Source organism: Idiotropiscis lumnitzeri, chromosome 1 (genome assembly GCF_059441095.1).
Source record: "Idiotropiscis lumnitzeri isolate Australia: NSW breed Sydney's pygmy pipehorse chromosome 1, RoL_Ilum_1.0, whole genome shotgun sequence".
Lineage (NCBI taxonomy): Eukaryota > Metazoa > Chordata > Actinopteri > Syngnathiformes > Syngnathidae > Idiotropiscis > Idiotropiscis lumnitzeri.
The window spans coordinates 10,583,373-10,655,461 of record NC_142391.1 but is presented as its reverse complement, the minus strand read 5'-3'; the positions used below and the strand labels follow the sequence as shown (position 1 = coordinate 10,655,461).

Genomic DNA, 72,089 nt, shown 5'->3' with positions numbered 1-72,089 from the left:
TACAAAAGGTCTTCATGAACTCAGTCAGGTCAGGTGAGTTGGTGTGGTGAGACAGGGAACTGTCAGATGCTCAGGGTCTTGTGCGCAAGTGAGTTGTCATGGTGCAGCCATGAGTTTCCCTGCCACTACTATCGCCTCTTCTCGCACACCTAACGAAGCAAACGCCACAGGAACTCTTTGTAGTTTTTGTTTGGACTGCGTTCTGTGGCCAGTCCTGGAACTTCTCTGACAAACTTCATGTAGGTCTTGTCTGTTCAACTCAAGTTTTACTCCAGAATATTGTCATTCTCTTCTAGAATGATGTTTAAATTCATGTCTTGAAATTCAAATCATGACAAAACCCCAATAAAATATTGCAGACATTACATATTGTGCGCCTCCACAAAAACATCCAGTCACGTGCAAGATAACATCTAATTTCATCTGCTGAATTCACACGATACATGGATGATTTTTTTATGCACCGTGCACACATGTATCCCGCTTGCCAGAGATGGTGCAAAAGATGACGCGGCGAGCATCCATAAACCATGAAACCTAATCCCATTATGGATAAACCATTTTTGAAACGCGACACATTAAATCTCAAAGGCCTTATTGAGGATGACACTTTTACCTCTGCAGCACTGTCTGTGCAAAAAAAAAAAAAATCCTCACTCAAACATTCTAACTGTGCCATTTCATCCTGTCGTCTCGCCTGTACTTCCCCCCCCCCCCCCCCCCATTTACTCCGGGAAACACACGTGCGCCATTCAGCGCACACACCCGCTAAACGCTGACACCAGCAGTTTCTCGCCTCTGTGTCTCAGCTCTCAGCTCCCTGGAATCTGTTTCATCTCGAGTGCTGCCAATAGCAAGACAAATTAATGAGAGGACATTCCTAATGTAATTTAGCCAGCACGTGATTATAAAATAACACATCACCTTGCAAGCCCGTAAGGCAACGAGAGCAACATACAGAAACAAAGTGAGAACTCTTTTAATCTTCATCACCTTAAATCAGCTCTGCTTAAAGCACATTGATTCGTTCTCCTATGCATAAATATGTACCGAATCTAATCTGTGTGTTTCTGTCTCCACCTGTGTTTGTATAATAGTGTTTGCATGTGTGTCAGCAGCTTTTCTTTCATGGGACGGGTTAGGATTTATCTTTCCTTGCCGGGGAAGTCCCATACTAATTAAGTTTGGGCCTATTAGAGTGCGTGCTTCAGCCCGCAGCATTAGGAGGTGTCACTCTCCCATTCATCCTGGGACCTCGGAGAAGCCGGCGGCAATCGAGATAGCGCGCTGCCATTAAGATCCAGACTGCTGATGTCCTCACAGGATGGATGTGTTTATGAATCAATACATGCACTCGGCTCGATTTATTATAATTTTTTTTTAACTTTCTGACTCATCAACGGGGAAGAACTTCCCTTAAGCTTGACAGTAGTGCTCCTCCAAGGCTGACGATGCGCTGCCATTAACTACAGATAAGGAGTAAATCATTGATGAAATGTGGATTGCGTGTAATTTATTGATCCCCCGCTTAAATAATCCTAATGTAGAATGCAGGTCACTCGTTCAACTCGCATTGGATATTCCATCTCCTGCAAGACTAATGATTTACTCTTGAGAAAGAATTTAAATTTGGGCTGCGCGTGGGTTGCTAAATAGGCATGAACAATGACTAGTTTTGAGAGTTGAGAAAAATTTAATTGCATTGGAACCTTAGTCTAATTTACATTCAAACCAGTGGAGTAAATACAAAGACAAAGAAGTGAAGGAGATAATTGTTTTCATTATTCTGTTTCATCTCAAACAAAATTATAACACGAGAAAAAAAAAAACATCTGGGAAAGCAATGCAATGCCTCTTTCCCGATTAAGTCAGTGTACTAGCTACATTATTTTTAAGATGGTATGTGTAGATTTTGTTTATCATACGCTATTATTTTGTAATATAAAATGGTAAATGCTTTTATTTATTTTTGGACTCACAGACCTAAAATTTCAGGCCCGCCATAACTAGCAGATTTTATTGCAGTATTGCGATGTATTTTTTAACAGGCACTTAACTGACTTTTACTAAAATGTGGGGAATAAAACTGAAGTTTAAAGATACGTGATGCATGGCACCACACAAAACCTCAGAAACTCTCAAATGGTTTCAACGAGCATTGAGGATTTTAATACCCTGATTACGGTTTACTTGCTACTGAACTTTTCTGTTTTTGTTTAGTTTTGTTTATTCTTGGCCCACAGTAGAAGAGTACCAATGATAGCAAAATGGCTCAGTGTGCTGATAACTAGTGATGAGAAAATGACGCTTCAAGATGCTTCATGAACCAGTTGTTGCATTTTATTTTATTTCTTTATTTTTTTTTTACTTCTCGGTTCAATACAGGGCTAGAAATCCCATTGATTTTTTTAAACCCCTTCCTTTAAAACGACTGCACTACCTTAGAAAAATCCAATGTCATCCCACCACACAAAAATGTCACCAAAAAAGTATGCAGTATACTTTAATAATGATCTTCAGTGTGAATTCTGGGCCCGCAAACAAGGACGATCTCTAAAGCGCTGCGAACGTCATTTGAATTTGGACAGCAGAGATTTTTGTAATTGGTAGGCTTAATAAGTTTTACAGTGTTCAGATGCAAATCTGCCTTCGCTGGGGCCCCATAAATAATTGAGTATGAACAATCACTTTGAATAATTCATTTCCAAATATTCTTCAGTGTGTTTTTTTTTTTTTTTTTTTTTTTTCATTACCGGAGGGCAAGCGGAGTTCGATGACAGCAGCAACGTGTGCCGGTAATTACGCCATGTGTCTGCGTCCCTTCTTAATTGCTGCCAGAGTTCCTTGGTGCCAGCAGGCGTCTTTGGGAAAAAGCAGCCAGAGGACAAGCAGGAAAAAAAAGTCTCCTGGATTCTCCTCTTTCTTCTTATATCTCCGAGATCTCCTATACTGACTCTCGCTGCCTGCATTTGTCGCTGATGAGTTGATGCTAATGGAATTAATGACTCCTGTTGTGCTCCCCCCTCAATATGTCTTTTGGGAGGCATAAGAGGAGGGAGGGGATATGGGAAGCCCGGGCGAGCCGAGGAGACTTCGACGGCGGTGGGAAATTAAAACTAAAGCTTTAGGAACGAGATAAGTTGATGTGTGCACGGAGGCCTCCAGACCTTTAGGACCTACAAGGAATGCGGCGCTCCTGATTAAAATCACAACCGTCATTAAAGCAGCGCCTAACTCACGCTTTTTAATTGAGGGCTTTCAAACATATGCTGTGACTTGACTGCAAAACACTTTAAGTGGAAGAAGCCAAAGGCAGAAAGATTTTCTCTCCGCCATTAGGCCATTGGTGTTAATGATGTATTTTCTGCCGTTTAGGCCACTAAAGTGAATGATAATTACACCAATTAATTCTCTATGAACAAAACGCCCGAGATTTGTTCACAAGGCCCCCTTCATCTAAAATGTACGGACATGATGATATTGTTCTTCTTCCTCTGACATGACATATAATGCAAACTATTCCTTCCACTCCTCTGGGAGGTTTTTCTGAAAAATTCCAGAGTGTGTCAGGTGGGACTTTTGTCCATTCATTTAGCTCTCGGTCATCCTAAATGTGTCGCAACATTGTGTGCCAGCCTGGCACTCCATTATCCACAAGCTTAAAGTATTGTACTGCTGTGGCAGGTCGCCCAATGAAAGGGGCGGAAAAAAAGTGTGCTTGTACTTTTTGGTCTGGTATTTAGAGGCCTTCAAAGCTTTGTATAATGAAAGCACAAATTAGGAAATATTATTGGGCGTTTGGGAAGGTAAATGCGGAATTGCCAACCAATGGACAATGATATGAAGCGTCCTTTAAAGTAAACTCTAATTTTACTTAAAAATGTATTTAGATCAAAATTATTTAATTTTCTGCAACCTCTTGATGAAATAAAATTGTGTAAATTCAACTCACCATTTTTTTTCAGCGTGGCATGTGACTGTGGTGCCGCAGATTTCACCGATATCCCTGTGAAGCCCCCTCCTCCAGTTTGTGCCACGAACAGTGTTGCTGTGTCCACCCCTGTGATGGGTCAAACGCAGAGCTCATATTTTGTTTACTGGGTACATGATGAAAAAAGACCTTCTTCTTCTTCAAAAGTAGGACTGTGGAACTTTTTGGGGAAGCTTTACAAGATTGGACAATGAAAATGCCCCCAAAAAGTGTTGTTCCATATTGAACCAAAGTGTACCGCTAGGTGGAAAGGAATCTCACCTGATTGTTTGCATTAGGGATAGCCATAATCTGCTGATTGGAAATGTGTATTAGGTGTGACAGGAAAGTTAGAGGACTATTTAGAAAAAAATAAACTGTATTTCAATTTCAAACTAGAGACGATAATAATTGTATTTATTTTTTTTTGATTTTCCCTTTAAATTAATCCCATATCGTAGAATCCAGATTGACTGTCTTTTCTGCCACGCCTTCATTCATCCTGATGCTGCCTTGCAACAACGCTCGCCTCTTCTCACGCACTGAATGAAACAACGACAGCAGGCTCGCTTTGCAGAAATCTCAGACTTTGTCATTCATTTTTTGTGACGGCAGCCAGCATACCCCGCCCCATCTGCCTTTCACTTCCAGTTTTGGCAGGATGGGAATCAGTTTTGCTGTCTCATTAATGACCTCGACCAAAAGTGTTGCCGTGCTGTATCAGACACCCACAAGCCACTCTCTCATTGTTTTGCAGTGTAGCCAGAAAGTTATGCGAAGGCCTCGCTGCCGGCTATTGATTTACGTGTCGTAGTGATGGCTGAGAGATTGCCTACGCTGCCAAGTGATCCGGGCGTGAGTGCAGGATTAAGGAAGGCATGGATTGTTATCGATTTCGATCAGATACAATCATTTCATTTGGACTCAAATTTCTCTCCTGCTGCATTGCGAAGCAATCCATAGCAGAGATCTTTTAATACCTCCCACCTCTCTTCCCCCTTTTCTCCCTTCAGAGCCCACTCCACTAACAGGGTTAATACCTTGTGTTGTTTTCGCATTACAACCCAACTTATCAATTAGGACCAAGCAGAAGACTAAGACCTCCGAACCCCTCAGCCTCGTGAGACATTGAAGATGAAATGAGGTCTCACTGGACGAGCCACTGAGTCCGCTGGGTAATTTGACAAGGTTCCAAAGTGGCAGATTTGTGTGAAATGCTGGGTCATTTTCCTGATTGATGGGTTTTAGGAACAGAATGCTCAATTTTCCCCTGAAAATAAGGCCAATTTATTTAACAGTGTCTCGCGGGTGCTTGTTTTTAATCTGCTGTCTCTGCTGATGAGATGAATCTCTGCTCCTGGATTTATGTCCTTAGGTCAGGCTAAAACTAAAACTCACACGGGCACTGGTCAGCCAGAACACATAGAGATTACTAACCATCCTCTGACAGATGTGAAATGAAAATGATGTATGACGTACGCTGACATAGAAATATATTTACTGGACAATACGTGTACGTGTGTAATTATTTAAGTTGTCAATATGATTACAGCATTGAAAAAAAAGAAAAATTATATATATATATATTTATTTTATTTTTATTTATTTTTTAATCTAATGTAACTGTAGTCACTAGTTTACTTGTAAAATAATTCAAATAATTCAAAGGTGACCTTTGGGCAGCGAGGAAAGATGGTGCTTTGATTTGATGGCATCGCCTCAAAGCACTTGCGTATGAAGCATCCAATCTAATTGTGCTGATGTCACCATGTGAGACACTAACCACGGGTAATTCCTTTCTTTCTCAGCATCCACATACAAATTTAGGATACAATGGAATCCACATTATTTAAACAGATTTTTTTCATGTTTGAAAACTGTAATGATTTCAATAGCTTTCAATTATATTCTGAAAAAAAAAAAACAGCATCCTGGAACAAATCTTTGATTTTTCTTACCATGAACACAAACTGTGCTTTATTTCCTATCATGTTGTGTTTACCTTTTCTTCTTGGAGGTTTTATAAATCACTCACATAGGCATCATGCTGACAGACATGCTTTATAGAAGGTTTGTCTCCCACTGTGTTCTTCAATTAGTCCAGTTTTTGCAGCGCGGCCTTCAAAAGCAGGGGCGCAAACAGCCAGGTTTCTATTGATTCGCCCCTGCTTTTTCCTCTCAGCCATTGATTAAATCTCTGCCATTATTTGCTATACAGGCCAGGGGGTTGCTTTTATTGCACTTGCTGGCTGTTACGTGTCTCCGTCCTGCCCAGTCTACGAGACTGAAAAAGCAGGCCACCAGAGGTAGATATGTGATGGAAAAACCCAGAAGGAACCTCCCAGCACCATGCTTGACTCTTCAGCCTGATTTTTTATTTTATTTTTTTTATTCAAACTCCAGAAACAGATTTGTCCCCTTAATAAAGGTGTCAGCGAGAAAACAAGAGTGGTCCAGGGGTGTGATCGAGGTTTCAGGAAACGCCCTTTCGTCCCGAACCTTCGTACCTCCTCAGCCACTGGGGATGACAGTGCCCCAGTCCAAGAGTTTGACCTCACAGATTGATTTATCGTAATCAACTGTGGTGCAGGAGAATCCGGAGGATGCCTGTGTGGTGAGGAAAGGCACCTTGGGACCATCCAGACAATCACGAGACCCTTCATCAATTTATACATGACAGGAAGCAAAGACAGAGTTCTGCTGCTGGTAAAGGTGAGAGAGGGGGGGGGGGGGGGGGGCTTGAGGGGTGAGCAAGGTGGGGATGTTGAGATGAATGTGTATATTTGTGCGGGGGTGGGCAGCGATGGCAGGATATAGGATGGGAGGGTCCCTAAGGTCGAGACAGTTAATTAGCTTTGCGGGAAAACAATCACACTAACAAGCCAAACAAACTTATTAGACTCCTTCCATTATCCTTCCTATCCTCAGAAGGCCACCGGCAAAGTGGCAGGTTGAGAGATGGCTTTTTGTCTTCCGCAGTTGCACATTAACGCTCTTTGCATGATAATTTGGGCGCGGGACTAAAGAAATTGCATTTAGAAAACTTGGTGGATTTAAAATCTCATCACTCCTATTTTAAATTTACACCATGAATTAATAAAAAAAAATAAAAAAATAGCTGTTTGGCAACGCTGCATCATTCATACACACCAGTCATCTATTTTTTTTATCATTTATGCTTTTCAGAGTCACAGGGGGATTGGAGCCTTTTCCCAACTGATTTTGGGCGAGGTGCGAGGTACTGCAGACCTTGTGCAGGTCACCTGTCAATCGCAAGAGCACATATGGACGGTCAATTATTCATCGTCACATTCACACCTACAATATGGACAATTTAGAGACTTCAGTGAACCTAACATGCGTCTTGCTAGGATGTGGGAGGAAGCCGATGTACCTGTAGAAAACCTACTCAAGCAAAAGGAGAACATGCAAAATCCACAAGGGGAATGGCTTGAGCTGGGATTCAAACTCAGAACCACTCTCGAGCCGCATGTTACGTGTCAATCTGTTCAGAAGATTTTTGACATTTTCTGTTTATTTTCCAGTTCAAAATAATTCTGATGTTTGATGCCACAATTTAAACTAGTGTTACACAATTTACAAAACTACTGTTCTTTATTTATTTATTTATTTATTTTAGTTTCTCTGTCCAGATGTTCGTCAGAAGGCTTTTTTCTGGGTCGTTGAAAATGATGTGAGGTGATAAACAGACCGTTATGATAACATTTTCATTCGGTGACAATTGTGAACATTGAGTCACGCCTCCTTAGAATGTTTTACACTTTATTAACAATTTCACAAATAAAGATCCGTCACATTTATACCTCTCGCAAAAAATTTGACTGGCTTTGTCGGTTGTTGACCTGACCGGTGTTGACGGCGGAGGAGGAAGGATACAGGCAAAAAGTAATCCTATTCATAAAATAGAGCAATAAGATTTCATCAGACATTGACAATATACAAAAACAATAAGAAGCACTCTTGATCAGTTGTCCTCGCACTTCCCACACAGTTTTTATCGGCTTGCCAGTTGTTTGGACTGGAATTGAGTCCATTAATGGGAGACACCAAGTGAAAATGATACCACAACCCCTTCTCACTTCCTTCAGGCATGACTGCACCACTAGCTTTATGTGGCCGGTGTACGCTACACATTGGCGGAAAAATGAGCATGGTACATAAAGCAGCATCTGCCCACGCAATCTGCACCCCTGCGAGCGGCCACTCTCATGCGGCGACTCCTACTAGCGCTCACGCGGATTAAACAAGGCTTGACATGAATTACCAAAGCAGGGAGGTGATCATCACACAGGAATCAAATTGCAGCAGATATTAAGATTAAGGCAATTTCCTCGCTCAGCCATACCGAAAATCTAAAAACGTGAGAAATAATTCTCTTTTTCCTTATATGGTTTGAGTTGCATAAAACATTCAACGTGAGATGGGTTCATTTAAGTTTACTCCCCTTGTGACGCGCCACCGTGGTATGTTAAAACGCATGTAGTGTAGTCGCGCTGGCATACGGCCGCATGGGAGGATGTGTCGAGCTGGACATAAAGGGGCCACAGTGGAGAGTGAGAGCAGATGCATTACTCCAGGGGTGAGGCTGGCACCAGGCTGCTTTGCTTGGCCAATGTCCATGCTCTCCCACTGGTACCCGACTGCAGGAGATGCCTTTAATATGGCTTTAAGTCTCATTGAGCAGCGGGGAACCCAGGGATCCAATTTAATACCGGCCAGCTGCCCAAATCGCCTTCTCACAGTTTGCCATATGTAGGTCTTAGTGAGAATGAGTGGGAGCAAGTTGTAACGCCACGGCTTGCGTGTGTGTTTTAATGATGCGCGAGAGCATAATGTTAAGGATGGTAGAGCGTGGCGGGGGGGTGGGGGGCGGCGAATGGTGGATGATGCAAATGTGCACACAAGACTAACCGGCAAACAGCATCAGGAGAAAAATAACCTGAGGTTTTTCCAAAAGTAGCTTGTAATTAGGGCCACTTCAAAATGCTTTAAGCCAGGAACAGGATATAATATTCTTGAATAAATAAACAAAAATGTGCCAGCGATGGTGGAAATGATGACATCGCACTGAAAATATCTACAGTTTGCATGTTGTTTTTAATGCTCTTTTCCACCGGAGTAAGTTGCACAAACTGGCATGACAAGATTGCAAGGGTCCCCACAGTTCTCTCATTTCTTGGCAAGTCAACTAAAAACGCTGATGCCCTGCTCCTTGTCCAACATAAATGTGAGTCTGTATGACAGTGGGCCATTAGAGACATGCTATCCTAACCTCAACCCCCGACCTCCAAACCGCTGCAGGCGGCCACCACGACAGGCATGACGGTGACATTTGTTGTGCTGTGAATTTCACAACCAAGATTGGCACGTTTGTACAAAGGGGAGTTTGTTTTCGAATGCTTTGTGAAGTCTGTAGTTATTAGTTCTAACGAGGGCAATTATGTGCATGTATCCTACAGTTCGAGTTTCAATCCTGACTCAGGCTATGTTTTTTTTTTTTTTTTGATGGTACTCTGTCTTCTTCACACATTCTAAAAAACTGAGGTGGCTATTTGTCCTCGAGTTCTCATTAGTATTTCAGGCCCACCCGCCAGTCCGAGACAAAAAAAAAAACGGCAGCGAGAATGGACTTACCAGTACCACATCATCCTAGGACCACGTTGGTCGGCTTGAAATACCGACAAATCCCATCAGAATTTCCACCGACAAAGTTTCAACAATTACTGTCCTCAGTTCCCAAACATTTATTGAATGTTTTTAAAACGAATGGAGATGTAACACAATTGTAAACATGACCCTCTCTCTGCTTTGTGTTGCAGCCATGATTTTTTTTTATTTGTTAAAAACAATAAAGTTGATCAATTTGAACATGAAATATTTTTAAATAATTGTATTTTTTTTTTTTTTTATGTTTCACGCAACATCCCAACTTCACTGGAATTGGGTTTGGAGTATGAAGTTTTGCGTGTATTTGTGTGTGCTTGCCCACGGATGCATGTGTGTATCTGTGTCGGTCTGCGCGCACATAGTAAGCCTTTGCCAAAAGGCATTTTCTAATTTATTACCTGGCAATCGTCAATATGGAGGATGCACACCATCTAGGGATGCATAAATCTTGGTAACATAGAGGTTATTGCTCTTTTTATGTTGAAATTCTGCTTGCCTTCGATTGTTGTCAACAATGTTTGTTTTAACAACACAATCTGTTCCACACAACTATCATTTGTTTTATGGACTTGGTGCATGATTGTACAATTATAATCACGTGCCACAAACTGACACAGAGAGATGAGGCTGAGCGTAATCAACTGCCTCTGTCAAATTATCATCCACGAAGTGAGTTGAGCAGCAAATTCAAGTAAAAAAAAAAAAAAAAAGGCTCCATCGATATTTCATTTTTTATACTGCGGTGCTAAATCATTGTAAGCATTGAGGCTGTAACAAAGAAGGTGTCATGAATATTTACATGTACAGATGTGTAGATATTGTAGACTGCATTTGTTTGGGACAGCGCTTGAATAAAACATAATCTCAACAAATTATCTTCCCTATCAATCATCATTTGAGACTGTTGAGTCAAAATTTTGCATATAAAATTAAAATCAAATAAAAAACATTAAAAATGTACATTTGGTTATTGAGTCTTGTTTTTCATTATTTGAAGTAAAAAAACACCCAAACATACACGTTGGGCTCTATTTTCCTGCCCAGCACACAATTTTGGCTTGCTTCAAGTTAATCTTTGATTTAGTCGACTTTCATCCACCAAATTGTAAGATGCACCGGAGAGTGTAAAAGAAAACCCCCTTGGGCCGTCAGAACGGCCAGTGCGGCGCAGCACGCTCTGCTAAATTCCTAAATGCGCTAAACAGGACATTTTTATATTCATAGGCGTTTTTACTCCAGTGAGCACATCCGCTGTCGACAAAAATAGAATCCTTATGTGTGTGTGTCAATGTGAATGGACTTTTGAGATATTTTATACTTTCTCTGAATGTGTTTTGAGATTCATTGCGTATATGAATAGATGGACGGATGTAGGTACAGGATATCCTTAAAGTAGATTTTCAGTAAGAAAGTTACAGTAGTTACATTATCATGGTGTTGGAGCGCACGCCATGCTTGCTATTGCAGAAACAGAATAGATGTGGGAAATTGGGAACCGCCCCCACCGATAGTTGTCCCACACGATCATCATTTAGTTGATTTTGTCAATAATTCAGAAATTGTCCCACTGTGTTGTCATATTTATGAATGAAAGTGATGGCAGCCATGACACACGTCCACGACGCGCCCAATCTGTCTGCCTGCGCTTCTATCTAATCCAAAAAAAACTGCGTTAGGCCAGATGCGCCACTCGTTAGACTTGATTTTATGCCAGTGGTGGGCAAAATACGGCCCGAGGGCCACATGCGGCCCGTTAAACGTTTTAATCCGGCCCGCCAAACTGGAAAAAAATTAAATGAATCAACCTTTTTATTGTTTTATTTTCTAAATACTGTGGTTTTTCAAAGACATATATATTGTTGTAATGGTTTTGTTCACTTTCATTTAAAATTAAATGTATTTTTTTTCTCTGATGAGGTGAGGTGACCAAAACACGCCATCCATCTGCTCCTGGTCCGGCCCTTCTGTCAAATTTTAGAATTCATTGTGACCCGCCAATCAAAAAGTTTGCCCACCCCTGTTTTAGGGAGTCTACAAAGCAAAATGCGATGGTGGGCGTGGCATAGCGCGTCTGAAGAATTCACAAAAATGCTGAAATGAGACTTGTCCCGGCACGAAAATGATCTTCACTCATTTTTATACCAATAGTTGAGCTTTCTGGGGAAGGTGAGGTCCAATGGCTGAAATTGGGTCAGCTTCAAAGATGAGAGCGGTAAACTGTTTGTAGCATTTCCTCGAAAGTATGCACCACAGAACCCAATCATACACATCAAAATTCGCCCATATCGCATTGGAGAAACCAGAATGCTCCACCAGAATGACACCAATCTTTAACTCCCCCCAAACAGTGAAATTAGCCAATTTGTGTTTGCTGTGACTACAGTATTGAACACCAAGCTATTATCCTGAGGGTTCAACAAATATTTCAAAAGGATCCTTCTGCTTCTCTGAGGCTGCTGTATACAGTAAGTGGAGTCATCGTCGCACCCTCTGGAGTGCTGCTTCACTCTTTACTGCTCTGTAGCCTCCTGTTAATGGTTCCATCAACCGGTAGGTACCAGCTGGAGAAGATCAACTATCACAGGGTGTCACCGCCAGCTTGTGTTCAAGCTCCCTGGACCGCGATTTCTCTTTTCAAGACTGCATGTTCAGCAACAAAAAACCCACATCCTGACATGAGGCAGTAGAAATCTTGAACAAAAAAGTTTAAATAGAATAATTAATCGTACTATAGAACATTTATATACTTTTGACAGCATATGAAGGAATTATTCATATTTTTTTTTTTTTGGTTGCCACATTGCTCGAAGGGGTGCATCGGCATCGAAACCTGGCTGGCCTCACAAGTGGGAGGAATGAGCGCTTTAAACCTCCGGCCAGGTTCTGCCTGGAACAAGGCAATCTCCTTCGCTCACAGAGCCTGCATTTTTAATGAGAACATCTGCTCCGGTGGCCCTCTGGTGGAAGCTAGGCTTGCTTAATCACACAGTCGAGCCCCTCAAGTCCCTCACAGCGGGATTTGCCGAGTCCAGTCATCAGACGGAGCTGGCCACTTGGAGTACCAGGCTGATGAGGGTGGGGATGAGAATGAGGGGTGGAGAAAGTCGGGCACAAGGATATGAAATGAATTTTAAGAGCAAAAATATCCATGTCGAGTTGACATAAGTTCTCCAAAGACCAGTATAACCATGGGCGGTGCAGTGGTCGACTGGTTAGCACGTCCGCCTCAGAAGTCCAGGGTTTGAATCCACCCCGCTCCTTTGTGGTGTTTGCATGTTCTCCCTGTGCCTACACGGGTTTTCTCTGGGTACTCCGGGTTCCTCCTGCATTCCAAAAACATGCATGCTAGGGTAATTGAACACTGTAGATTGTGAGTGTAAGTAAGTTTCGTATGGCTACACCTCTATTCATAGAGGTGTGGGTCCGGGAGCGAAACAGAGTTTCGGTTCGGACGCCGGGTTTTTGGATCATTCTTGGTTTCCCCGTATGGGGACTCTGCCACCGCACGACGACAACGTGATGATCCGGCGCGGCGGATTGTGAGTGTGAATGATTGTTTGTCTATGTGTGCTCTGCGATTGGTTGGCAATTAATTTGGGTGTACCCCAACTACTGCCTCTTCATAGGTGGATTGAGGATAAGCAGCTCAGATAATGGATGGATGGATGGATGGATGGATGGATGTAAAGCTATGAAGAATGTGAACACACAACTTTTACCATACAAAATATCTGAAGTATATATTTTGAGAATCATACTATTTCACAGTCACATTTTTTTCTTTCGCTGAAGTTGTAATGAGTTGTAATGAAAATTAAAACAATGCCATCAAAAACATTTTTAAATTAAAAAATAAAAATTAAAAAAATGTTCAAAATGTGTTTCTCATGACAGGAAATACTAAAAATTTATTCCACAAATATAACATGATGTTATTATGCAATACATGACATAACATGAAGGTTGTGCGGTTCTGTACAAAAAAATTAATTAAAAAAAAAAAAAAAATGTTATGTGTTGTCAAGGAAAATTAAGTTTGGTAGAAGAGAACAGCAGAATGATAGTGACATAACCTTTTTGTAATTAATTCACAAGCCAAAAAGGCAAAATAGTCCAGATGACTATTACTGAGGTGGTGGGCACAACAAAACTAAACTTCTTCTACATTTCATTAGCCAGCCAACAAGTTGACACTGAATCAACAGCCCTCTCTGCTGGTTGCTTCCAAGTAGTGTTCTCCATTTTGCCTCAATTGCATCAAGATGGAGATGACGGATGAGCAAAATTGCACGACAAATTGATTCTATGAGGGCCATACCCACTTTTGGCCCTCTTAGAGCAGCATAAGCACGGTGAAAGCAGAGATGCCGTGGGACGGGTCAAACCCGCGATGAGACCCATCTGCTCCGACACGGGCGGCAATTAGACAGCAGCCATAATGCATCCTAAAAGATGCACTGAGCCGACAAGCTCTATAAACATCCCCCTGCATACAACTCTGATTTATTTTTATTTTTTTGATCTTCATTGCCATTTTTTTTGTTGTGTTGAACGTGACAGATCCTCCTCCTCCTCTGAGATATAAAGCCATCCTGACAGTCATCGCTCTCCCTCCCCTGACTACATTATCTTATCTGATTACTCTCTCAGTCAGGATGCGCAGACGTGGCGGAGACTACAGTGTAATATAACATGCCTCTATATGACTTGTGGTTGCTACATGAGATGTGCCGCCCGCACACATCACGCCAGCGGTAACATCAGCCTCGTCTGCCTGCCTCTGAGACCTGACAGCTTCATTGTTATGGAGCGTGCTCGAGAAGCAAGGCCCAGACAGCGTAGCATGTCAATGCTGCCACAAAAAAAAAAAAAAAAACCTGCGTAATTACGCGGTAAATCAAAGCAATCTCCGGCCCAGGCGCTGACCAATTTATCTACAGGCTTAGATTTAATGTGCCCGGGGAGGTTGCCGTGACTCCTGTGCACCTCATAACACAACAAGGAACTGGTGAAAGGCGTTAGTGTACAGCAGTGAATAATGTCTGAACCTCATGCATTCTGCATCTTTGTGGCTGAAACGCAGCTTTTTCCGGCCTTTCCTTCATAAAGCTGAAACTGTATCCTTGCCATCGGTATACAGCGCTATTAAATAATCCTGTTTCTTAGTGGCCTGTAGGGACGACACCGAGGATGAGAATGAGGAACAGCCCTCCAGTAAATCCTTTGTTTGCCGTGTGAGCAGGTGTGATCTCTGACTCTGCGCTTTCAAACAAGTGTTGGAAGTAAGAAGAAACATGACGCCAAGGATTGTGCTACAGGCGGCCACAACATGTTCTCCTTGAAGTGCATCCAAATGATGCTTTTCTTTGAGCGCAACTTGTGAGTATCAGCCTATAAATCCTGGCGGAATTTTAAATTGCGGAGGAATGAACTTCCATCTAGCCACTCATTTTCTACGACGCTTTTTTTGTCATTAGGGTCTCAGGTGAGCAGGAGTTTTTCTATGTATTACATACTGGAGCGGTCGCTTGTCATTCTCAAGAATTAACAATCGCATTGAAACCTACGGAAGTGTGAGTGGCGGGCATGTTTTGCCGCTCTATGTGATGAGCAGGCTTCGTACACACTATCGTTCTTCATTTAATTTTTTCATTTATTTATTTTCCATCTGTGCGGCCCGCTGCGGCCTAGTCAAAAATGGCCCGCTGCCCCGTGGTTTATTATTTACAGAAAAACACTACTTTTTGCTATTTTTTTGTTACATGGCAAAAAAAAAAAAGAAAGGAAAGGAAATAAAAAATCTGAAAATCATTATTATTGTACTATTTTCATGGCAAAATATGCTCAACAGCATGAATGATATGCATGATATGTATTGTATTGGCATTTATTCAATTGGCACAAAATACACCCCAAAAAATTCCCAAACAATCAAACTAGGTGTTTTCTCAACCAAACCTAAGTTCAAATAAACCTCCATGGCAAAAGGCAAAATTTTGTTTTGGCTTTATTTTATTTATTTATTTATTTATTTATTTATTTATTTATTTATTTGTGTGCTTGCTCATTTATTTATTTATTTATTTATGTATTTATTTATTTACATTTAAAGTCTTAAATTTGCACCTATACAAACAAATTTGCTTCCCCACCCACCAACTCGCTCATCCAATCACAAATCTAACAGCATGTTGCAGGAAGGGGCGGGAAGATGGCAGGACCTCTGTTTATTTCCGATGCTTTGGCTCACATTAGTTTTGCCAAACTTGGACTTAACACTGCCCTCAAAACAAGTAGAATCTGTGTTTTGCCGTGAGGTACAAAAAAAAAAAGACTATTTTTTTATACAAATCCAGTGTACCAATGACTTTATGTCAGAATGACACATCTTGATATTCATCAAGTTCCTCTCTTTGAGAGTGTTGATTTTCATTTTGATGGTAAAAGGAGCGTTTTGGTCAACAGATCAACTTTAATTCTCACAGTTTTTGTCTCTCTTGTCTGTTTTCTGCCTGTGGTGCTTGTCAGGAGGTGCTTCCTCACCCCGTTACAAATGGCTGCTCATGTGCTAGTAGGCGTGCCTGGCTGTGCAGGTGGAAGGCTGGAGGTGAAGGGATCATGAGATCATTCCAAACTTGTAACAGTATCACTGGCTTTTGTTGCTGTATACTTCCTACGGGGTAAGCCAGAGGTCATTTTTTTGTCAGGTGATTTGGACAGTCACCAGTTGCGTTTTGCTTTGAGCTTTTTTTAGAGCTTTTTTTTTTTTTAGAGGACGACTTTTCTCGTTTTGTACTCCCAACATTCTACTTGTGAACTTTTACTGCTCAGCAGTGCGCAGCTATACCCAATGGTGTCTAATTCCTTGAAAATGTTACCAAAAAAATAATGGCAAAGAGAAAACATGATTTAGTGTTAGTCTTTAATCACTGAGAGCGCTTCAATCCATTCAGGGTGGACTCTCTGCTTATACAGTAATTGTCTGTTTTCGTGTGTGTGTGTGTGTGAGTGTGTTGAGTGTCCCTGGGTAATGTATGTTAATGATGCATCAGTCAAAACTCCTACGCCAGTCGACAGCATAGTTAATTCTCTAATAATATGTACCACCGCCGCCGCCCTGGTCAGGTTACGACAGTACATCAACATGGGAGCACTAATGACTTTTTATGTTCTAAGTTGCATTCGAAGCTACTTGGAATTATCAACTTCATCGAATGATGAATGGAATGCACTTGGTAAACACCTTTGTAATTGGCAGTAAACCCCTTGCTAACTATGTTAAGTCTGGGTTTTACCCAGATCTTCACCAAAATGTAAAATCTCCTTCCTTGTCATTGGCTGCTCATTGTTAATTACTTGCCCTGATACTTATACCTGTATTTATGGTAATGCTGGAACCGTCCCCTGTTGTTGGCTAGTCACACTTTATTACTTCCTGTTTGTTGTAGGTGAGTCCCACGGTCACCGTCGTGTATTTCTATCTACAGTTGCTGTTGGCTCGTCACAATTTAGTATTTAAAGTGTTCAGGGTCGGATTGCCGGTTTGGTAAGATAAACAGATGCGGAGGCCGCCATGGACTTTAGGGAGTGCAAACAAATCTGGTGAAAATTCACCTTAATAAGTATGAACAATTAAAACAATTAAAAAAGCGAAGAGGAGCCAGGTAAATTCATTTGAAATCAATATTCTATCCGGCAAGAACGAAGGCTTAGTTGCCACCTGCTTTGAATTCAATCTTGAGTGCACTCGTATATATTTCTAAATTTATGATGATGTAGTTGCTTTAAATGATTACGCAAATAAAAACATTCAGTGATTGAGTTATTTTCATAAAAATGTTTCCTATTAAAGGAGAATAAGAACATGTAATTACCTTAAATTCTTTGTGTTAAACTAAAAAGTTAAAAACACTGACCGCCTCATTTGTTGTGGAGAAAAGAGAAACATGAGCAAATTTAAGTCTCTTATAGAAAATTAAAAAATGCATATTATGTACAAATTAACCTATTCCAAATGACGTATTTTCTCTTGCCATTTTTGCATATTTTTCCCCAAATCCTAAATCTAATTCAAATGCTAATGAAAATGCACTTCATGCAATTGATTGCCAGTGACAAATGCAAGGAATAAAATTTCTTGGTGAACTGTCAAATTATTGAATATGAAAATAAAAAATGGTGATGTTTCACATTTTTACAATAATTTGAGAACTAACCGTTCATAAATAACAGCTGCAAGATTACAATTTTTAAGCAATTCCCAATTGAAATTAGAAAAAAAATATAAAATTTGACTGATACAATTTTTAAGCAATTCCCAATTGAAATTACAAAAAAAATATAAAATTTGGCTGATTGGGAGTGATTGGAAAATGAAGCTTCAAATTCGTTTCCTGAACCAGTGGCTGTATTTTCTGACTCCTCATGCTGGCACTCTCTGTTCATCATTAGTCTGAAAACACACTAACTTGCCAGTTTTTAAACCCCTTTATTTAAACCAACAGTGCCATCAAGAGCAGTCAAAAAAAAAAATGGTTCATGAAGCAAATTTGAAGATTTACCTTGCCAGCGCTATCATTGCTCACTCTCTATGTGGGAGGGTCAAATTTATTAACAGACACCAGAGAACTTTGTAAACATGTCAAAATTACAAAATAAATCTGGAGAACAGGTAAGAAAAAAAATCTTTTTGTTTTGTCCTATTAAGTATGGAAGACTACAAAACAGTCAAGAAAGAAAGAAAATGATCCCTTTTATACTTAAAATTGGGTGACATTATCTTGTAAATTAAAGGCAATGTTCAAATGGGATTCTTGCGAGTGTAAATTATTTAAGGAGGGGGGCGCCATATAAAGTCTCACCTAAGCTCGGGCCGGCCCTGACTATCTTAGTGAATACTCTGAGATTTATTTTATGTTTATGGCCCGACGCACTGTACATTTGTTTGTGATGAAAGGAATGATTCCCACCGCTAATACCCCAATAAGATGTTGACTACGGCTTTGTAGGCACTAAACGAGAGTTGTCAGGTCCAAACAGCGTCTCTAACAACACAAGTGTTTGCAGCAGCACACCACCCGTCTTATGGTGAAAGAAAAAACACTCTAGTCTAACCAAAGCATGATGCTGCATCCAATGGACAGGATTAATCATCTCCTGGTTGAACAGTGGGCTGCTCCACAATGCCCCGGGGGAGATATGAAACGATCCCTGCATGGTCCCGCACTCCCTGAGAGAGGCGGTGATGGTTTAGACTGGCCTCTGGTATAATGCAACTCTCTGCGGAGTCCATATTGATTACACCTGCCACCGGCTAGCTGCAGCCGTGTGCTGTGACAGCTGGCAGTGCGGGGCAAGATGGATAACTGCCCCAAGTAGCTAGAATCATCACTTAGAGAGGTGGAAGGGCAGATGATTTTTTTTTTTCTAATTGTATTTGTCACACAGCAGTTTTACTTCTGGAACTAAAATCTTAAATTGAGACACTCGATTTATGTGTTTGAAGGTTCCTGTATATGAAAAGTACAGCCGCTGGCTATAAAATTAGGTACTTACACAATGTCGAGAGAACATCTCATTTTACAAAGCTGCTCTTGGTCAACCAGTAAGAAAAGTAAACACCTCAACACAAATGGATGCCTTCTTGTTCCTGAAAGGAAAAAAAGAAGAAATTATAAAGTAATTGTGTTCATAGATTGTTCAGGCATAGAGTTCACTGTGGAGCTCTGTTGCTAACCAAAACAGAGGCATGTAATAAAATTAAAGTAGGTGTGGGCAAACTACGGCCCGGGGGCCACATGTGGCCCATTAAACGTTTTAATCCGGCCCACCGAACTGTAAAAAAATTGAATGAATAAACCTTGTTTTATTTTATAAATACTGTGGTTTTTGAAAGACATATATATTGCTGTAATGCTTTTGTTCACTTTCATTTCAAATTAAATGTATATTTTTTCTCCGATGAGGTGAGGTTACCAAAACACTCCATTCACCTGCTCCTGGTCCGGCCCCTCTGTCAAATTTTAGAACCCATTGTGGCCCGCCAATCAAAAAGTTTGCCCACCCCTGAATTCAAGTGTGGCGACTTACTCTACATGTTGTGTGTGGGGAGTGTTGTCCTTAAGATACCCGATAGTCAAGGTTGCATTTTATTTCTCAACACAGATAAATTGCAGTTGCACTGAACTAAAAGACTAAACATGTCTTCTCTTTTAGAGAAAGAGAGAAAAGAGGATGAGAGATTATGGAGATGAGCAAGATTTAAAACTCAATATTTTTCCATGAGCGAGAGGAAGAAAGAGTGAAGCGTGTGAGTATGGCTGAGCTCTCACGCAGGAGAGCCATAGAGCGAGCAAGCTAAATGCAAGTAAAGGGATCGAGATGGCTTAGTCAGGATAAGAGATCTAATGGTACGTGTGTGTTTGTGTTAGTGCTGCTCGCGCTCACTTTGCTTCATTTCCACATACCGAGTGCTTTATTTTCCATTTTCTTCTCATCGTAGATGCTTCAGAACTCCCCCCGTGAAGTCTGAACACTCATGTGACAGTATGTTGCACACCGCAAACATTTATTCTGCTGTTTTAGCCAACTTACGATTTTTGATAACTCTGCCAGGTATCATCTGCCTATGTTGGTGTTCATCAAATAATTATCAGAAAATTGATCTGCTCAAGCTCCTCTTGTATTTTTATCACAGCTGTTTTGCGCACATTTTTGATTGGATGAAAAGAAAATGCTCAAAATATAAATAATCTGTTCCAAAGTTGCCATCATCAAACCTTTTTCCTAACACTGCTTACAATCCAAGTGTAAAGATGAGTCAACCATAGTAGTGAGCTGAAGATGAGTACTCAAGTTGAAGTAAATTTAATGTAATATTTAAAAAAAAAAATGCTTTTGTGGTGCATGGAACCATCAGTGGTTAAAACAGGGCTCAGCATTCAAAACCTGGGCAGGGCAAATTGCCCACCCATGGAGAAGGGGGGGTGGGTTGCTTCAGGAATCCAATCCAGAAACAAAACAGAACCAAACATGTCATGTGAGTGACTTGCTGGCAACCCCTGACAGGGCAAAGTTGAAAATGATAAATCAATAAAGTGAACTTAATTTTTAACCAGACATATACTGATTATCCAGTAATCCATTTTTTGGTCACTTCAACTCATCAGGGTGTGATATGCAGTAATGCCCATAATTGTAACATTAGATGAAAAAACATTGAATTAAACAATGTTTACTTTGAGAATGAGTGACGTTGTGTATATTAACACTGGTGTTTTGCTCACACAGCTGTTGCTGTAGTCTCTCTTTCTCTGAACACACAAACACAAACACATACATGCAAAGAATAAGAATATCTGATGCTTTGATGCTGGCTAACGGGAACATCCGTGAGGTACGCTGAGGCCTTGTGTGATACCGTGCATGATGAATGTTTGAATTCTAAAGTTGCTCGTTCCACTGTCCATGAATATATTGCCTCACTTGCTCCGTGTTGCTTCCAGTTCGTATTTCTGCAGTCTGGACCATAAAAACTCTGATAAGATGACAGATGGAATCAAAGGCCAAGGAGAAAAGGGTTTGGTGTTGGTTTGCCTGTGTCTCCACAGCTGATGAGGTAGGAAACACACTGAAGCATTAATGGACGTGAAGCAAAAATAAACCATTTTCAAGTATGAGATAAGAGATGCACAAGCTGAGCTGCTGGCAGAACATTGCCTTTGATTTATTCCTCTTGGGGGAAGAAAGATGGTATTATTGTGTTTGGATGGGTTGGGTGGGGGGGGGGGTTGTGGAAGAAAACATGGCACACAAGGAACAATCCAAGTTCACCACAGGAAGTCAATTTATTTGAGAGGGCAGCCCGAATAAAAATAGAGAGTCCCCCCCCCTTCCCTCCCAACAGTGTTGGAATAATTGCCCGGGTTTTTTGTGAGAAGCCAAGATGACTCCAGAGAAAAGAAAGTTTGTTCTCTGCCTTGTTTCCATATATGTGTTATGGAAATATTAGCCTGTTATTGTTGTCATGTTATTTTGTTCCTGGCACATTTCCGTGTGTCTGCAGCTGTCAAAGCACAACAGAATCTCAATCATTTTTCCTCCCAGATATGTCGACTTAGCACTCCAGTCAGGCCGAATGCCAGCTGCCGTCTTTTGTTTGACAGGATGTGATGATTTATCACAAGTCGGACGCAGTAAATAGACAATAACTGTTCGGTGTCACACTCGGCTGGGTTCTAACTAGGTTTCGGGGGAGTCTGTGAGGGAGTGCTGTGCGGGCCTCACGGGGGCCGATGTGCCGTCTTTAATGAGATCTCGCTGCGGTGTTTAAATATTTAGCCGTTCCTGGTGAATCCTCCCTAACAGCCGCCAGGCAAAACTGGTGAGGGGCTTGCAAACATCTGAAAATAAGCGCATCCTGCATATGTAATTCAAGAAATTATACGCAAAGTTGGACGGCAAAAGTCAAATGACAGGGAAGGGGTCCCATTTTGGGTTGGAAAATACATTTTGGGAAGGGAAAGACTTTCAAACTCTGTTAAACCGATGGACAGACTCAGTAAATTGTATGTCTTATGCTCTAATACTTACAATCTTCACATTATATACACACTCACTAGACAGTGAAATTGAGATAAAGCAAATTTCCACATTGTGAGACTAATAAAGGGCATCTTTAAAGACCAAAAATAGGCATATTTGGTTAACTAAAGACACAAAATCAGTGGTCTTTAGGCAAAACTAGCCTGTCAAGGCGTCCAATCCTACTTGCGGAGAAAGAACACGTTCACTCCAATTTTTCAATAAAATGAACTAATTTGTCCACCGGAGGGCGCACTGACAACTACTTAAATGACAACCCCGCTTAAGTGACTTTTTGAAATTGGCTGTTACTCACGATATCAAGTTTTATGAGTAACGTAAGCGCACCTCATATGAACATTTATACCATGCATTGGGCAAACTACGGCCCGGGGGCCACATGCGGCCCGTTAGACGTTTTAATCCGGCCCGCCGAACTTGAAAAAAAAAAATTAATGAATAAACCTGTTAATGTTTTATTTTCCAAATACTGTGGTGTGTCAAAGACAGATATTTTGTTGTAATGCTTTTGTTCTGATTTCAAAATTAAATGTATTTTTTTTCTCCAATGAGGTGAGGTTACCAAAACACTCCATCCATCTGCTCCTGTTCCGGCCCCTTTGTCAAATTTTAGAACCCATTGTGGCCCACCAATCAAAAAGATTAAAAAAAAAATCAAACATGCATGTTTTCATTATTCGGGAGGAAAACAAACAAAAAAACATGAGAAAACACTCCTTCACGGGAAGAATGTGCAACAGAGCAGCAATTCAAACCTCATGATTGAGAAAGACAAGCTCACGGTGGGTCAATCCTGAAACTGAATATTATATGTCCATATTTCCATTATTTCCTATGGTGAAAAACAAACCAAGTTAAGAGGTTCCACAATGTTAGCACATTCAGACATAGAGAAATGGTGAGCATGCTGATAAAAAAATAAAAATAATAAAAAATAAATAAATAATAAATAAAACATTTATTAAACATGTTTTTTTTATTTGACAACTTTGACTTTCTTCCTCTTGCCTCATTCCTCGCTTTGCTTTGTTTTTTAAAAACATTTCCCCTCCGATCAGTACAGGCTCAGCCAGCAGCCGCCGGAGTGGCAGTGGGGTGTCTGTCATCCCCTGCTGCGTTCAGAGAAGAAGTGGTAGCTTGAGTATGCTTGTAGCGTGCTAATGTGTGCAGCCATTGCGAGATGGAGGGGAGCGAGGGAGGAAGGCGAGGGGTGAGCAGTACACTAAGCAAAAAATGGAAGCAGGCAAGTGTAACTGATCATTTGCTTGAGTTGATTATTCAAACTTAGTTTATTTCTGAAATTATTAAAGTGAACATTGTCACGATGAATTTTTTTTTTATTGAGCTTGGAAAATGCAAAAGCATTGAAAAATACATTTTAGTCCATGATGAGTGAAACAGGAGTGATTTACAGTTGGACAGGCGACATGCGACACATTAAAAACAAACGCCGTGTTGAGTATTTTTAACGAGCAAAAAGCTTGAGATGAGTCTAACTGCTCGAGGATGGATTTGCTTTCTCCCAAACCTTTGCGACTACCGCCGGCCACAGAAAGTAGCGTCGTTGGCATTTTGTCCATAAACGCGAGCAGAGAGCATGCTGGTAAATTAAGCCGCTGAGATACCCGACTAAATCAGCACTCTGACTTTCAACCAGGAAAGGTGAGAGGCCATATTAATTACAGCATTGCCCATGCATGTGTAGCGAGCAAAGACATGGCTGACATGTTGCTGTCTGCCACACTTCCTGGTCTACTCGCTCTCCAGAGTGTATTTTGAGACTGCATTTTTCTCATAAAAAGTGACATTTCACTCGGTAGAAATATATCATAATATTATCTGTTAATGGTATGGCTTCATTCTTTCAGGATTAATGCTTCAAATTGCACAGTCTGGTGCGTTTACGCACGCGTCAGTATATCGTGATGTGTTCAATGAAAATGGCAGATAGCTAAAGTATTTTTTAAATCTATTTTTACGTCATAAAATGTCCATTAAAAACAATGAATTTATCAAATTAATAACAGACAAAATATTAACTTTTTACTGTTGCAAATGAGATGCTTATGCAAAGTGGGCGTTCAATTTAACAATTATTGTTAAATTGTCAATTGTCAACCCAATTGTCTTCAATCAATTCTTATTTTTATGCATATTTTAAACAAGATAAAAGTATGGAGGTCAGTGGGAATTTAGGATTCAGGACAGTGATAACATCCTGCACCATATTCAACAGATGAAATATTTTATTTATTTTCCATTAGAATGTTTATATCCTAATTAGGATTTTTCAGCCTATGTAAACTTGTCTTCTCTTCTGGCATTCTAGTCATTAAAGTGATGATAATTCCTTATTTTTAGCTATGTATCCCAAATGTGATGCCTGTTGGATAAACTGTTAAATGCTAAATACAAAATGTCCTCTTAAATATATTTGGAATTATGTTTTTGCAGTCTTCAGACTACTCTGATCCAATTCTGAATAATGCATTGACACACGGTCTTTTAGAGGCTCCTGCTGGTGAATATTTAGCAAATATGTTTGGGAAACGCTACAGATGCGGTATTTGGGGAGCTTGTTGTGTCTGCCAGCTGGAGGAATCTGGAGGAAGTTAAATCTACAGACTGCAGCGTGGGCTGCATCCCTCGTGCCCGCCTTTTTAACACCCACTCCCTTCCTCTCACCATCCCATCCTAATTCAATTCCAGTTTGGTTGTTTGTTTTTATTCATATTGCAGCAAATCACAACATAAGTTATCTCAATGTGTCTTAAGTTTATATGAGCAGTCTCAGCACCGTATATTTGGATTTCCTCACATGCACACTCATTTCAGGAAAAACTTTACGGCAAGGAATACACCTGATTATTTTGAACTTAAATCTTCTATTTTGGAATGACTTGCTGCCTTTTGTCAGAAATAATCCAAAAGTCTTTCTTTAAGCGTATCTGACATTGGTTTAAGAGATTATATATATAATTTCCATGTGAAATATAAAAAATACTAGTGATATCGGTGACTTGGTATCGGTGAGCCTACAAGTGTTGGTTTCAGCCTGAAAAATAGAGTTACCAAACACCCAATAACCAAAAAACCTAAGAATGAATCACTGCGTCATCAATTCCAAAGACAAATACATTATTATCTGTTCACAGGAACCACTCAGAAATTTCAGTTAAAAGTGGGTAACACTATAACCACTTGTTAAACCCGATTTGAAGAGGACCCAAACCTGAACAAAATGGGAAATTTAAAACAGTAATGTGAAAAATGAAACTTCAAGTTGCTTCATGAACCAGATTTTGGATGTTTTTGACCCCTCTCGATGGCACTGTTGGTTCAAAATAAGCGGTTTAAGAAATGGCAAATTAGTGTAGTTTTAGTCTTTGTACAACAGAAAGTGTGGCGTTTTTGTAATTTTGCCGCGTTTTTTGGAGCTTCTGTGTTTCCATACAGAGCTTGGGCGGCTCCTTCACTCACTTCCTGGTTTACGCCCATGCCGTTCAGGCTCCTGTTCCTGCGCACCTGCAGCACATCGGGCTCATCAACACCACTATATAAGCTCGGTCAGGTGCCATATTCTCTTGGTACTATAACCTATGCTTTGTTGCAGTTCCAGTTGTTGTGAAATGCGCTATATAAATAAGTTGTATTGTGTGTATATGTACTCTCAGTGTGATTTGGCTAGTTACGCTAACCTGTCTCGCTTTGCTTTTGTGTTTTCTTGTGTCTGAATAAAGCTTTCAACCAACCCGCCCAAGCCCTACATCACCTCTTCATTCTCCCGATTTTGGATTGCCACTCCCCCAGACTCAACCCACCAGCCATCTGAACCCCCAAACACATCGCCTCACTTTTATTCTCATCCAAAATAAATCCCTTATAATTGTCATCTCTCACTCCGATTATTCTCCTGTCCTCTTTTTCCCCTTCTTGGTTTTATTCTAACCATAATGAGAAAGTACCATCTAGAGGAGATAAAAATACAACTAGTGGTTCATGAAACATGGTCAAGCTTTATTTTCACACCACTAGCGATAGTAGGAGTTTCCGTATTCTGTTTGACATTTCTGCTGGTTCTCTATCTAACGGCTCCAACAGGCTCTAGTTTGTTATTCAAAAAGTCAAGTAGGCATGGCTGGCAGTGACTTTGGTGTCGATGGCATTCAGGACACGTAGGAGTCAAGGAATTCTGTGCATAGCTACAAGTGGAAAATGTGTGGTGGTTATCATGTTAATTAAAGAGTTTTAAAAGGAATCATAACAGATGTAATTACTCAACTTTCAGTTTTATTTATAGAGCAATTTTGTAACAAATTGGATTTGCAACAAACAATTTAGGAACTAAGAAAGGGTAGCGTACTACTCCTCAAGGCTTTGTTCTTGTAAAAACAGTGAACAGGCCTCTTTTGCAAGCAAACTAGCTTTCAACACAACCCGTATAACAGGATAGTCAGTCAAGATAATCTTTCAGAGACATCTCATAATCATCCCTTTGATAACTTTGATTACGCATGGTGGGTGGGGGTGTTCCAATTGCTTCTGATTATTGCTACGTTGGTTCTGTGTTCATCCCGCTCTGTGCAATTTGACAAGGGTGGGCTGTATACAGACATTGCTGTGGGCTGTGGCGGTCTGTTGGTGCCAAATCATATGCATGAGTCCTCTTGCCATGCCGCTTCATGTGGCAGCCAAGTGAGGCCCGCTCCGGTTCTTTGCCAGGGAACCAGACGACTATGCAAATCTGAATGCACACACATACAGTATATAAAATACCTTGTGGATGCCCAAGCAATACCAACCCCCATGCCTCCACTCTCGTTATTCCCCCGCACCCCTTCAGACTCCATACCCCGCTCATTATTAATGATCTGAGGGACAGCTTTCATTTGATCTATTACTTAGGACGGGACGGGGGGGGCTGCTGTGCTGCCACATCCCTGCTGGATCTTTAATTATTTCATGGAGGGCTTTCCTACTCGCCGTCGCACCCGCTCTGTTGTGCAGATGAAATATTGAAGTTGAGGAGTGTAGTGCAAAGTGGCCCTGCACAGGGTGAGAGGTGTGTGTGTGTGTGTGTGTGTCTTAGTCCTCCAGGTTGTGTGCGTGTGTGCGAGCGTAATGCCTAACCGTAACCCTTCGACGGATTCTGCCGTTTTGTACGTAAATGTTGCCTTGATTTCTGCAGTCGTGAGCTCAATGGAAGTTTTTTGCAAGACCTGGACTTCTTAAAAAAAATAAATTAAAAAAAATTTCAAAAACAAGCTATTTGCAAATGTATAAATAAGGATTTCAGTGCTTATGTAACGTGATTAAACTCTAGTAAAAGCCATTTGTAGTACAGCGTAATGAGGTGAAACACCGCTCAGGTTTTGTTGCCAAGAATAACAAAACGGAGCAATATCTGACATGGAAATATGGTAGCAAGCTCACAACGCACAAGCACCTGCACACACCCACACGCGCGTTTACATTTGGGCATGATGTATGGTATAAAACCTAATTGCTTTGCTCTCCGACTTCATAAATTTAACCTCTCCTGAGAAAGAGGCTACTGTGTTAACAGCTATCAAAAACTCTGCATTCATTTTGTCTCACACAGCACATCCACTGTGTCGCCAGGCGGCTGGTGACGAATGAATTCAATAAACTCCACTGTGATACTTACCACATGCGGGGATGCATACTCAATAAACACCTTATTTTACTTTACGGGATTGCATGTGATGGTTATGTTTTGCATCCACAGCAGCATAATTGCGAGGAGGAGTAATCCATGCGCTTATGTGGGGGAGCAGCGCAATGACATTGATATACAGCGCCCCATTAATTGCCATATGAATAGGGTCTGCGGTGGTTGGCGTGCTGCTGATGCATCACGGTGAAAGGGATGGGTCACTCTGTCTTTTGGAGCCCCCGGCTTTGCCAAGCTCATAATTACTAAAACCTCCAATTAATCTTCCCATCACATAGGCCAAATATGCACTTCCTCCCTCTATAAACGACTTACAGTATTCAGTCACGCTAAAAGTGCTTGTTCAGGAAGTGTACGTTCATGCTGTGCATGTGTGATCCCGTGAGAAAATAAAATACAAATATTATACTCGCGCTGGTCATGATATTAGGTGTATAAAAAAGTTAAGATTGAAAAGTTGCATCTGGAGAGAAGCAGAAATGTACTTTCACTTGACTGTACACGCGGTGCAATCACGGACCAGAATGCCAACAAAAGAAGATATTTAAAATGCATGAATAAAACTGAAAAAACATCAAGGGCCCTATTTGTGTGCCCAGCGCAAGTCTTGCACAGAGTGAGGTCGGACTGTGTGCATGGGTGGAGTTTTCTTTCTTTTGGGCTTTTGCATCGAGTGAACACAGCTGACTTGCTTCAGGGCTAAGGGGCCCCCTTGCTTTCCCTTTAAATTCAGTACAGGAGAGGCGCACACAACATAAGTAATGATTTTATCGTTTTAACCTGAGCACAAAAACAGCATCTAAGGACATCCATTTTCTGTACCACTTCTCTTCACTAGGGTCGCGGGGGTACTGGAGCCTATCCCAGCTATCTTCGGGCAGTAGGCGGGGGACACCCTGAACTGGTTGCCAGCCAATTGCAGGGCACACGTAGACCAACAACCATTCACGCTCACACTCATACCTAGGGGCAATTTAGAGTGTCCAAACCTCCTGCCATGCATGTTCTTAGAATGTGGGAGGAAACCGGAGTACCCAAAGGAAACCCACGCAGGTACGGGGAGAACATGCAAACTCCACACAGGATGGTCGGAGCGGGGTTTGAACCCATGCTCGGTGCCGTCTCTCACTGTGAGGCCATCGTGCTAACCAGTCGGGCCACCGTGCCGCCCAACTAAGGACATGTATTCATGTATTATACGTTCCAAAATAAAGTCTAGATTAATATGTGAATTTGCTAATGCTGAACGGTGTATATTTGGTGTTTCACTTTACTATATATTGACTGAGGCGCAATAACTGAGGACATTTTCTCTTTTTTTTTCTATTCATTTTTGCAAGTGCATGTATCCAGGTGCCCAAAACATACACACACCCTGAAAAAACTCACTCAGCAGCAGCGCCCCCTGGAAAGTTACAAACATTGGCCCCTGACACCGTTTTTACTGAACTTGACAAAATTGAGTGCACGTTTATCATAAAAGTAAGTCTCAGACACATGGTCACAATTCAACACGATGTTAGCTATTATGGGAAACTTCCAAAAACTTACATTTTAAATAAATCTTATAATTTCATTAGGAACGCTGGATGCAAGGGGCCCCTCTGTTGCTGCTAGAACTGAATTGCATCATGGAGAAAGGAGGTGAAAAATCAGAAACCTGATGTAGTGCATAAAATCCAAACCACAACTAATTTGGTGTCAACACCTGATTTCAGGAGCTAAGTTTTTATTGCTCTTATAGTCAATCATATTAAGGGTCAGTAAAGTGGTGCATAGAGTAAAGGTGATAAGACCCAATAATACATATAAATTAAAAAAAATGGTTATATCAGATGAAAATTGTATGCTTTTGAATGGCTGAATGATCAGGCAGATGTAAATCTAATTTAGGATAAGTGGAGTGATCTGAAGGGGGGGGGGGGTGCAAAAGAGATGCCCTTGCAATTTGCCATGCTGATATCCCAGGAAGACTGATTGCGATTATTTAAACAAAAAGTGCTCCAACCATTAATTTTGGGTACACACAACTTTTTTTTTCTCAATCCATGTTTGCCGTCCATTTTCCAGTGCCAGTATAGCGTTTAACTACATTTGTATTTTAAGTTGGTTTGATAAATGTAGTTTAGCCCATTCTTGTCAATTTATTGTAGCTTAGCTTGCATCTCTCGAGGGTGGCTATATTGTAAAGCTTTATTCAATGTAGAACAACATGTGGCTACGCTCACTGTATTTTCAAGGTAGCTTGCACAACATTGTCTATATTTGCTCTAAGCTTGAATGCATGTGCGAGTTATATCCGAAAGTGAACATAAATGTGTAATTTTTAAACTTATATTGCGGTTCTGCTTTAGAATTTACTTGCTCTTACAGTTTGAATTTAAGTGGCTGTTACATACATTAGTTCTGTCCTTTCCCTGCGTGCCATCACGAGCACAAGAGCCTGTGAGTAAGTGGCGCCCCACAGGGCCTGAAGGATACTTGGTGTGATTTCTACGAGCTCACAACAGCAGTTAAATGCACTTTTCGTCTTAGGCATCGTGTGTATGTGCGTGTCCGGATGAATATGTATTTCTCATCGGGGGAATGCGAGCCCTCTGGCCCCTTGTCTGTAGCATCACACTGTACTCGTTTTTGACCACTCTGCCATTCGCGACCCTTTTCTGGCACCTAGTGGCCACAAGATGTAGTGCATCCACTTGATGCTCAGACGCCAAAGACAAGCGCTGTTTACAAGTGGCATTTGGCCTTAATTAAAAGCAGCACTTGTTGGAGCACTTCCTCTGCAGTGGAGCTTGCGTCCACGCTGATGCAAGTTGGACCACTGATTCTCCTGTAAGCCTCCTCCACTCTGCAAATACACACACGCATACACAATCGCATTTGTCAACGAATTAAGAAAGCATTCAAAGTAAGGAGCACTGTACATCAATAGTGAACATTGGGATGAGTCTTAAGTGAGCCTCTCAGTGATGGTGAACATAGAAGACAGTGATGAATGGGGTGGCATCCTTGAAATTTATGAGAAAAGAAACACCACAGATGGCCCAGAGCACAGCAATTTCCAGAGACAAATGAGTCCTTGTGATAGTGATTGACCAAGTCTGCACAATCTCGCCTCCGTTTTCTAATTGCGCTGGCCCAACATCTGGAAAGGCTATTATGTCAGGAGAAAAGATGAATGGAAGTAGCCATCGACCTGTCTGCGCAGCGGCCCGCTGGCCTGGCCGTGACTGTTGAGTTTTGACTCGCTTTAATGAAGCACAACGCTTCAACAACTAATCACCTGCGCTTCCTCATCGGCTACCCCCGCCCGACTCCTCCCCTCTCACAAGAAAGTAACGGATTATTAAGTGTTTGATGACTCCAGCGGACATTTGAGATAACCTGACGATGTTCTCTGTCTCTGCACTGTCAGGTCAGCTCATAACAAAAGGGTAAAATCCATTCTTGATGATATATATTGTCTTCAAGACTTCTGTAAAGAAGGAAATATCCCACTCTGACCTCAAAGCGTTCAAGTCGAGATCAGAAATCATGGCTGACAACTGTGATAAGATCAGACAGTCCATTTGAGCGCTGGCTTTGCCGATAACAAATCTTTTTCAGCAGTCGGAATCTGTTCTTCTATAAATGTTATCAAATAACTCGATACAGACATCCATCCGTAAGCTGACTTTGGGGGAGAGACGGGGTACACCCTGAAACTGATCTCCAGCTGCTAACCACAACTCAAACTACTTCAATATAGACAAGGCTTGGGCAAACTACGGCCTGGGGGCCAAATGCGGCCCGTTAAACGTTTTAATATGGCCCATCGAACTTGAAAAAAAATTAAAGGAATAAACTTTGAAAATGTTTTATTTTCTAAATACCGTGGTTTTTCAAAGACACATATATTGTTGTAATACTTTTGTTCACTTTCATTTAAAATTAAATGTAGATTTTTTGTCCGATGAGGTGAGGTTACCAAAACACTTCATCCATCTGCTCCTGGTCCGGCCCCTCTGGCAAATTTTAGAACCCATTGTGGCCCGCCAATCAAAAAGTTTGCCCACCCCTAACATAGACAAACAACCATAACTAAGAATTTTTTGGAACGTGGGACCCAGGGAAAACCCGCACATTCAGAGGGAGAACGTGTAAATGCCCCAAAAGAAGTCCAAAGCTATGATTCATATCCCCGACCTCAGAACTGTGAGACCGATATGCTAACCACTAGCATAACATGCCACCTCAATAAAGACATGATACAAAATATACATTTACGAGACAATTTCCTCGCAGAAGGACCTTGACATATCAAAAATAAGCAACATGATTTTGTGCCGCCGCAAGCCGCGATGCGCTTGTTTGACAATTTGGATCAACTCTCCGGGCTTTCCTGGGCGCTCAAATGGTGTTTCATTTAACAGACACCTAGCAAATCAGACAATTTGTTATCTGAAAGTAGGCTCACCTTAAAGCCTCATGCAACCACAATTGCTAGGATTGACTATTTGATCACCAGCACTGCGACAAAGTGCCATAAAAACAAACGGAAAATTTTCACTCGCAGATACTTGATGAATATTTCATTACCTGAGTCGAAACAATTGGTTGAGATCCAGCTCGTGCTCCTCTTTGGTCTCCCCTTGACCTCGGTCCTTCAACCTCCTCTTCCTCTCTTCGGGGTCCAGAGAAAGGAGGACAACCAGACTGGGTTGGAGAAGATCACTGGGCCAGCGGTACAGCTCGGAGCCCTCTGCCGGGAGGTCGCACACTCGTCCGCTTATGGCTGTGGCGATGGCGTAAGCGGCTGTGCTGTGCCAGAACCTGAGGATAAATGATGGGCAAACTGGGCTTTTTATCATCTCTCATGTCTGGGTTACACACATACGGGCCATTTTTCCTCACTTATGATCAAACTATTGGGTCATGTGTGACGCACGTCATGGACCAGCTAACAGGTTGTATTTCAACATCCTCCTTGCATGCAATTTTGTTTCCAATTGTATCTCTCCTTGCCCTAAAAGTGTTTGCCCTCACTCTTGTCTACTAAAGGGTTTGCATTTTTCCCTTGACAGGTGTGTTGACTGATTTTTTTCCTCCCCAATCAGCACGGCCGTGCTGACAATCAGAAAATGATAAACCTGTTTGACATTTACAATCTCAGAGGTCAACGCGAACAAGCCACGCACTCGCTGGCAGTGGAGGAGAAACTTGTTACGATGAGTCTGGTGTCGTGTCTGCTGTTGGTTGCTTTATGTTCGTTTAGTTATAGCTACTCATCTACGTTCAGGTCGCGTGGTCTAAAAAGACAAGTTAGTTTTCTGACTGCACTTTGTACCGTTTATGTGCAGTATTGTGTCATGTATAAATTGTATTGTTATTTTAATTAACTTGAATTTTGCTTTTTCTTCTTGGCCAGATTACCTTTGAAATCGATACTTGGGTCGGAATTATTTTTATTTTCTGATAAAAAAAAAATTATTGATTAATTGATTGATTGATATTGACTGTATGTACTTCCCGAGTCACCCACCACAATAAAAATGTAGACAACCGCATTGTAGTTAAATTACCTGTTTGTCAAACTTCGATTTCTTCTCCTACTAAAGTGGAGCTGTTTATTGTGGGGGTGGGGTATATGTTTGAGAGAAACCAAAAAAAATAAAAAAATTATAGTGTCACCCCTCTTCCACAATTATTGAAACATCCTTTTTAATCAAATTTTAAATTTAGTTGGACACGAAAGCAATTTTTTTAGAAAAATACTGAGCGCACTGTTGAGTTTGTGAGCGTGTACCAACATGTGCCCTCTCGAGGCTTGGCCTGGCGGCGTGCCGTGAGACATGGTCGGGGGGGAGGAGATTCATCGTTGCCGGTGAAGCTATCGTTATGTGTGGTGTGCTGTGTTGATCATCTCTCGTACATTACACGCTATAAGAGCAGTAAACACACACTAGCCATTTTGTCATCACCATCATCATCAATGCAAATCAGTTAAGATGTGTAAAAATAGTATACATTAAAAGTGAGGAAAAAGGCCAACAGAATTGACTCAGGCCGAATTTTTTCACCTGTCAATGATGACAGGCGTCTTGATGGCTTGGCGGTAAATTTGCTGTGCTGTGATGTAGTTGCCCAGTGCGTAGAAGGCCCTCCGGATGATGGGGGGTTCCTGATCAAAGCGGGCCCTCCAGGGGGAGAGACACGGCGGAGGGGAACGCAGAAGAGTGGCCCCCAGTACATCTCTGAGCGATTCGGACAATGTGGTTTTACCTGTGATGGTAAAAAAAAAAGCAGGTGGAAGAGTTAAAATTTTATCACAGCGTTGTTGAAAAATTGATGACCTAAAAAAAAAAAAGTTCAACTGCATCACTGGTATTGCAGGAGTGAGTCATTCAATAAACCATTCTCCCGGCGACGTTCCTCTTCTGAGGTCATGATACACGATATTCCATTAGGCCCGAGCTCACGAGTAGATAATAGCCACTGAGAGGCTGTTTCTTTCACATACCATCTATACATCATGGCGGTCATGTCTTTATTTGTGACCTAATGGCATTAACCTGTGGCATCCAGGCCTTCCAAGACAATAATGGGGAAGTCTGGTTTGCTTTTGGCCTCCACGTCACCCTCACAAGGCAGCAGCTCCAGAACAGATGCAGCCTCCGGAATGATGTCAGCACACTGCAAGACACCCACAATCACTTTGCTGATCTAAATATAAACACAGAGATGAATGAGTCAAGTAGAGAGCTGACCGCTTATAAAAAGCCGGATAACGTACATTTGGATCTGCTTCTAATTGAATACTATCATTGATAAGGACATTCTCAGCGGATGCATTCTCCAACTTTTTCCACTCAATATTTGCGTTGCAAAATCTTTCAATATTCAATACAAGTTTTCTGGTGGGGAAAAAAAGACAATCAACCATTCCCATATATGCACAATTAAGAGCCCTCAATAAACCTAACAATGTTTTTGGAATGTGGGACGGCTTAACTTGACTAGAGTTGCCGGTGAGCTGGAGCCTATCCCAGCTGACATTAGGCAAACCGCAACACACACCCTGAACTGATTGGCAGCCAAATATAGGCTATTTATGCAGCAGACAATCAAACATTCACACTCACATTCAGTCTTCAATGAACAGAACATTTATGTTTTGGGACTGTTGGAGGAATTCAACGTACCCAGAGTCAACCCACACAAGCAAGGAGAGAATAAACTAATTCCACACTGGAAGGCCGGAGGCAAGATTTGATACCAACTTTTCAATATGTGAAACAAACCATAAAAGCATTGATTCAATTTTCACTTTGCACAAGCTATGTTTTCAATTCAAATAAATGTCTATTTATGAACCGACAGTGTTTAGTGTATATTTAATTTGAATTTATAGAAATTTATTTAAAATTTAAGAGCAAAGATCCGATATTGAAGTTAAAACGGCCTGTATTAAAAATTGTGAAAATATGGCTGAAATGTGCTTAAGCGTAATTTCCGAAAAAATACGTAATAACGTTAGCAATATATCAGGTAAACATTTGGTTCGCGCAATTTGATGGACCGCGCGTCACCACACGAGGGCGCCAAATTCTCATATTCACCTTACATCCAATTACACACCACTTAAATAAGTACACTCACTTTCGCATGGGATGATCCAGTCACATTTTCTATACTTATACAAAAGTATAGTTTGCAATATTAGCTACAAATTGCGTGTGTATCCAATGCAGTATCCTGTGAGTGTAGGAAGCGTTATTAACCTTCTTAAAAACATCACGGGCCGCTTGGCAACTGTAGAACACATCAGAGTTGATCAGGTTGAGTGTTGCCGGGTGGTACTGCGGCGCTTCTGACGGCACTATGTCGTGACTGTGTTCTTGAGTCCACAAGTGCTGAATCCACCGTGGAGGGTTCTCCTCTCGCCAGTATGAGCACACAAGTAAGGGGTCGTCAAGCTGCAGCCATTGTCGTAAAAGTCGTTCCGTAGTGGCGGAGCTCTCAGGAGAAGCAGCTTGTAAGAAATAGCCACGTACGAGGGAATCTTTGACGTTAGGAAGAAATGAGCACATCGGAGAAAAACGACACTGTGGAGGAAGAGCTGTTAAGAGTTTATCTTTGAGTGTCCAGTGAAATCTTGCGGTGTTGATTTTATCCCCGCTGGAAACAAGCAGAGAATAACACTTGGCGTCCTTTTCCACGTTACCAAATAGTCGCTGCACTTCTTTTCCGAGTTGGTTGTCGTGGATTTTAAAGTAAACCGTCTTCCCGTCCACTTCCACAGAGAAAACACGCGCGGACCACTGAGAGAGAAGTGCCATTGTCCTCCTCGACATTGCGCGTGTGTCGGTTTTCAAGCTGGGGAAAGGAAAATGAAAGTAAACACTAGGCTGGAAACGAAACATTTTGTTGGTCTGAGCGTGGAAGAGGTTACGCAATTGATGTAATGTTTACAACTCTGCAAACAAGATAACAGCCTCATTGCTGAAGACTTGGTAATATCTTGTTTAAAAGAAAGAACGAACAAGGAAGCACCCCTTTCAAAGAAAAACAAACACGTCATTCAATTATATACACAATGATCCAATTCAAGAGAAAGAATAATTAATGTTTCGAACATGACAGTGTGACGTCATTATCTTTCAAGTCTGGCCGTTTTAAGTGAGGCTCCTTTTGATGTAAGTAAAATTAGGAAAACTGACTCAAACTGAAGCCTCTTGAAAGGTGACTGTAATCTCTATAACAAATACATGACTACATTTAATCTCTTCTTACTAAATAGTGTAATTTCAAATCTATATTTTGAAGACTACAATGATGATTTATTATTATTTCATTCAAATTTATTCACCAGGCAGCTCAATGGACACAACTCAATTTTACTAACAGAGCACTTTAACAACCATAACGATTACTTGGCTCATTTAAGACTAAATTGATGAATGGTTTGTTTATATACAGGGTGCCCTGCGCTTAGCTGGCAACCAATCTCAGGTGTACAACTTACTCAAAGTCTGGTCTAAGCGCCAGTTTACCTGTGGCCCTGGTCGGGTCAAGCAATCACAATAGGACATGTCTGTTTATTCACTGTGTTGTTTTGGAAGTCACTTCGGCGTATCATATATTTTGTGGCATGCTGTTGTGCTGAACCACACCTAAGATGTGTGACTAAAAAAATGGTGGTGAATATTAAAAAGAAAAAAAACATATTTGTGTGTGTGAAATTGGCATTCATAGTAAGAACAAGCAGTAAATAATATGGATGGAGGGATAGTTGGCAATATCCCGTATTTTGGAAAAATGAAACAGTAAAAGTTTTAATGCATTTTACTGTTTTGCTATATGATGGTTATTAAATGCTTGAGGTGGCTGAACAGGGCTCTAAATATAGATTCCACTTTAGTGCACACACGCTCACACAGCCAGCAGTAAGTTTCATTTTCATTATTTGTAAACAGAAACTATGAGGTCAGCTGATCTTCCTGGGCTCTATTTAAGCCGAATGACTCAGTCAAACATCTCTATCGTGGAGTGTAGGATTGAGTCAGAGTTGCTTGGGAAATGAAGGTGCCCACTATTATTAGCGGTCCTTTGCTGCTCGCGCACTTCTGCGCCACGACTATCCTCTCCTTTTTGGCCAGAGTGTTGGACAGCGCTTTCTCATGGACGACGGGAGCCTACGCAGGACTTGACACTGACCTAGATGTCAGTCCAAATACTGCAACTCCAACCAGCGTTAACTACCATTTTACACGGAGTTGTAACTACAAGTGTGGCTTTTGCTTCCACACGGCAAAAACATCCTTTGTGCTGCCTCTGGACGCAGCAAAGAGGGGCCTTAAACTCCTCAGGGATTCCGGTAAATCAAGTTTTTCTTGTTTGTCACTTGACTATTGCATTTGATTTAAATGTCGTATTTCTCAGGTATGGAAAAGATCAACTTCTCTGGAGGTGAACCTTTCTTGCATGAGAAAGGGGAATTTCTTGGAAAGTTAGTCCAATACTGCAAACAGGACTTGCAACTTCAAAGTGTCAGCATCGTCAGCAATGGAAGCATGATCAAAGAACAATGGTTCCAGAAATATGGTAAATATAAATCACATGGTGAACACATGATTAGCATGTGCGCTCTCTTCCTTATTCCAAAAACATGCATGCTTGGTTCATTGAAGACTTGAAAGTGTCCATAAGTGCCAGTGTGAGTGTGAATGGTTGTTTGTCAACAAGTGCCCTAATGAGGATAAGTGGAACTAAATGGATGGATGGATGGATGATTATTTTCTCTTGTAAACAAAGCAACATGTCTTTTGTTCATAATTCTTTGCAAAACGGGCAGAGTAACATTCCAACCAAGCAGTCTGCAACCATCTGGCTAAAGAGTCATCGGGTGTACCCTTCTACGTATTCTTCACACTGATGTGCTTTTTTTTTTTTTTCATTGTGGATTGCGTCTCACTTAGCTTGCTCTTGTTTTTGTGTCAATTGGGTCACCTTTCGTACCAGGCACTCATTACCTACCTCCCTAAAAGTGGAATCGCCCGTCCGTTACAAGAATTCCATTGTTGATTTACACCCAAAGGGAACGAAAGATATGCATGCTGGAGACTGATGACTGCGTTTACAGTTTTTTTTTAATGTGAATTAATATCACATACTGTATGATAAAGGATGACATGGGAACAAAGTGAAGACTTTACAAACCAGTGTGATGAAAAATAATGCCCTTTTTTTTCATTACACATCTTTTGTCCCAAAGACAAATAATGTATAATTTTTTTTCATTTTATTTTTTTTCTACGTGGCTTTGTACTTTTGCTATTTGGATTCTTCAGTCGCACCACAAATGATCTTTGCAGATTTTGTTACATTTTAAAATGAGTTTGTAAGGTTAAATGTTGGAACAATATTTTTATTGTTATTGTGTTTTCTGTACATGATAATAATAATGATAATAATTATAATAATAATAATAATAATTATAATAATAATAATATTTATGATAATACTAAATTAATAATAATATTAATGATAATAATAATAATGATAGACCACAATATAAACCTTCTAATATAGTCTGACATTTTTTCATGCAAAAGTTTCTGAAAGCCCAATAGATTAGAACGCTAGCTTTTGGCAGTTGGATAATGAAATGAAAAAAATGCACTAGTGCACAATTTATTATTGTGCACTAGTGCATTTTTTGCTCTACTGTACACGTTTTTGTTGTTTTTCCTCCATTTAAAAAGTTGATACAATGGTAATTTACTAATTTCCCCACTAGGTTGAGCCACTACCCTCAATCTAAAAACGTCTCATATGATTTTCAAAACTTAAAAGAGTGTAATAGTTCAGTGTGGTACTTCTTGTTTAAATAAACAATGGAACCTTTTTTTTTAATTTTTGTTTTATAATACAGTTCTCAAGTATATTTTTTGTCCAAATAGTTGGATGGAATTGTAATGTACCAACTTGCACACTTGCAACATTGTAATTGTACTTTTGTCCACTCAGCATTGACGCATATGAGAGAGCGCTGAGCAGATGTCTGAGGGTTTACATTGTGGCTTTCCACAACTGTACAATTCTAGACTGATCAAGATCATTTTTGCAATCGTGAAAAATAACAATTTTGCTGTTACAGTGTGTTTCAGACAGTAAGCCCTCCTGTGGAATCAAATATGGCTTCGCCCCTGATAAAGAGCTATTAAATGCTTACAGAACATAAAAAGATAACTTAGCAAAAGTGCTGTTTTCTGTACCAAAGTTCACAATCTGTGTTCTGTGACTCACTTGCATTTTCCACCCTTCTTCTTGTCACTAGGCGACCATCTTGACATCCTGGCCATATCATGTGACAGTTTTGACGAAGCGACCAACCAGTTGATTGGCCGAACTCAAGGCAGGAAAAGTCACCTGAATAATCTCTACAAGATCCAGAACTGGTGTCGACATTATAAAGTGGCCTTTAAAATCAATTCGGTCATTAACACCTTTAATGTTGACGAGGACATGACGGAATACATCATTCAGCTCAACCCAGTTCGATGGAAGGTACTCGTATTGATGTGGAATTTATTTCGGTCATCATGTTGATTCTCAACTTTTTTTTTTCTCCGTACTACAGGTGTTCCAGTGTCTGCTGATTGATGGTGAAAACGCAGGAGAGAAAGCCTTGAGAGAAGCCGAGAGGTTCACCATCAGCGACCAGCAGTTTCAGGAATTTTTGGACAGACACAGCAGCATCTCGTGCCTGGTTCCCGAGTCCAATGAGAAGGTACAAGAAGGCTGCAATGATTTCATTAGGCATGCTCATAATAATCAAGTGTGGAATTTAGAGCAATAGCAAAACTCCCTGAGTAGCACTATTGTGCTTAATAAAACCCTGGCATGGAAACAGGAGTTCAGAACATTCTGAATGTTTCTCCCATTAAACAATTACTTCATAGTTAACTTTTAAGCGTTACAGAACATAGATTAATTGATATTTTATATAATTGTTGTCAAACTGTATGTTATACTAATGGGACACTCAGTTAAACGATTCCGACTGAACCATTTGTTGACAGCACTTCTTGTGGCTCAGAACAAAAACAAATGCTTGTGGTTTTGTCTTCACAGATGAGAAATTCTTACTTGATCTTGGATGAATACGTAAGTGTTTTGTCATGTTCCACTCAGCATGCCCGATGACATCATTCACAGACTCATTAGCAACACTTAAGATGTTATGGGGGGGGGGCTTGATTTCATGCATGCTCTCTGTTAAGCGATTAGGCGTTCAAACGCTATTTTTCCCTTTACTCCCTCAGATGCGTTTCCTGGATTGCCGAGACGGTCGAAAAGATCCATCCAAGTCCATCCTCGATGTTGGCGTGAGCGCGGCAATCAGCTTTAGTGGATTTGATGAGAAAATGTTTCTAAAAAGGGGAGGGAAGTATGTGTGGAGTAAAGCTGACATGAAGCTACAGTGGTGAAGTTATCATGCAAACATGTTGTTGTTTTTCTTGTGCTTTCTGAAGGGGTTTTTTTAGGTTTTCACACGGTCTTAATTTTCTGCTGCATGTGGGGTCTTACTCTGCATAGTTGGTAACTTAACTTGCTGTTGTTAATAATTGTTGATGAATTGTTAGATTTTGAAACGTCATTCATACCGAAGGACTGGACATGGACTTTTCCTCCAGAGCAGTGGAATAAATGAAAATATTAATATTTTTTTACTTCACATTTTTTGAGTTTTCAGGCTAAAATGCAATCAAATCAAAGAGAAAAATGATTAGTGTTTGAGTTGCATGTATTTTACACACGCACACACACGTATTTTTGTATACGTATATCTTTAGGTAGAAAATCAATGCTATACGCGCATCTATCTATCTATCTATCTATCTATCCATCTATCTATCTATCTATCTATCTATCTATCTATCTATCTATCTATCTATCTATCTATCTATCTATCTATCATAGATCGATTGATAGATCTATCAAAAACATAGAAAATATGAATCCTCCAAGTCCAGTTCGTCCCAAAAATATTTCGTTAGACAATTTTCAAACCAATTAAATGAAATGAAAAGACTTTTACTTTTTTCCCCCTCGCGGGATCAGATAGCTTTAAAAATGTAAATGGAGATTTAGTTTAAGTTAATAAATTCATATTAATAAAATAAAATTATAACTTAAAAACGTTATTTTATGTTTACTTGGGAGATATCTGCGCAAGTAAATACGATTTTTCCTGCATGTAAACGCATATCTCTGACAAAATTGGAGGTGGTGCGATGGCTACGTCTGACCCGCAGGGGGCGGTGTGGCAGGTTTAAAAATAGCTGCCGAGGGTTTTCTGTAAGCGTCCTCTAAGCAGCAAACAGGAAACCTCCCCGGCTCCCCGACTATGGCGTCCCAGCAGTGGGCTCATTTCCTACTGAGGTTGTCAGCAGCAAGCGACGGCTAGAGGTAAAAAGCACCGCCTCCTTCCTTCGTTTCCTCCTTCCTTTTTATTTAAGCACCAGGACTGACGCTTGCATGTTGCAGACATCGGCGGAAATTGCGCACTCTTGACGGAGCCGAGTGTTGCCGCTGCTGCCGTTGTTGTTTTCACAAACAAGCTTGACTCGCAAGAAAAAAAACACTCTAAGGAAGCATCTTACGCATCTACCAGGAGCAGTTTGGAGGCGACTATTTTGCGCTACCGATGCTTGTCGACTGGCCACGCAAGGACCATGGATGGGCATCAGCCTGCCTGAAATAACCCCACAAACCTCACTCGGTTGGCTGGACGCCTTTTCCCCCCTCTCTCTCTCTAAATCCAATTCAGGAGATCATCTCCACGTCCCCCCTCCTCCACCTCCTCCCCCTGCTGAGGTTTCACCATCACGACGGCGTCAACCCAGGGAGCCAGGTAAGCTGTCCTTCCCTCTTAACACTAATGTGGCTCATGTACAACATGCATTGATTTCACCCCCCCCACCCACTTCACAACAAAAACAATGAAATCAGATCTTTCTTAGGAGTATGCTGCATGCTCACCAACAAATGTATATTTCTTACCCCGGAAAGGTCACGTCGTGGGCTGTCATTTCCATTTTAATGACCAGCTTGCCCCCCGTCAGGGTGCTTTCACAATTCACATTATACATGGCCTCGAAAAGCAGGCTTGACAGTTTCACATTCCAGTGGCCGGGGATATGTGTGCGCAGTGTGCACATGACTACCGCCTCATCTTGTTGTGTTTTATCTCCTGCTTTCTTAAAGCGGCCTACGTAATCGTAATCAATTTGTACAATGTGAGAGACCCCACGAATAATAAGGAGAAATCTCTGCGCGCACTTTCCTTGTGTAGTCATGAACTCGAGAAGGCCCGCCCAGCACACCCCACATTAAAAGATATCTCCACTAACCATCATGAGACTGGAACCCCCAAATCTAGACTGACCTGTGAAAGGACACATGGTGCCACAGACAGCTGAAAAATGCGACCCAAAAAAAAGTAGAACGTCGCTACGCAAACTGTTTGTTTTTCTGATTCCATTTGTTTACTATTCTCCTTGTAATTTTCAGGTCATGTGGTGAATGAGTTCAAGAGAAACGTTATACAAACACGCAACTCGTCTTCTATTTGGTTAACGTTCCGTTTCACATCACAATCACAGTCTGTAGCTTGGCCAAACTCATCGTTTAGTATGTGAGCGGAAGTTATGAACGGGTTTAACGCCACCATGGGATAATTGCTCAGGATACCATTTCAGACATCCACAAATCGGGCCTTTTGTGATTGATGCAAGGGAGGGAACACGCTCAAATTTGGCGCTGTTGTCTTATGAAATAATGTGAATGAACATTTTTACGATAGAATTTTGACAGCACCCAGACATCCACCCAAGTTGACGCGACATGTTATATAATCCTCCCTTATATTGCGCTATTGAGTTTCTCTCTCATGTCATTCTTTTTATAATGGGCTTATGACTTAATAGAACATTTCTGGGATGTTCAGACACGCCACTTTACTGCAAATACGTAAAAAAGATGGCCCACACAAATCAGAAACACCCGGTGGCTATGGACTCGCTCCCACTGGAAAGGCGAGTTTACTTAAGATGGAGGAGGAAGAGGAAGGTTGTGATGCTTGGAAAAGTGGATGATTGCATGCAAGTGCAAAGGGATGACACATAGTAAAAAAACAAATATGAATCTAAACACATATAGAATGTTAAAGGGACATGATGTGCTTTTTATGACAAAGAAACCATTTTACTGAAAATTGTTGTTTTGGTTGGTCTTTTTTTTTAATTTTTAAAAACACTATTATTGTTTAAACATGAAGAAGAATGTTACACCCAAAATAACAATGGTGGACCAGATCATTGCATTGGGGATTTTTCTCCAGGCATTTTGTCCACCATTTAAATGTCCGTCGCTCTTCCATTACTTACATCAATGGAATTCTAAATGCCAAACAGACGCTGACTAATTGTATTCAAATAATTTTTTAGGGATGAGACCAGATGAGAACAAGGGGAAGGTAGAATCTCGTGTACGTTGAATGTGCAGTAATGTATCTGTATGTAATAGAGATGGGGACTACGCAGCATCACTGAATTTATTATTTATGGGCTTTTTGAGTCAATAGGACAATATATATATATATATATATATATATATATATATATATATATTTTATTAATTTTATTTTATTATTTTTTTTTCAAGGGATAATTATTAGTAGTCAAGGAGGTTGATAACCAATATGGAGCTTGATATTCATAAAAAAGGAAAATATTGGTGTCAAATAAAAAGGAAAAACAAATTAATTCTTAGAGAATACGCTTATTGAATTTTTTTTTTCCAGATTTGTTGATTAATTTATTTTTAATGCTATTGTTAGACATTTTTTGACAATATACGTCTTTGTTATAAAATTCTAACAAAGTTCAGGTAGCGCCCAGGGTCATCAGTATGTCTTAAAAAGTTAAATGAAAACTTACAGATAATAACTCCCTTTTGTTTTCCACAGTTAATTAAGTTGTCCAAACTTACAAAATGAATAAATTAATAAAAAATAAATTTCACTTATTTTTTTTTTTGATTTCAAACAAAAATAAAACGTTCTCAGTTTCTTTGACTCTCTTATAAAGGTAAAGTTACATTTAAATAAATCGATACGTAACATTAACAAAGTTTTACATGTATTTATTATCAGCTATCATTTTTTTTTTTTATAGCTCAATGACGAATATCGACGCCAATAATTAGCCCGGCCGATAATCGCTCTATCCCTTGTTCTGCGCTTGCTTCCATCTAACCATGGTATTATTGTGGTCAAGTAGTCCAAGCTGCAGCTTGCCAACTGTTAGCCGAGAGCGACTAACAGTTTGCCGCAGAAACGGAATATATCTGTTTAAGAGCGTAATTTCTCACATAGTTTGACCATTTTTATAGCAGTACCATATTGGGACGGGTTGTGGAGGAGGACCTAACGTAGTCCCCTTATTGTGAATGTTAGCATGGTGATAAATATTTGCTTGGCTCCGCTAATCAATATGTCTGTGACTTGGCATATATTCTGACATACTGACACAGCTGACATGAGTGTGTGTCTTGTTCACGAATATGTTAAATATAACATCAGCGTTGTGAAAGCAGCACACAAACGGAATGAATCTGCCTTTTTAATTATTTATTTATTTTTGCCATTTTTCACTTCGATATAATAAGGCAGCGCTTTTCTGCCAAGTGAGAAGAAAACAATTCGTCCCCCCCCCCCCCGCCCACCACAGATTCTGCACCGCAACTATAAATAATAGCATTCTCGTTGCAAATAAACCGACACCATAGCGTTAATATCCACTGCACACAATGCCAATGAGAGCGCCACTGCCAACTACTGGAGTGGATGTGCAATTACACTTCATTGTAGTACAGCGGGAAAAAATAATGTTCCCCAGGGGCACCACTATTTGAGAAGCACTGTAAAAAGGTGTCTTTAAAATAAATGGGGACCTATTTAAAAAAAAAAAAATGTTGGGTGTTGAGGACTGATATGTGATATCCATGTCATTTATCGACTCTTGAGGCAGCACAGTGTCTTTGCAGTTAGCATTCAGTGTTCTCCCGACGCGTGTGTGGTTTTCCACCAGGTCCTCCGGCTTGCTCTTATATTCCCAAAACGTGCAACTCTTCACACGAATTTAGACGGCCATCATTGTTAATGCCGTCCGTCACGCGTTCTGTTTTCAAAGTTAGACGTGGGAATGGGTGATGATGCGTTCTCTTTCTTGAACCAATCTATTTTCTCCTTTTAATTTAGCGTTTTAATTCACTGCGCTTCCTGGAAAGCAAGTTCTGTCACACAGTATTGTCGTCGTTAGTCACGAAGGAGTGAAACATCACAGGGAAATCCGTAGCTGCTTCAAATGCCGTGCAATTTGGAAGTCAACGTGCACGTTGGAGCACGAGGATGTTAATTGTATTGTTTCTGTTGATTTTCGGAACACACTGGAGAGGACATTATTCGCCGGAATTTGCCAACCGTGAATAGCGGAGCTCCACTTTTTGCTAGGGAAAGCTCATTCAAGCATGGGGAGAACACAACAAGAGCTGGGTTTTGGAACCATGACCTCGGAACTGTGAGTCGGGTGTGCTCACCACGTGTCCACAGAGCTGCCGATATTTTGAATGAATAAATAAGATTTAAATCACACATTTTGCAAAATGGGCTCATTTTATGGTCCGAATACTTGTAGGCAAATTATCTAAAAAATAGCAATCAAAGCCATTCTCGGATCCCAATTTTTGAGTTGAGGTCTATTTGTGTCCCCTGCCAAAATTCCCCATTTATACGATATTCAGCACCATGCATGAATCCGAGCTATTTATAATATAGAATTTGAGTTTCTACAATGGAACAAAAAAAAAAAAAATAGGACGTATTTAAAAATGTTTTGTTATTCACTTCTACTCCATGTGCCAGAAATTCTTTTGCAAGTAATTTGGAAGAAAATGAAAGAGACACTTCCGATGTGGGGATAAATATAAATATAAATATTTTGCCGTAGCCAAGTTCAGCTCAGTTCAACAACAAACTGTGTTTTGTGTTCACACTTTATCTTGACTGGGAATATGCCAGCCCGTTGCTCTTACAATTTCTGCATCTCTCACTGAACTCTGCCGCCTACGCTTGAGAAGAGAACAGAGGGCGTCCAGACTTGGACTGGCGTCATTTGGCAATGAGTAACCACAGCACAAATAAATGAGTCAAGAGGTGGGCATAAATCTGGGAGTGTCAGCGGGTAGGAGTTGGTGCAACCCAGCACAAGTCGATACCACACAGCGTTAGGAAATATTTCGATCTTGTCTTATCTAATAAATGCACGTTATAAATTACGTTTACGATGCTGTTAAACCTTCTAGTCAAATACTTGCGGATTGGGAACTTAAGATTGGTTTATACCGAGAATATATTTGTGACATAAAGAAAAAGATAGAAGTGACATTCCTCAGGACGAACTTTAGCCGTTATAAAACATGTATTTAGTTTCCTGCCAGTGTTTTATGTAACATTCCAACAATGTAATGGTCACACAAGTGTATATATGAGTTAACACAAAATAATAAAACATGCTCTCAACAATAACTCAAACAATTGTCTGGTTTGCAACCTAATAGCTTTTTTTGAGGGTGGGGGCTTGGAGGTCAATTTTAGGTTATGCTTTAGATGTTTAAATTTAGTTGATAGTGCTGGTCACTAGGGCTGGATTTAAAAAAAAAATTCAATATTTCGATTTTAATCAATTTTCGTTTCTATAGCCCGATATCGATTCATGAAATCATATATCGATACTTTCAATAACGACTTTTCCCCCATAAATTTACATGACTTCAGCGCCAACAATGATTAAGTCAGATGTACCGGGATTGTTTTCATCACGTCATGTTAAAATCAATCAAAGTGAATTGTGAATCAATCAAATTATATTGAATCCAATCGGTTTTGGAAATTTGAATCGATACGCAGCCCAATTGGTTACTCATCTGCTGGTTTTGATGATGAACAGCGATTTAAGAAAAAAAACTAAAACATTTGTATCTTATTTTATCATTAGCGTATTATAAATATCCGCTGAAAAGTTTAATTTGCGTTCTCTAAAGTAAGGAGACCGAGGAGAAGGGAGTGCTCTCTGCTAATCTAAAAAAAAAAAAAAAAGGATAAGAGGGAGACTGCAGCTTTATCAGGTTATCTGAGCTAACTTTCAGTTCGGTCATCCCGATAACAAAGTCCCCTGTTGTTCTCTTGAGTGTCATCTCTTAACAGTATTGTCTGCAGTGGTTAGTCAAGGGAATTAGCGTCCTTTTATCCTTGTTTTTGTCGTCTGCTTTAAAAGTCAAGAATACAGCAAAGATGAAAGGAAAACATCAAAGGAATAGATGGACGTTCTAGCACTTTCAGTAGTTTGTTCCCAGGGCCTTGAGCTGCACCTCGCTCTAATATTTTGTGGAATTCGATTCTTTTTTTCTTTTGCGTCATCTTGCCAACCACCAAACAAGGAAAAAAAGCTTCCTTAAGTGGAAGTAATAACTGCTCTTCGCACTGCGCTGCAATTTTGAGGAAGCGGATCACTTCATTTCACATCATTTCACTTTTTTTTTTGGTCAACCACACAGACGTCAGCCTTTCACACTTGTTTCCTCTCCTCTCTTCTATTCTTGGTGTTTGTAACAACAAAGTCAGCAGGATGTGAGCACATTTCCTCCTGCAGTGGGAACACCATTCGAGATTTGCTTTGTAGTCAAGCAGGTGATAAGCAGCCGAGATGATACGGTCGAGAAAATCAATTTAGGTGAAGTTGCATCCTTCCTTGGCATATTTGTGTCATTGAATTGACTGTACATGAGATATGCAAATCTGGTGGTAGCTCCAGATTTTTTTTTTCAAAAGGACCAACAACAACAAATGCACACAACGTCAATGAACTTAACACCGTTTACACCAAAAAAGGACATTAGATATATCAATAGTGGCAGTAAATTAAAAAAACAAAAATCCAAGAAATAAACAGTTAATGACGATGTACCACATGCCTGCAGGCAGCCATTGTTGTTTAGGTTGTAATTCTAACTCACTTGACTTAACCAAAATTAACCATGCATAATTATTTTCAGCATTTCAATGACAAAAATATAAAATAAATAAAAAAAAATATATATATATAATATAATATAATATAATATAATATAATATAATATAATATAATGCGGCTTTAAACACTTTTGTTCCCTGAAATCAATTTATGTTTCAGCTCCGAATATCGAATGGCCAGGTCATCGTAATGCATATATGTTTGCAAGAAAGTGTGAAAACATAATTGCATTTATAAGCAAACAACATAGCTAAAGTGGTGAAAGTTATAAAAATTTATTACAGCCGTAAGACATCTTCTCCCTCGCCAGGCAGCCTGAATGCATCCCTTATTGCTTTTCCTCCATCCGCATTCGCCGACTTGACCTTGTTCATTTCTCATTAGTTGATAATGGACTATTTCTGGGTGGTTGGTACGGGCAATGTGAGTTTCCTGAGAGTGTTATTCTTTCACTTTTCAATTTTTTAAAATGAAAATTCACAGAATCCTAATAAGGCCTGCTTCAGAAAACGTAGCTGGCAACAATACAATAAAAACAATGTGGATGAATTAGAGTAGCACATGCAATTCAGCAAAATCCCATGTAATATGTTTTATTTATTTATTCATTTATTTTTTGCTCAATTTGATTGCTTTGATGTAATTGATACTTTATATTTTACCATGGATATTTATAATATTATGAAGTGATTATGCAATACTTAATATATTGAAAGAAAACAGTCTACATTACAGAAGAATTCAGGACTAAGAACAACATTTTTTATGTAACTGTTTGTTTCTTCCATTTGAGGCCCCCAACAACAACACCACCCCAAATGTCAGACTCACGCCACCATCCAAGTCAAGTCAAGTCAAGTCAATTTTATTTGTATAGCCCTTAATCACAGACAGTCTCAAAGGGCTTTACATAACCGCAATCGACATCCCCGATCTTAACCCCCAGGAGGGCAAGGAAAAATTCAAAAACCTCATTAGGGGAAAAGTGAGAAACCTTGAGAAGGGACCCCAGATGGGGGAATCCCCCTTCCAGGATGACCAGGCTGCAATGGATGCCAACTGGGCAAAATTTGACACATAAAATGATGCTATGCAATAATAGATGAGACAACGTGAGAGTCAATTGAATGAAGTGCTGCAGGAAGATGACTTCAGTGGAGTGGGTCCTCATCCATGCCTCTCATTCTATCCCCAGCAGATGTGAGGAGAACCCGGCGAATGATTAACCCCCGCAAATCTGCAGGCCCTGACAATTTTCTCGGGCGGTTACTGAGGAATTGTGCTCACAATTTCCAACAACTCGCTCCCAGTCTGCCTTAAGTGTAGTCATGAAGTGCTTTGAGAAGCTGATCATGGCTCAAATCAAAAACTACATTGATCTCATTGTGGAACCCTCACCAATCCGCCTACAGGATGATCCACGAAATGTTATCAGTGATTCAGCACTCACCCATGCAAAACAGGACCTCCTAACGGCTCCCTATTCCTCCTCCGCCTTCAAAACCAGAATCACGCAGAACTTGGTGCAAAGGCGGAACAATCTGGGGAAACTGGGTCCTGGACATCCTGACTACCAGACCCCAAATTGTAAGGATCCACAACGCCATCTCCTCCTCCATGAACCTCAGCACTGGCTCCCCCCCAGGGCTGTGTGCCGAGCCCCCTTCTATTCACACTACCGACCTAGTGCTGTTCCATGAAGCTCCCGAACTGTCTTCTGAATTATGCGGTACACATACCTGCATCAGGGACTTTGCTGAGCAGTCAACATCATTAGGATGCAGCCCTTTTTAGTGCCTGAACATTAACAGGCTGAAATCCTTCTAATTTAGGGGATTAAAGCCAGCGTGATACCTGTCGCGAATTAAAGGATGATGGTGAGGACACAAACGGTGCGGTGTTTGTAGGATGTCCCTTAATTCCTGTTAAGGCTTAAGACATTAACCTCTCCCTTAACCGAGAGCATTAATTCAAATCATAACTCCTTTCCCGGAAACTGCACGGATGTTTTGGGCTAATACAAAGACGGCCCTTATCATTACTCTATTTTGTTTCAAAATTACAAGACTAACGACACTCAGGAGTGGTAACAGCACATTTACGACATTTTTTTTTTTTTTTTTACACACAAGACAGGGAGGTTAAATTTAAGTAGCAATGTGACAAAGTGGCCAAACATGCGATGAGAAAATCAAACGCCTCTAAAATAGACCATACCAAATATATTGAGGGTCAAATAATTGATTACAAAAGTACGTGACCAATAAATTCTACTGCCTGTTCTCACGAATAATACTCCATTTGTGCTATTTAGGTTTTGTGTCAAGTGACACCAGTGGAAATAGGGCTATCAAATAGTTTTTAAAGAAATGATTCTATCAATTATTCCAGTGATTAATCAATTAATCTGATCAAATATTATTTTGCGTTTAAGTGTATGACCACATTTTTTTCACGATTATTGTTTATTTACCAATGATGGTTGTTCATTCCTTATTCTTTCATGATTTAAAACATAATTTAACAACAATTTAATGATCTCACACAGGAGGGGTTGATGTACTCATCAAACTTTTTGAAACTGATTCAATTACTGGTTTGGTCATTGTTGTCTTAATTGTAAGGATATGTTTGCAAATATCTTTTCTGGATTAAACATAAACGTTTTCCTGAACAACAAGAGAAATCAGAATACTTAATGTTGTCAGGGGGAAATCAGGGGATTTGGACAATTTTAAGTTAATCAATGACTCTAAACAATTTTTTGAATTTGATAATTGATTAGTTGTCGATTAATCGATATTTTTTTGGGGGCAACATCACCGGAATTTTGATGCATCGACTCGAAGACTTTCGTTATCGGTGGCGATTTTTAACTGAAGCTCGTCAGCCAGTTCGGAGAAACGGTTCTCGGGTTGTGGAGGAAAAAATGAAGTTATGTTGTTTTAGTCATAAGGTGTTTTTTTTTTTTTTAAACGCACTAAGGTCTGACACTTAGGTCTAGTGTTTGGGAGTGGCTTCCCAACTGAATTAATTATTTTACACCTTCAAATGCTACAGGCGATTAAGAGATCCATTTCACAGTTGACCTTGCTATGAACCAGACATGTTACATTATTACTTGCACAATATGAGACGGAAAGTGTCATTCAAAGGGGCAGCTGAATGTGTTGCATTATTGTACTACTTTCGCTGCACTGTTCCCACAGGATATTTAGTGTGCTGCTACAGGGAAAAAAAACCAAGAAGAAAAAAAAAAAAACGTCCGCTCAGCAATTGTGTCTGTCTCACTACTTGGGATGCCAAAATCCTTCTGGGGTGGTTATGTAACTCTTAAGGGTGTGGGGGGGGCATGCACAAACAAGGGCTATCACCAATCTTGGCAAACGTCGTAGGTCTCTCCCCTCCACATCAAGGGCTGACTGAGACCACTGAGCGCGCTTGTCACTTCCAGGAAGGCCTTGTCGTCGTTCACATCCCAAAATAAGGCCATGCCTTGGTGCTCTCCGCTCAGTGCGGTGCAATTTAGTGTCAGCCTGCAATATGTGGGGATCATTTGCCACCGCATTCTAGCTACTTTTAATTAATGCTAAAAATAGTCACTTGAATGTTTGAGCCGTAATTTTTGCCCTTCGTTCGATTATGATAACAGTGGGATAATATCTAGAGTAGGGCTTGGCCGATGAATCGATATAATTGTGTATTGCAATAGTCAGGTGATTGATATCAATAGAAAATGGTATCAATAAATGATCAAAATAAAACAACAGAGCGGAATAAACATTGTAAGAAGTATTTTTTTTTTATTTCTATGAATGACTGGACAACATATTTGTTTCATATTACAAATGTTCAGCCATTACTGAACAGTCTTTGACTTTTATATAGAATTAAAATAAACCTATTCCGAATACTGCCCTTTTTCCTTTTTTACTTTCTATAGTAAAAAAAAATCAATATATATCGCTGTCGACCAATTTGACAGACTTGTATCACGATATAATTTTCAGCCATATCGCCCAGCCCTAATCTAGAGTTTATATTATTACTAATCATATAAAAAACAAGATAAGAAAAATTACACCAATTTAGCTTTACTAAAACACCATCCAACCCATTCAAAATGCTAATAAGTCTAAACTGAAATGTGTTAAAAATGGCCTTATTATTATAGAAAATTAAGGTAGCTGTGAATTAAAAAAAAATTAAAATCGTTGATTATATTAAAAAGAAAACTTTGTGAAAAATTATTTGTTATATTTTCGTATTTCGACAAAATCAGTCTGCATTCATTTTGAATGACCAATTACTGATTATGATTTTTTTTTTCGCTAGTTATTGAGACCTCCATACACTTTGCATTCTGCCTCGATAGCGTTTTCATACTTCTACATGTCATGTTGCACTGAGGCAACCAAGTTCAACCACACTTTGGTTGTTCAAACCAAGTTTTTGTTTGGCTCGGCAGCGGCAGCTGAGGCACCAAACCAGAATTTGAAAATCTGAACAATTCATGTAGAATCCCAATGCAAATTTTTGCGACTTAATGCCCAACCTTTCCCACAAACTTTAATGTGGCGGCTAACATGAGAGTATAAAATAAGCTAAAAATGACGTTTGTTTTCCATGTTGCTCCCAAGAGAAATGATCACTCACTCCATCATGACTCATTACGCAATCGGTTGTTATGCATTTCTGTGGCTTTGTCTAATGGCCGTGGAGCCGGAGTCACATGAATGCCGCGCCAATCAGCTATACGAAGAATAGATTCCCTTCAGTTTGAATGAATGTTCACCTCGATTCATAACACTGCAGACACTAGGTCGCTTGTATTTAAATACCTAGCATTCGATTCACTCGTTAATTTAATATCGGGGAAAAAATTCCGCCGATGACTTGAAATGTTATTGAAAAACATGGATAAAATGCTTTGATGTGATCATGAAAACGTAAACGATTTGGTCTGGGGAATATGGAAAGTATTTCATATTGATTGATATTAATAATTATTTTAATTACTATTCAAAGTGAGGACCCAGAGAAAAAAGGCTGAATTCAGGTAATTTTATTTAAGCTTATAAAAGTTAAAGGGGAAGTCAACTCTAAAACTTTCTTTCCATGAAAATGTTCTATGCAGCCCCACTAGTCGAAACCCGAAATTCTGATTCATATTGCGTTCGTGGAATTTGAGTTAAGCAGTAAAATCCACCCGTTTTTGTACAACTCAGGGGGCGGCCATTTTGTCACTCGTTGTCGACTGAAAATGACATCACAACTGCTGAGGAAAAATGCACTAAAACAAAAAAAAATCTGGCCTTATAAATAATTTCAAAGAACGCACTCTCTTTTTTGTGCACATTCTAATGTAGTGTAATGCGCAACATTGCTCCTCCAGCATTTCACCGTAAATGCTTATTTGCGGAAGACGCTACCCCAAAGCAATAGCGTTGATCGTTGCATTAACCTACATTTAAATGTTGATACAGCAAGCAAATGGGTACTACTTGGAGTGCTTGTATGTTTGTTTCGTTTGTTCCTCCTACTATTACCTTTGAAGGTTCAAAGCACCACCACCCACTCTCCGCCGCTACTATAACTAATAGAATTGTGGTTGCAAATCAAACCTACACCGGGAAAGTTAATATTCGCTGCGCACAATGGGCAAGGAGAGCGCCACTGCCAACTACTGGAATTGATGTGCAATTACACTTTATTGTAGTACGGTGGCAAAAAAAGCCACCCTGGGTCACATGTGCCCCCCTCAGGATCGCCCCCCCCCAGGGTCCCCGCCCCACTATTTGAGAAGCACTGCCGTAATCTATGACCTCTTCCTGCAGTGTAAGGCTCTGTTTGGAAATGTGCAGATAGCAAGCGCACATGCTTTGAAAATGCCAGGGATAATGGGCCATCTCGTTAATAATGCAGCCCTGGAATTGCTCTGCACCACCCTTTTTCTCTGTGAATCTAATTATGAGTCGTGTTCTTGTCTCTCTCACCAACTCAGGACATCCTTACAACGCTTTTTGAAAAGTCTTCCTTTTGTTCCACCTGAATTGGTCCGATACTCATTTTGGAGACACACACAATCCCACGTTATGTTTTGTCGCTGTTGCTGGTGAAATTTCTATCCATGCACATGTGAGATTCGTGTTATGACGACTCTATTAGGTTAAGTCCCTCTCACAAATCTTTCGTATTCAGATTCTTGTCTTGAAACGTATCGGCGATGTCTGAAGAAGCGCATTAACCTTCTGCAGGCACATGAAATCATTTTGACGCTTTTATGACAGATGTTTCATGTTTCAATTGTGCCGTGGATCGGTTTTAAAGAATTTCGTCAAAATGAGAATCATGCGACTTTTGTCGCAGTCTTTTTTATTTACAAAGACTCAAACAGTGATCAATTTGTTCTTAATATCCAAGCAACTAATACAAGCACCTCTAATTGTTTGAAAATGGCCATCTATTGAAAGCTTGTGCACTTTTGAGGGAAACAAAACGTGAGAATATTTTTTCATTATATCTTTACAAAATAAAATGAAATTTCTATCAATGATGTTGTTGTCTCGGCACTAAATCTTGAAGCAGTGTCATGGATTTTAGTAGTGGAAAATAATAGTCCACAATTTGTTAACTGCTACCTTTATGTGACTGCTAATCCCTATTTAAGACGCATTTTACAGTTTATTAGAAATGTTGCTTACAACACAAATCTATGAGGACACATTTCATGAGTTTACACTTGTTTAAGTGAAGAATCAAAGCGTGATGGATTTCTTTACAGGACCGGTGCATGGCAGTTTGATGTGAAGTCTGACCTACTGTGTCATGTCATGTGATTGATCATTTTCATCCTGAGAGGACTTTATTTTATATTACAACTCTACCAATTTGTCAATCCATATTTTCCCTCATTAGCATTAGAAATCTTCATCCTAGTCCACGACAAATAATTCTTCCCATTTTGATGTGAATGGCATTCCCGTGTTTTCAAACCACAGAAGCCACTCACTCACATGTAGTGGCACCTTGGCTCAGCACTCGATAACAAATTGCCATTTAAGCCTCGGTTTACGAGTCCGGTGTCTGCATAATGGAGAGGCGTTTCCGCTCGCTGCTTTCCGGTTAATGTGATGGATGCTGAATAGATGGATGAATGCCTCGTGATTTCTGTGAGTCAGACACCAAGCGCACATTTTGACTATTTGTCACTTTTCCTCCGCCTCCTCCGACGGAGGTTTGATTAAAATCACGAGATAAGATTGAATTAATGTGTTCTTTTAGAGTATTTACGTCACCTTTTAATGTCATCCGTGGACTCTTTGATGGGTGGGGTGCGGCATAAATGTGGATATGTGTTGAGGCAACCTGGACTACTCAAAAGCTAATAAATCAATTTCTTCAAATCATTTTGCAATTTTTGGACCAGGAATGAACTGATTATATTTTGGTGAGATGACTGATCAAAGTTCAAATACAGTTTTTTTTTTTCCATAACTGGAATTAAAATGAAGGATTGTCTTTTGTAAACTCGTAATTCTGATGATCGTGTAAAATTGACTATCGGTCATTCTTGTCCAAAGTGAGCACACTACTTGGCCGCAAATACTCTCGTTACGTTGCGCGATGCCCAGCGTTAACGAGATGGAGCATTTTTGAAAATAATTTTCAAACGAAAATTCCACGTTTAAGTCATAATCTGCGCTCTACTAAGCGCCGACTCGGCATCTGGATCATTCATCGTTCTCCATGCACCTATTACCTCCCTAATTCGCTTTCAGTCAGTTGCTAAGCAGCAAGACCAGGGGTTGATACCAGTGTTGACGTACGTGCTAGACCACTTCATGTAAAAAAGAAAAATTGGCGTGGGTGCGCCTCAGATGGAGTGAGTGAGCCGACGCTGGTGAAAATAACTCTTTTGACTCTGCTGGTATTGAGACGCATTGGCGTGGAATGAATAAGTAAACTGTTTTTCTCTCCAGTATGGAAGGGAGCTGCATTGGTTTCTTTTTTTTTTCCCAGAACACAAAAAGTGAAGATGAAGTCATTTTGGATTTTTATGTCTTCCATTAGGGTTGTCCGGAGTCGATCACATGATCAGAAATCGGGCTGGTCATACGATTTTCAGCTGATCAGTATGAGTCGATTGACAGCATTGGGTTGAACATTGACACGAAAGTCAGAGCCGACATTCGAACCCCGAACTGTGCGACATCCTACCCAAGATGTTTATAAAATTCTACCCATCTTACATTGTGGAAAGAAAAATAAAACACATTTGTATTAGTGCTGTCAAGTGATTCATTTTTTTTAACTAATTAATCACAAAAAATTCCATGATTAATCGTAATGAATCACATTTTTCAACTACTATTTTTTGCGAAGCTTATAACAGATATTTACTTGAATAATATCTTGGAATTGATGCAAAATCACCAAATATGAAGTAGATTTAATTCAAAGACTGTTCTAATAGCTTTCTTGGATTCTTGAATACGATCGAAATGGAGACATCTTTGCAGACATTTATTTTCGAAACATTTCTCAAAACTGCCCACAAGCGCCACACTGCAGTAGTGTTGGTTTGCAAGGCCCAGTGGTAACTTAAACACAGTGTTTTGTTCTGAGACGTGCTAAAGACAGATAATACGGCACAATATTTGCAAAGTATGCAAATTATTTTTGAAGTAAATCAAACTGAGTTAATTGAGTTAAAATATTTAACTGAGTTAAAAAATTTTGGATTAATCGCCTGAGTTAGCGCTTTAATTTTGACAGCGCTAATTTGTATAGAGTGAGGTACTTATTGCCACCCATTTTTAATTTCCTCCAAAAATGTTTGACCACGTTAATGAATTTTTTCTTCCTTTTTTAAAATGTATTTATTTTTTTTGTTATAGCTCTGTGGCGGCGAAGATGACCGCGGCACGGTACCGTCCCACATGGGAGCTGGCCGTGGACCCCCTGGTCTCATGTAAGCTGTGCCTTGGAGAATTCCCCCTGGAGCAGATGACCACCATCACACAGTGCCAATGTATCTTCTGTACACTGGTGAGCAGCAACCAATCAACCTTCGATGAATACATTTTAGGAACCTGTTCATGTTTATGCTCTGAAGACTATTTTACTGGCTGTGGCTGCTAAGTTCAGCCTATTTAACTCATTCATTACCAGCCGAGTAAGAACAAAAAAATAAAAAATGGATCTTTGACGTCTTTAGCCGTCAATGGCATTAAATGAGGTAATGTTTGAGTTGACCGAAGTTTCAGAAAAGCTCCTCAAAGCCAAGCACAAGACGCAAGAGTGTGATGTGTGCGTGGGAATGATTGACACCTCGTCAGTCGCATCTTCTGTCTTTAATTGTTTGCCTTTCCTCCGATGTGTGCTTTAAATTCAGAATAACAGTTCGTAAAGTGGAGTCAGACGGTGATGTTTTCCAAAGGGATAGTTTTCTTTGGACTGGCAGTTTTAACCAAAATGATACAATTTTTTTTTTTTTTTTTTTAAATTGCCCTCCTCCCCCCTTTTTTTAGTTTGACTAATTTCAAATATATCTTGGTTCATCTAATTACACCGCCATAGTATAATGACCAAGGTGATTTTGTTTATAAAACCTCATGAAATAACTAAACTTTTTGTGAACGAAATAAAATTAAAACAAAAATGATTTGGAAAAAAAAAATATGTGAACATCTCCACTTATGCCCACTTCAACCTCTGAAAATCGGAGTTTTTCAATGATTGCCCCAGCTTTTAATGGCTGTGAAGCGTTAATCATCCCAGAATGCTCTGCATGACACAAAATGCACAACAGAAGAAAATTGTGACATTTGGAGATGCATTTTCCAGGCTGAGATGGCTAATTGCACACTGACGCCGTAAAAATTATATACTGGATGAGGGGTGACTCATGGCACTTTCCCAATGACGTCACTCGCTCGGCAACTCAAGTTCCTACGCAGTGTGGGAGGGGGCAACTCATGCCGACGCCCAAGTAGGTCACTGGGCCCCGTTTTAGAAACCCCCAAAAATACTCAGAAAACTGAAACGGTGAAAGTTGTCATTCTTTGCAAGTGTGATCAGCAATTGTCTTCAAACATGTCGAATGCATTTAGGAACAAATCTCTGAACTCGCTTTTAAAGTGAAAAATGTGCTGCACATTTGCAAAGCTGCCAAGCTAAATGTTTATCTTTTTTCGGTGTGATTTTTAGCTCTAAATGACATTCTCAGGATAGAGGATCAGAGCAAAACTCTTTGTCAAGTGTTAAGACTATTTGCTGTTCTGATTTTTCTTTTGTTTTAAATTCATTTATCTGCCGTATATGTCAGACTGTCTGATTATTCTTTATCCCTTCCCTGCAGTGCCTGAAGCAGTATGTGGAACTATTGATTAAAGAAGGCCTTGAAACTGCAATTAGCTGTCCAGACTCAGCCTGTCCAAAAAGAGGGCACTTGCAGGAAAATGAGGTATTGACGCCATCATTCAACTTTGTGATGACTCATGGCCAATATGAAGGCATATCCTGCAGCTTTTCAGGCTCTTAAACATCCCATTTATCCAACATATCCCCTAATTTGGTTTTGTAAGCAGTATATTCTTGAAAATGTTAAGACATCACTGAGTCCTGATACCTAAAATTTGACCTTCCTCTACTTTCATGGAAAGCGGTCGGGTATGATGTCTAGGGTTGGGCATTGAGTCTCAAGAATCGATTGGTACCTGCACGAACATTCCGATTCTCCCGCATACGTGAACACGCAGATCGAAAATGTGACTGAACTTAGCTGCAGTAAGTTAAAATGTTTTTGGGATGAACATAACATCATGGAGCTTTTCCAGTCAGGTTTTATGATGCTGCATTGTACAGAGTCATCCCTGTTAAGTTTTTACTGACATCCGCTTGGCTAATGACACTGGAGACTGTGTGTCTTGTTTTGTTGGACCTGACTGCAGCGTTTTGATATGGTGGACATTCGTATTTTGTTGACTCGTCCGCAGCACCACAAGGGCACGGTAGTGGTTAGAGTGGGTTGGAAACTATTTTGCAGGCAGGACTTTTTGTGTTAGCCGTGGTTGGTCTGAGTCCCGCTCTGCCCCAATGTCGTGTGGTGTTCCACAGGGTTCAATTTTGGGGCCCCAGCTATTTTCATTGTATGCTATCCTTAACACCACTTTTGGCCTTTTTGGAAGAAATCAAAACCCGGATGGCACTAAAGTACTTGAGCTTCAACAAAAATAAAAGTGAAAAATTTGTTTGGTCCCAGTGTCCCTTCTACATCTCACCCTGTTGGCTTGGCCCTCCTGGCATCTTATCTAAAGCCAACAATCTCAAATTTGGGTTTTAAATTGGACCAGCAAATTAGTGCTGTTGTTTAATCCATCTTTATTTTTATTTATTTATTTATTTATTTTTTTAATCAGAGGCAGATGAAAGCAAAGCATCTTCTTTCACAACAGCATTTAGAAACCGTAATCCATGCCTTCTTTACAGCTTGTCCAGACAACTGTATTGCACTCTGTTTTGACACTTACTACAAATTCAATTCTGGACTCCCTTTAATGGCTCTACGTACTTTTTAGAGTTCAATTTTTTATTTATTTATTTTTTATGGTTTTTAGGTTGTTTCATTTGTCATTAAATATTTAAATGGTCTCGCCGCATCTTACCTCTCTGAGCTCCTCCACCTCTACATAACTGTCCCCCGACTCAGGTCTGACGCTACTTGAGGACTATAAGGAGGCTCAGAGGGTATCGACTTTTTTTTTTTCATTGCTGGTCCCTCCTTTTGAAATTCCTGGTGAATGTTAAACAAGCCCCCCTCTGTCCATCTTTAAAACTTTTTTCATTTTATCTTTCGACCCAGCATGAGACTTGGCTTTGTTTTAATATTTTATTGTCTTCACTGATTTTTATGTTATTGATTTTTTTCACTGTCTTTGCCTTTTTTATCATTTGTTTAATTGGTAGCTTTTATTGTAAAGAGAATTGCCCCTACCTCAATTTAATATTTGTTCTCACCATCTTAACTATCCAAAGCCTGTTCATTTATTGAGTTTGATACTTTGAAGTTACCTATGACACAAGTTGTAATTTTTCGACCGTTTCAGAAATTCCCCACTCAATTGCTCAAATCACTAATTTAAACATTATTCCTTCCTTTTCTCCGGGCTCTTATAGATTGAGTGCATGGTGGCCACAGAGATGATGCAGAGATACAAGAAGCTTCAATTTGAAAGAGGTAAATCAATGCAAAAAACAAAAAAAAAAACAAGATGTAACTATTTAGCATGCGGCCACCTCAGCAGGGCTGTGGCTCGCTCGGCGATGGCCACTCTCACAGGCACGTGCATCCTCCGAGCCCCATGTGTGCTCCTCCCTCAGCTATTGTATTGCACAGCGCCACACAAAAGCGATGACGACAATGGCGACTGGACACGTGTGGCTGTACTGAGTCAATCATTTACACACGTTGACACGGTTTCCGGTGAAGTACACGCGCGCAGCGGGGCTTCGGGCGGAAACAATCATCAGTGTCATGCTGTCTTACTTCCTTTCCACATTAGAAACCATTTGCGCTGTTGTAGTCATGCAAATGTGTAATTATGAAAAAAAAAATAGTTGCAAGGTCCAAATTTTACGTGATGATTTGTTTTCAATGCAGGAAAGATGATGGCAGGTTCCGAGTTGTCGCCGACCGCTTTAATTGCTTTTGTACTAATGACCACATTTGCCGAGACCTCTCGCTGCTTTGGAGAACAGTAACCAAGCAACGCATTCATGCTTTTATGGCACTCAAACTGCGGGTTCACGCCTACACGCCAGCGCAAACTGGATGCTGAACTTGGTTCTTACTACAAGAATATGTGCAGAAGAAATTAACAAATTTGAAATAAGGGAGGGGGGGGGGCAATGACCAGAAAATGACAACATATGACGTTGAATGTTGGATATAGTAGATGTATTGCTTTAACGCTCCCATTTCTTCCAAAAAATGTAGACAGATTTATGAAATGCCGCCAAATGGAACAGATCACACATTAAATAGCATGATAGGGTGAGTCGAATGACATAAGAAAAGAGGAGCCGTATCAAATTGGTCCATCTCTCTTATCAAACGTTGCTTCTTGGTGACTCATAAGGGAACGGCAAAATCAAAACAACTGTTACGGCATCGGTATTCATTGTTTGAAGTGCTCCAGTTAGCCTTCGTGATTCACAGACCAGTTTATGATCTTTGTTTAGTTCCTGCACAGCATCACATTTATTTGATTTCATTTTGTAGATTGCGGTTTGTTTAAGACAAGGCCGTATATTTAAATGTAGTCTGGCTGCATCATGACTCTTTGTTGTACAAGTGATGTGCTGTAAAGATTTTATTTACTTGGTTTGAACCTCTTGCTGCATTAGATTTACAGCGATATAAAAATGTATCGGGTTGGGATATCTTTATTCAAATGCAGTCAATTTGAACAATTATTTAGATTTAGATTGAAATCACGTTGAAGGAAAGAATTGGTGTTTTCGAAAACTTAGTATCTTGTTCGACTATGTCTCAACTACCGACACTCAAAACTATCATCTCATGTCCATTCATCCCAACACGTTCAAGTTCTTTATTCTTCAAAACTATGCATTTCGTCATGAACAAAATGACCATGTAAATATCATCCATAATTCAAGCCGATTGCATTTTCATCATTGTCCTTATTTCTTTATCGGAATTATTTTATATTCTTATTTTCGCAAGTTTGGGGACTTGCTGTGTTATGTAGAAATGCGTGCTGGTCAAAATCAAATAATCATGTAAAAAAACAAAAAAAACAAACATATTTTTGTATTCCTTTAAATATAACTTGAAAGGACAACAAGAAGCAAAAATAATAATTGACTCAAAATATAGCAATTGAAAAAAAAACAAATACTGGCTCATGTCATGCATGGATAGAGTACACTCTGAGAACGCAAGAAATTTGCAATTGATCCTTATAAATAACTTGTTTTTCGCAGATTGGGAAGAAGTTTTACCTTGGAATAGTGTTATCGCACCTGTGTGTGTGTCTTTGTTCCCGCTGCGTTTTTGTGCAAGTATTCGCCATTTGGGAGAATATCACGCCAAGGCCAAGGCCAAGTTCTTGTTAGCATTTAAATGGGATATTAAATTGACTTTAGCATTAGCAGCTAGCAAGGGTTTAAAAATAAAAATGAAGAATGTTTTGTATTTGAATACACAATGTGTGTAATTCTTTTTGTTATGTTTAATTTGACAGTAAAGTCCAACTGGCGTGTCATTAAAGATTTTGAATGCTAAGGGTCAACAGAGTCACATACGCTAAATTATGCAACATGATGCATTCAGGGTAGTGATGGGAAAACGAAGCTTCACATTTGCTTCATGAACCAGTTGTTGTATTTTTGAGTCCTCTCGATGGCGCTGTTGGTTGAAACAAAGGGTTTAAAAAAAGGCAAGTTGCTGTGCTTTCAGCCCAATGTTAAACAAAGAGTGCCCTCTAGAGGAGTCCAAAAATACTACAGCTCGTTCATGAAGCAGATTTGAAGCTTCATTTTCCCATCATTAATTCAGGGTACTTTCGCAACGACGGGAACTTGGAAATGCATAGCGCCGTTCTTCACATTTATAGTTCTCCTTTGATTATAACGTAAAGATTAAGAGAAGGCAAAATCCAAATTGTGATTAAATTTCAATAAGCATCCAGCCCAAATGTGCCAATTGTACTTCTAACTTTCATTACTAACAATTTTCTGCTGGCAAAACACAGAATTAAATTGAGCTGATCAATTCCTTGGGCCCATTTTTTACTGTTGACACATGTTGACTAGTAACTAATTAAAAACTATTATTGTGGCTGTGCAATGTCTCCATTTGAAAGGGCACGTGTCAATGATTGTGACCTTTTCATTTTGTACCATCAGAGGTGCTGTTGGACCCTTGCCGGACGTGGTGTCCCTCCTCGACCTGCCAAGCAGTGTGCCAACTGAAGGAGGCTGATTCACCGGCACTACCCCAGTTGGTCCAATGTGCCGTTTGCGCGCTTGAGTTCTGTTCGACCTGCAAGGCCAACTGGCACCCTGGCCAGGTCTGCTCAGAGAACAACCTTCCCATCACCTCTTTCCTGCCAGGGGAGAACAGGTACCGTTTCTTATCTCCTTCATCTTAAGACCTGCATGCTTCTGTTGTGATGTCAGAAAGGAATGTGTGGCGTTGACTTGCGTCACAAGAATTTTTTCTGTGATAATGACTAAAATCTGTTCACACCTTGATGACCTACTTTAACAAAGATAAATAAAACACACAAAGGTTTTACAGCACCCGACATTTATCTTTGGCTGAGAAAAGTTGTTCAAGTCTTAGCAACAAATATACTTTCTTGAACAAATTTCTCTTTATATGTTTGTCTTTGCGTGCCCTGCGATTGGCTGGTAACTAATTCAGGTGTGTACCCCGCCTATTGTCTAAAGACGGCTTTGATAGGCTCCAGCACGACCCTCGTGAGGATAAGCGCTTTAGATAATGGATGGATGAATGGTAAATAATAGAAATTCCTTCCCTTAATGAGGAGGAGTGCTATTAATAAAAACAGATTTCAAGCATTGTAAACATGAAGGCATATAACATTTATTTTTTTTAAACATTACCTTTAACTTCATTTGTGGTAAAAATCAGTCACCGCCCACTCCATTGTTACGGTCCAAGTGTTGTAGAATATGAGAAATGATCGACACTCAAAATGATTTAAAAGAATTCAATCGAAATTGACCAAATTTGAGCTTATCAATAAATTTCCATTGAAAGTCTCCATCTTAACATTTCCAATTTCTATTTCTTTAGCTACACTTGGACAAAACATTTCAAGAAAATGAATAGAAATGTCTTGTCCACTGCAACGAAAACCATAAAAATATAATTGTCTAGGATTTGCATAAAGCAGCCATTACAGTTCTAAATTGTTAAAAATCAGGGTAATTGAATAACTGCATTTATCTTTATTTATTATTTAAACACCCTAAATTGACACTCGCCAACCGGCATGACTCACTCCACTTCAAATGAGACATATTGACAAGTAGCGATCGGTACGTCATACTCTGGCCACCTCACCTAAGTGCCATGTGTCAATAAAATGCCGGATTCATGAAGTGCATCCACAGTTTAAAGCTGATAGCTCGCCCGGCTGACTCAGCCAGCGCTCCATCTTAGATTAATACGAAGGTTTAAAACAATAAGCTCCAACTAAAATGTGGTCTCACCTGGGCACCCTGCCCATTTTCAGCATGGAGGGGTTCCAGAAGAGGGCTGCCCCGAGACGCTCTGCATGGAGCTGACCCATTTCTCTGTGATATCCTCTTACTGTGGAAAAAGTCATTAGGCCTGTCAGGCTTCCTCGCTCAGAGGCCGCAGTGGAGCCAGAGAGGATTAGCAAGTCTACGCTTAGAACGACAAGTTTATTCTTTGCACACCTGACCTTTTATCGCAACTTTTAAATTCAGTGTGAGTAGAAACTGATACCTGATCAGGCAAATTTTGGATTACGGTCTGTTTTAAAATTGCTGCATACACACACTGCTGTTGACCTGCGTTTGGCTCCAGGAGGAGCGCAAAAGAATGTGAAAAGCTGCCAATCAGATAAAATGCTAAAGTAGATTTATTTGATTGGCGTTTGTGGAGATTGCTCCAGAAATAACAGAATGTGGAGCACACAAAAGTAGATCAGTGGCGTCATGTATTTTTGACGCCAAGTTTGATGTGATGATAAATATTTGTCGCGTTTCACATTGCGTGAAATGTCTTCTGGTTCAATTGACTGTGCGCCTGGGCATCATTTTGTTTTATGGACGAAATTTCAACTATCTTAAAAAGACGACTAAAAGGCTACAAAGAATGAAAGATGAAATGCGGTGTAAAGAAATTCTAAATACACATAAAAATCGTGTGTGTGCGTGCATGTAACAACTTATCTTATTAGCGTTGTGACAATAAAATGACAAAAGTCGCAAAATTATCTCAATTCTGTTTAGTTGGGTGGCGCTTGTTTAAAAGAAAAACGACGTTGGATTGTTTTTGTAATAGCTCTACTGGAGTAAAAAAAATCACTTTTGACTGTTAAAAACATGTTGATGAAAATAAGGTTATTCTTTTCCTCTATCAACTCATTCAATCCAGAAGACATACATATACATTTTCAAAAATGTAGTTCTCGCCTCCCAAAGACGTATTTATACGTCTTAACTTTTTCGCGTCATAGCTATGTGTTTTTATAGCATTAGAGCACAATATTCTGTTGGCCTCGCAAAATCGGTCAAAATCCAGAAAAATTGGAAAACTGGAATTGAGGGGTTTCCACGAGTGAAAATTTCTGGGATTAAATGAGTTAATGAGGAACATAATCCAAAATTATACAATTCCAAATTGTCGGTCTCCTCATTTTTTCTACCTCTTCCTGATAACGATCATCTTTCCACTTGCCCCAAACGACCGAAACACTGCAACAAATAATAAAACTCACCTCATTTCATTCCAATATTATTGTTTGCTAAATTAGTGAGGGATAATGCACATGAACACCGCACCAGTTTGTACCCTGTTATGAACCTTTTTGTGTGCTGTGATGCAATGTAATTGTTATGTAATTATGTGCAGCAACGGCGGGATTAAACAACAGCCTCGTGTCTTTTTGTTCCAGCTCGTTCTATAAGAATGACGAGGACGACGCCCCCATCAAGCGCTGTCCTAAATGCAAAGTGTACATCGAGAGGGACGAGGGCTGTGCGCAGATGATGTGCAAGAACTGCAAGCACGCCTTCTGCTGGTACTGTCTGGAATCCCTTGATGTGAGTAGGCCCTCGCCTTCTAATAATTCCGACATGTTGAAAAGCAAGGGAAATGATTTCATTTCATTGCATGTTTATTTCTCTGCAATCCATCAAGAGACTTGCTGATAGCAGGAGAGCACTGCATCTTATGTAATTACACAAGGCTCGAAATATTTTTTTTTTGTTTTTGTCGACCAGTTTTGTGAATCAATGTCTTAATTCGAGGAATAACTTAATAACTATTTAACTAACTAGGAATAACAATTTTTTTCTTTTCAGGTTGAGCTCAGGGACTTAAAACAATTGTTTTATTGAACGATTAAAAAAAAAGAACATTTTTTTTTCCTTTTTTGTATAATCTGCTGTTTTTATTTCTTTAATTCACAATGCGTGTAGCAGCAAACTATGCACGTGTGCGTGCATGTGTATGTATTACTACGCTCGTGTACTTGCCGATGATGTCAGCCTCCAGTGTGCACTACCTCTCTCGACGTGAGTGACACATGTGCTTGCAGCCCAGCGAAGCTTTTTGGGAGCATCTCTGTGTTTGATTTTCAGTTTTGCTATTCAATGTGTTTTGATGAAATGCAGATTTTGCCAACTAAATTATTTCAAGCTGTGTAGCAGGTGTACAAGAACATCCATCTAGGTCACATGGGTCCTTTTGAGATTGCATTACTTTTGTTTTGCACAACAGTTGCGTACGCCTTTTGAGATTGCTCCGGTGTAATCTGTTTTTGTGCGCGTGTGTATGACAGGACGACTTCCTCCTTATCCACTATGACAAAGGGCCATGTCGAAACAAACTGGGCCACTCCAGGGCGTCTGTTATCTGGCACAGAACACAGGTGAGAACCGCTCCTCCCCTGGCGCGCACTCTCAAGGGCACCAAGTGGCTTTGCACGTGCTCTGTCCATCCCTCTCTCTCTCTCGCTGTCTCTGTCTGCGTCGGGCTCGCCTGAGCTGGCACACACACGTGCATTCCTTCTAAGTTATCTTTAGAGCACAATGGAAGAAAAAGGACGGGTAGCATCGTCGTCCTAAGCCGATTATGTGCACCTTTTCACATATTCGCAGGGTTTACGTAACCAATGTTCTGCTCTATTTATCAGATAGAAAACAAAAGCAAAGAGCCAATATCCGATAAGGCTAAAATTAAAAACATTTGCTAAAACTGCGTTCATCGTGGATTGTAATTGCTTTTTTTTTTTTTTTAAAGTGACAGTCGGTCCATTTCAGATACGCTTATTGAACTGGCGGCTACCTGCAGCTGTTTTAACTCCTAAAACGCCAAAAAGTTAACAAAATCCATCTCCGTATTGTGACCCAGTGTAAATAAAATCCAAACCAAGTAGCGCACACCAATTTCTGTTTTTAAATGCGCTTCTTTCTTGGGTCATGGGCGGATTACAGGTCTTCGGTTTATATGTAAATTAATACACATACATCAAATATTAGACTCAAACAAATATTGCAGATTTGTGCGGTGATAACAAAGTGAAGTGAGATCTTCTGGTTCTGCCTACTTATCCAATCACATTCCCCACTGAGATCCTATCAAAAACAGGAGGACTCACTCTCACACAAAAATACGCAGTCAATGCTGTCCTGTGTTCGAACAGGTGAAGATGAACTGAAAGATCCGTCGGCACTATAGACCCGGTTAGATATAATTACACTGACGGATAAAAACCCTCTTCCGTCAGTGCTTAGCTCGCTTTTTTTTTTCCATCAGTAAAACCAGCGTCTGTCAGTGACAACTTCTACATTTTCGTCATTCCAAACCAAGATTTACTTGCTTGTTTCGTCAAGATATTCACAGGGTACTGTGTCGCTTTTGTCCAGCCTCCTTCTTCTGTCATTATTTGCATACACAGTGGCATCTGTTGCCCAGTGGGGCAGGCTGAGTCACACAATTACAGTTCAGCTGGTGGGGGAGCAAGCTACGGCATCACTTGCTTGTAGTGTGCGTGCATGCGTGTCTTTGTTTGGCTTGCCTCATTTCACGCCCTTGTTTCTCCTTCGCCTCCTCTCACGCATTCAGACATACAAAATATCCACCAGCACAACCTTGCCATGATAACAATTGCGCCAATCTGATCACTTCAATTCATATGGATCTTCAGTTGTGTGCGAGTAGCATGCCAAGGTGCTTTTGGGTTTAGTGATGAAAACACATGTGTCTGACTCTGACCTCACAAAGAGGAGCAATGGCATTGCGGTATGTGGATGTTGCATGTGACTGCGTATTTGTGCAAAACAACTCGGTGTCTCCAAATTAGCTTGTGTGTGGCGCCCTCTTGTGGTCATGTAACCGACCTGCTCAAGTCAAGAGCACACTTTTTTTAATTAGATGGCAGTTTAATTGTTTTTAAAAGTAGAATAATATCAAATGATCCGATTTTGAATCCTCTTTAAATTTAATTTAGTGGATGGGGACATTTTCTATTGCTTTGTTGGATTTTAAACCATGTAAAATATTTTTTGAAATACATATCGAGAGTGATAAAATTGTCCTGATTATTTTTTTTTTCAGATTTTCTTTTTTTTTTTTTTTTACATGTTGCGAACATGACTACAAATAAACCCTAGGAAATGTTTAACGTTCTCACAGCCAGAAAAAAAATACATAGACAATTATAATGTCTTTTTGCGGTGGGGTTAAAATAAAAAACTGAAAAAAGGACAAAACAAAACAGACGCTTTTAATAACAGTTGTAACAATAAGCGACAGCTCTTGCATCAATAGCGAAAAAATGTGAGTAATTAACACTCCTTGAAAATATTTATAAAAGCCTATATTATTGGTTTAAATATAGCCTATATGCCTTGATTCCCCAAAACATGATTTTCACCTCACCTTAAATGTTACCTTAATTGGACCTTTGTTATCTTCGATCAATAGGGGGTAATTGGCGTCTAATTCATCTTGATTATAAGTTTAGTGTGCCTTCTTAAGCTTTGTTTAATGCTTGTTATCTCTTTGCAGGTGGTGGGGATCTTTGCTGGATTTGGCCTACTCCTGCTGGTCGCCTCCCCCTTCCTCCTCCTGGCCACGCCCATCGTGCTGTGCTGCAAGTGCAAGTGCAGTAAAGGCGACGACGACCCTTTGCCCACCTAAACGCCGCCGCAGAGAGCCAATGATGTTGAAAGCCGCTCAAAGGATGGCCCATCTTCATTCTGAGCCCCCCCCCCACTCTTCTTTCTTTCACACTGCCCCCCCCCATCCCCCCACCAGCTTTAAGCGCTTCATTTTACGGGGCTGAGCCTGCACGAAGCTCGGGCTGCTTTGCGATCCATCGCTCTGCATGGTAAATAAGCGAGTGGACAGTGTGTCCTTGAAGAGACGGGTGCAGGGTCCAAGACCCCCGCCCATGGGTCAGACTTGTCATAAATTGGTGGTTTGGGGGCAGCAAGTGGGCGCCGCTTTAAGTGCTTCTGCTGTCGATGAGATATCACAACTATTATGAGAGTTTTTTTTTTCTCATCTGGACAATGAACTGCTCTCATCTTATTGTACTCAACTAAAGCCCTCCCACCACATCACCTGATGTAGCTCTACAGGTTGAGTCCAGTAGCATTAGAGGCGCACCTCGCATGTTCGGTGTTCACTCGATTTGCACACGTTGATGGTTGAGGTAGAGACTACTACGCTCAGATCAGTACAGCGCGTCCCCTTCAATGATGTCATTGTTTTACAACCTCGCGCTTTTAATAGAACTGAGTCATGTCTACTGTATGTACTGTCTTGTACTTTTAACAACCTTTAAGAAATGTGTATTATTAAGGGGGGTCGCCGCTCGTGCGTGCACGTGCATCTTCGTCGAGTGGCACTCCCCTTTTTCAAATTCAGTGCCGACTTAAAAGCCAATCAGAGGACTTTTTTTTCTTTCTTTCTTTCTTTTTTTTTTTTTTTTTTTAAATCCTTGTTTCTCTTAAAGAGATGTCTCTCCTTTAATACACCGGCCGCCCAAGTGGTGGTCTAGCCAAAACAGAAACAAATAGCCTTAGGATTGAGAATAGCCAAAAGCAGCCATTTCCCCCCTCCGTGTGGTAAATCCAAATATACTGTACAATCCCAGGGAAAATGTGTACAAAGACCTTTCAAAGTGTCTGTCAAGGTCTGTGTTCTGATGATTCTATGATGTCATTCATGTGTCACTCTGTTAATAGCCATACTTGTTGGGGAAGGGGGATCAAGTTCTGTATTACCGAGGGCCTTCATTTCGAAAGTCTTCACATCCATTCAACCATCACAGCACGCAATCAGATCTCCCGCTCGTGGAGATTTAATAGCCCAAATTGCAAACTTGCATATATGTTAGTGGTCCGAGTGTTAATGTTTTGTCTTTGTTGGTAGTTTAACCTCCAGCAACAAGCAGCTACTCCCTAAAGGGGAGTGACAAGAAGAGCCTGTACAGTTGATCTAAACGAATGTTTCATTTTAGGGCACCTTACTCTAAAGCTGCTCTGATGTAATCACTTTATCTATGCAAGTTTGTACATTCCCCCCACATTTTAATCTTCACAGATTGGTGTCCAACAACAGCAAGTACAGTACGACTACATAAGATCGCTGCAGAATGTCACCACATCATCATATGCATATCATTGATTTACTCGGAATTCATTTGAATGAGCGTATTTCCTCTACCCCTCAAGAGAGAAAGATGGAAATGTGATGGAAATGATGAAGCTTCAAATTTTAGTTCATGAACTCGTGTTTTTTTTGGGGGGTTTACTCCTCTTGGTGCCACTGTTGCATTAAATCAAAGGCTTTAAGAAATGGCAAGTCAGTTTAAAAAGAAAAAAAAATACAACTGTTTCATGAAGCAAATCCAAAGTTTCATTGCCCATCACTAGAAAAAAAAAACGACAAATAATTTGCTGCTAGTTATTAATGTGGTAGTTGGCATCTGTAGAGGTGAAGTGTTTTAATGTAATTTCAAACTTTGCCCCCAAAAAAACAAAACAATTGCTGCTGACAAAAAAAACAAACAATTATACAGCGAGCCCCCATGAATGCCGGATCCCAGGAGACACCTGATATTCTCTGCAGTTGAATAAACAAGCACCCCCATCCACTAAATGAGGAAATACGGTATATATGTTTTATCAATGCTGAAGTTGAATTCATCATTCATCAGTTTCTATTACTTTATTGTCGCGTTATTGTAATTCCAGCAAAGTGACGCGACCCATTTAAAGCAGGAACCCTATAGATTGTACCGTTTTTTTGTTTTTTTTTTGACCCAGCATCGGTTTCACAATTAAGTAACGGCCAACTCTCAAATGATCAGCCCACAAACTTTCAGGGGTCCGTTTAACAAAAACGTGGGAACCAGATTAACTTTGGATAACGCCCTATCCAATATTTTTTAAGGTCATTCCGATCATATAGAAAGGGAGGTACTATGTATATTTTTTTTGTGTGTAATTAAATGCATTGATATGTAAAATATTGATGAAATATTAAAATATTTTAGGTCCTCAAATTACACCACAAAAAAAATTAATAATTATGAAATCTAAAACTTTTGCATCACCAGAAGGAATACAATTTATTTTTTAATTAAAAAAAAAGGTTTAAGGAAAAGCAAAACTGGAGTGCAGGAGTTGCCAATGACTGCTCAGGGCAAAAAAACCTTCAGTTCCGTTGATT

The 72,089-nt window shown here is 40.2% G+C and overlaps 3 protein-coding genes and 1 long non-coding RNA gene across 5 annotated transcripts; 3 read left to right on the top strand and 1 right to left on the bottom strand.

The window, feature by feature from the left end:
- The first annotated feature begins 25,761 nt into the window (after window positions 1–25,761).
- On the top strand, window positions 25,762–26,153 carry LOC148343156 (uncharacterized). Its single transcript, XR_015844704.1, has 2 exons — window positions 25,762–25,848; window positions 26,002–26,153. It is a non-coding gene; the product is annotated as an uncharacterized LOC148343156 (long non-coding RNA).
- Window positions 26,154–29,650: 3,497 nt separating this feature from the next.
- cmpk2 (cytidine monophosphate (UMP-CMP) kinase 2, mitochondrial) lies at window positions 29,651–36,376 on the bottom strand. 2 transcript variants are annotated; one of them, XM_088290552.1, is made up of 5 exons: window positions 35,720–36,376; window positions 34,511–34,661; window positions 34,019–34,220; window positions 32,538–32,771; window positions 29,651–30,807 (listed from the first exon to the last, which is right to left on the bottom strand). In XM_088290552.1, exons 1-5 carry the CDS (start codon window positions 36,359–36,361, stop codon window positions 30,687–30,689), a joined length of 1,350 nt encoding a protein of 449 aa, XP_088146678.1. In that variant the 5' UTR covers window positions 36,362–36,376; the 3' UTR covers window positions 29,651–30,686. The 2 variants fall into 2 exon arrangements, with proteins under 2 accessions (XP_088146678.1, XP_088146766.1); XM_088290640.1 differs by having other exon boundaries at window positions 34,511–34,631.
- Window positions 36,377–37,056: 680 nt separating this feature from the next.
- rsad2 (radical S-adenosyl methionine domain containing 2) lies at window positions 37,057–41,171 on the top strand. The gene is made up of 6 exons (XM_088316240.1): window positions 37,057–37,815; window positions 37,881–38,042; window positions 39,778–40,007; window positions 40,081–40,230; window positions 40,575–40,607; window positions 40,766–41,171. Exons 1-6 carry the CDS (start codon window positions 37,518–37,520, stop codon window positions 40,928–40,930), a joined length of 1,038 nt encoding a protein of 345 aa, XP_088172366.1. The 5' UTR covers window positions 37,057–37,517; the 3' UTR covers window positions 40,931–41,171.
- Window positions 41,172–41,328: 157 nt separating this feature from the next.
- On the top strand, window positions 41,329–70,046 carry rnf144aa (ring finger protein 144aa). The gene is made up of 9 exons (XM_088316253.1): window positions 41,329–41,912; window positions 41,991–42,357; window positions 57,496–57,646; window positions 58,959–59,063; window positions 60,776–60,836; window positions 63,530–63,746; window positions 66,298–66,445; window positions 67,186–67,275; window positions 69,417–70,046. Exons 3-9 carry the CDS (start codon window positions 57,512–57,514, stop codon window positions 69,546–69,548), a joined length of 888 nt encoding a protein of 295 aa, XP_088172379.1. The 5' UTR covers window positions 41,329–41,912; window positions 41,991–42,357; window positions 57,496–57,511; the 3' UTR covers window positions 69,549–70,046.
- Window positions 70,047–72,089: the final 2,043 nt, after the last annotated feature.

Bases quoted from the DNA above. Each gene is read 5' to 3' on its own strand.
- cmpk2 (XM_088290552.1), bottom strand. From the start codon at position 36,361: ATGTTTCGTTTCCAGCCTAGTGTTTACTTTCATTTTCCTTTCCCCAGC. The intron at 34,221-34,510 runs GTTAATGCCATT...TTACCATCACAG, and splicing joins GGAAGGCCTGGATGCCACAG to GTAAAACCACATTGTCCGAA. The intron at 30,808-32,537 runs GTAATGAAATAT...GTGTATTTGCAG, and splicing joins AACCAATTGTTTCGACTCAG to AGTGGAGGAGGCTTACAGGA.
- rsad2 (XM_088316240.1), top strand. From the start codon at position 37,518: ATGAAGGTGCCCACTATTATTAGCGGTCCTTTGCTGCTCGCGCACTTC. The intron at 38,043-39,777 runs GTAAATATAAAT...TCTTGTCACTAG, and splicing joins ACAATGGTTCCAGAAATATG to GCGACCATCTTGACATCCTG. The intron at 40,608-40,765 runs GTAAGTGTTTTG...TTACTCCCTCAG, and splicing joins ACTTGATCTTGGATGAATAC to ATGCGTTTCCTGGATTGCCG.
- rnf144aa (XM_088316253.1), top strand. From the start codon at position 57,512: ATGACCGCGGCACGGTACCGTCCCACATGGGAGCTGGCCGTGGACCCC. The intron at 59,064-60,775 runs GTATTGACGCCA...GGGCTCTTATAG, and splicing joins GGCACTTGCAGGAAAATGAG to ATTGAGTGCATGGTGGCCAC. The intron at 63,747-66,297 runs GTACCGTTTCTT...TTTTTGTTCCAG, and splicing joins TTCCTGCCAGGGGAGAACAG to CTCGTTCTATAAGAATGACG.